Below are 72089 nucleotides of genomic sequence, written 5' to 3' on the forward strand. Positions count from 1 at the left end.
GTGGCAGAGCTCCAGAGTTCCTCTGCAGAGATGGGATAACCTTCTAGAAGAACAATCATCTATGCGGCACTCCACCAATCAGGCCTTCATGGTAGAGTGGCCAGACAAAAGCCACTCCTCAGTAAAAGGCACATGGAGTTTGCCAAAAGGCACCTAAAGGGCTCTGAAACCAAGATTGAACTCTTTGGCGTGAATGCCAAGTGTCACGGTCACGTCTGGAGGAAACCAGGCACCACTCATCACCTGGCCAATACCGTCCCTACATTGAAGCATGGTGGTGGCAGCATCATGCTGTGGGGATTTTTTTCAGCGGCAGGGACTTGGAGACTAGTCAGGATTGAGGGAAAGATGAACGGAGCGAAATACAGCGAGATCCTTGATGAAAACCTGCTCCAGCTCGCTCAGTACCCCAGCCTGGGGCGACAGGACACACAGCCTAGACAATGCAGGAGTGGCTTCAGGTCAAGTCTCTGAATTTTCAGAAGCGAGAGCCCGTAATTGGCCCTGCAAGAGGGGCCCAGCCAGACCCAGGACTTAAACCTGATCTAATATCTCTGGAGATAATTGAAAATAGCTGTGCAGCGTGCTCCCCATCCAACTTGACGGGGCTTGAGAGGATGGGAGAAACTCCCCAAATACAGGTGTTCCAATCTTGTAGCGTCATACCCAAGAAGGCTGTAATTGCTGCCTAAGGTGCTTCAACAAAGTACTGAGTAAAGGGTCTGAATACTTACGAATGTAAATGTAATATTTCTGTTTTTTATTTGTAATACATTTGGTTAAATGTATATACCTGTTTTGCTTTATCATTATGGGGTATTGTGTGTAGATTGATGAGGGGGTAAAACAACTATTGAATCCATTTTAGAATAAGGATGTAAGGTAACAAAATGTGGAAAAAGTGAAGGGGTCAGAATACTTTCCCAAATGCACTGTAATTGTGGAATGAGAAAATGGACTGTAGGTCTCCCATTAGTCTCACGCGGCCGGGCAGGCGGAGGAATGGGACGTCCCATCTCTACTATGTCTGACTTTATGACTGTTGCACAGACTTAAAAAGGACACAGTTGAGTTTAATCTAACACGGTGGAGCTGACTGCTGGACTGGACTCTGAACTACCCACAAGGCAGTAGTTTCCTAGTTTATCCTCCAGCCTGCGTGTGAAGGAGAGAGTAAGCTGGTCACATTGTCCCAAAAAAGCTCTATATATGGGATGAGAGGGAGGAAGTTGGATTCCTCAATAGGGCATCCACCCAGTGGCTCAAGAAACCTGTGAGTACAATTTTGAATCTTCTTGATTCCTATGAGTTGTTTAAAAATGGTTGTATTGTGCTCTAAAGTCAAGCAATGGAACAAAAATGAAAGCTTAAGTGTATCAATTTCATATATTGTAAAGGAGGCCTTTTTCAGGTAGATTCTGATGATCTATTCCTCTGACAAGAATAATAGTGTTCAATATGAAGTTAAGGTTCTTGCACTCCCTTCACTTTAAAATATTATTTGTGTGAATTACTATAACACATCTGGGCTTTGTTAGCCAGGAAGATACACAGAATGTGATGGTATTGGCTCTGACATTGTCTAATTTGTTAGGCCCAATATCATGAAATTGCGTAAAAGCTAAACGCCTGTCTGATTTTTTCACTAGCAGAGATAGGAAACGAGTCGTGTAGACCGGCATTGTGCAGTAGCAAAGTTGACTTTGTAAAGGTAAAAGGAGAGACTTGAGTTCCAGGATCCGGTCGAAGTAAACGTTTAATACAGAGTTTTGGGTATAGGTGGTCATGTGAAAATGCAAAGGCTAATAGCACCAATAGCTGAGAAGCCACAACCAAGAATAGCATGGTGCAAATTATGCTTATGAGTCTCGAGAATATATAGTCATTCTGAATTACGTATAAATGCATCTTAACAGACAATGGTTGTTATGAAACGGATATAATTTCTAGTTCAACAATGAAACATTTGCCACTTTGGGAACAGCATGTGATGTTCAGCAGCTTGAGCCAGTTCACGGTTTGGAGTGTCAGTGTCACGAGTTGAATTGTGTGTCCTGTGTGATCTAGGTGGTCATCAGGCATCTGGCTGGCCAGGCTGGCCCTCACTGCCTTGTGGCATGTTGTATTTCTAGACCATGTGTTAGGGAAGTGAAAATGACTTCAGCTGGTTGACATGCGACTGTGTAGAGTAGACTGAAATACTTATCTGTTATATTGTGAGTATTGTCTCAAGGTTTCATGGGTCTCCTCAATGGTCTCATCTGTGTATTCATTTAAAATACAATACATCTGATAATCACTACTCCAGCTCAACAGTTAGGTAGATGTTCTTGACTTTGAGGTAATCAGTGTAACTAAATAACTAAACCAGTCATTTCAAAGTGTGAAGTGTGACATTTGCACCCTTGAGCAACACCCTGTGCATAAAATATAGGGCACAAACAGGCTGCCCAATTATGATGTTCTTTTATTATCTTTTGACCAATCACATCAGATATTTTCACATTAGATATTTCTCAGAGCTCATCTGATTGGTCAAAATACTAATTTGGTGAATTAAAAGATCAGAATTGGGCTACCTGTCTAAACACAGCCGAGAGCATCAGTTTAAATAGATCTGCTTATAACAGGTTGCTTCACCCTGTATGACTAAAGTGTAAAATAGCACAGTAAAAAGCTGTTTGGTTAAAAGTTAAAGATCAAATTCCAATGACAATAGGAATGCACTTTCAGTAACTAAGAACAGATTTGGTAAGCCCACAATAACAATGTGATATTTGCTCTTGGTTAATCATTATTGATGGTCCAGGCTATAGGTCAATGCCTACCAGTTGATATACCCTTTCAGAGAGATTTGGTACTACAGTACTGACATTAATACTTTTACTAGCATAATTATTGTCCTAGTCATTTGATCCTTAATCTACAGTGGGGCAAAAAAGTATTTAGTCAGCCACCAATTGTGCAAGTTCTCCCACTTAAAAATATGAGAGAGGCCTGTAATTTTCATCATAGGTACACTTCAACTATGACAGACAAAATGAGAAAAAAATCCAGAAAATCACATTGTATTGTAGGATTTTTAATGAATTTATTTGCAAATTATGGTGGAAAATAAGTATTTGGTCAATAACAAAAGTTTATTTCAATACTTTGTTATATACCCTTTGTTGGCAATGACAGAGGTCAAACGTTTTCTGTAAGTCTTCACAAGGTTATCACACACTGTTGCTGGTATTTTGGCCCATTCCTCCATGTAGATCTCCTCTAGAGCAGTGATGCTTTGGGGCTGTTGCTGGGCAACACGGACTTTCAACTCCCTCCAAATATTTTCTATGGGTTTGAGATCTGGAGACTGGCTAGGCCACTCCAGGACCTCGAAATGCATCTTACGAAGCCGCTCCTTCGTTACCCAGGAGGTGTGTTTGGGATCATTGTCATGCTGAAAGACTCCCACAGTTGATGTCTTCAAACCAAGCTGCTTACCTATTGCAGATCCAGTCTACCCAGCCTGGTGCAGGTCTACAATTTTGTTTCTGGTGTCCTTTGACAGCTCTTTGGTCTTGGCCATAGTGGAGTTTGGAGTGTGACTGTTTGTGGACAGGTGTCTTTTATACTGATAACAAGTTCAAACAGGTGCCATTAATGGTGCCATTAATACAGGTAATGAGTGGAGGACAGAGGAGCCTCTTAAAGAAGGTCTGTGAGAGCTAGAAATCTTGCTTGTTTGTAGGTGACCAAATACTTATTTTCCACCATAATTTGCAAATAAATTCATGAAAAATCCTACAATGAGATTTTCTGGATTTTTTTTCTCATTTTGTCTGTCATATTTGAAGTGTACCTATGATGAAAATTACAGGCCTCTCTCATCTTTTTAAGTGGGAGAACTTGCACAATTGGTGGCTGACTAAATACTCTTTTGCCCCACTGTAATTTTATCGTTTTAGCAGCAATGTCTTTCAGTATTACTGGTATCTCGATATTTCCTCTCTTTCTAGGCTCTGAAGGCTGGCCGGGTTGAAACTGTTCAGAGAGGTCTTCACTTCAGATCAGAAATTCCTCCAGAAGACTACCTCACCTGACCTGACTGAGACCAGCAACAATACAGCCATGTCTTTGCGGATCCATGTGCTGGCCTGCTGCTTCGGCCTGGGCTCCTGGGTGGCTGTTAATGGCCTGTGGGTGGAGCTCCCCCTCATCGTTAACACTCTCCCCGAGGGCTGGGAACTACCATCTTACCTGACCGTTATCATCCAGCTCGCCAACCTGGGGCCTCTGCTGGTCACTCTCATGCACAAGCTGTGTCCGGGCCGTCTGAAGGAGAGAGCTGCCATCTACAGTGTGTTGTCCATAGGTGTCCTGGCCTGTATACTTCTGGCGTTCTACTGGGATGAGACCACAGTGGTGGCGGCGGCATCTCGGAGCACAGCCTTCTTTATCCTCACCTTTTTCCTGGCCTTGGTGGACTGCACCTCCTCTGTCACCTTCCTGCCCTTCATGATGCAGCTACCAGCCCACTACATCCCCACCTACTTCATTGGAGAAGGCCTGAGTGGCTTTATCCCTGGTCTGGTGGCTCTCGGCCAGGGCGTCGGCATGGCCAAGTGTGTGAATGCCACTCAGTCCTCTGGTAACCTCACTGAAGAGGATATGTACATTGTCCAGACCCAGTTTCTACCGCCCAACTTCTCCACCGAGGTGTTTTTCTTCTTCCTGGCGTCCATGATGTGCATCAGCCTGGCAGCATTCTCTGCACTAAACAGGCTCCCACGTACCTTTGAACTGTCCACGGAGAACTTGGTTCCAGACACTGACACAGTGGCGTCAGTCTGCTCCGGACTAGACAACCATGGAGCAGTGACTGAAGGGGAGAACTCAAACCCAAAATGCCACAGTGAGGAATCAGGTCAGGCCAGGCCACAGCTGGCTAAATCAGGCCACTCTATTTTTCAGTTAACTTTTATCTATTTCATGGTGGTCTGGGTGAATGGGGCGACTAACGGCCTCTTGACCTCGGTGCAGACATACTCCTGTATGCCCTACGGTAACCTGGCATATCACCTGTCGGCTGCTCTGGCATCCTGTGCCAATCCAGTGGCCTGTATAGTCGCCATGTTTTTTCCTAAAAGGTAAAACCTCAGTAACTCTCTATAAATGGATTATTATGGTTGAAATAGTTTTCCACTGTTAAAGGTTGACACATTTTACAGCACGCTAAGGTAAAACAAAATATGGCATATACTAGTATATGATCAAGTAATTCAGCTTTCCATCACCATCTCTGTGGTTATCTAGAATGTCTTTACTTCAGATACAGGTACCTAACCAGTTCCTGTTCTGAGTCTCTGTTTAGGTCACTAGTGCTCCTGGGTGTACTGTGTCTCATTGGATCAGTCTTTGGAGGATACAACATGGCAATGGCCACCATGAGTCCATGTCCACTACTACAAGGCTCCGCACTAGGAGAAGCCATCATAGTGAGTAACACACCACCTGTAGAGATACTGTAGGTCTCAGTCCAGGGACACTTTCTAAGAAAGGGTTGGCTCTCTGTCAGTTCATTGATCCTTGTTATTGCAGAAAAGGAATAGTGACAAAGTTGTTGCTGTCATGTTTGGAAGATGCTATCACCTATTCTTTTCTGGAATACCAATGATCTACAATAACTATACCGAGATAACATTTACATTTTAGTAATTTAGCAGACGCTTTTATCCAGAGAGACTTATCTTAAGATAGCTAGGTGGAACAACCACATATCTCAGTTATAGTAAATCCATTTTTCCTCAATAAAGTAGCTATCAGCAAAGTCAGTGCGAGCAGGAGGGGAGTAGTCAAGTGTGAGTATTAGTTTATAAAAGGCACATGTTTTTGTTTGGGGGAGCTGATGTGGGATTATTTAAGATACTCTTTGAAGAGGTATGGTTTCAGATGTTTTCATAAAATGGGCTCTGCTGTCCTAGCTGTCCTAGCTTCAGGGGGGTAGCTGGTTCCACCTTTGGGGTGCCAGGACAGAGAAGAGCTTTGACTGGGATGAGTGGGAGCTGCCGTCCTGTAGGTGGCAGAACGTATTGCTCGGGTTTGGGTGTAGGGTTTGAGCATAGCCTGAAGTTAGGGGGGGTAATTCCTCTTGCTGCTCCGTAGGCAAATACCATAGTTTTGTAGTGGATGTGAGCTTCAACTGCAACATACCGAAACAAAACGAACTATGCAAGAGATTTTGTTGTAGAGTTAGGATTCTATTGCATTGCCAGGCAGGACTCAGGCATGTACTCTACACAGACCGGTGCGCCATAACCAATCAGAGCTGAAGTAGGGCTGTATGCAAATTGACAATTGCCATATATGGATCTGTGCCATTCCCTTTGAACGGGACTGTTTGTACAACATCAACTTAAAGTGGGTACAACCTGAGTGTTCACAGTAAATGTGTGCCGGAAGTTGCACAGAAATTTCAGCAGACCTGAAATTTGCTTAGCGATGACATTTCTTTGAGGGAACATTGCTGATAATGTTACCTTGAAACCCTCAGGTGCTGTCGTGGGTCTTCTTCACAGGGATACTGTCTTATGTCAAGGTGATGGTGGGTGTCATCTTCAGAGATGAGAGCCACAGCGCCCTGGTGTGGTGTGGAGCAGCGGCACAGACAGGCTCTCTGCTAGGCTCTGCCATCATGTTCCCACTGGTAAATGTCTACAACCTGTTTCAGTCAGGAGACTTCTGTAACACCAAGTGCCCTTTATGATGGTGACCTATTCCTAAAACACTAACATAACCACGGGTAAGTAGCTTTGTCCAAGCCAGAATGGCCCATCTCATAGAACACTCCCAGGAAAGGACACTAGTACCGGCAAGTACTTATACTAACTGGGGTGGTGTGTGAATAATGTGGGGAATGAACAATGACTGGACAAGATTAGAGATTGGACTCTGAACCTGCCTTCAAGGGCACTCTCTTCTGAGAGAGAAATCCACCTGGATCAATGGACTAAAATATAACATTTCAAAATGTTGCTCAATTAATATTTGAAAATGTTTTATAAAGTGTGATTCACAACCCACGCTCAAGGTTAGCAATGATTGTTTAAAATGCCTGCCCTAGTAAGTGGGTCAAGCACCTTTGAAATACCTCCTGTGAATAGCCTCAATCTTTTCATCTTTATTGTGTTGTAGACTTTTTTGTTGTTGTTGGACAAAATCTTTATTCATTTTAAAATGTTGTTGTTGGGGTAGGCTACATGCACAAATTCACATCATTTAATAGTTAAGCTTAGACACACCTACTCATTCATTGGTTTTTCTTTATTTTTACTATTTTCTACATTGTAGAATAATAGTGAAGATATCAAAACTATGAAATAAGAAATCCCGTAGTAACCAAAAAATGGTTAAATAAAAGTCAGATTCTTCAAAGTAGCCACCCTTTGCCTTGATGACAGCTTTGCAGACTCTTGGCGTTCTCTCAACCAGCTTCATGAGGCAGTCACCTGGAATGCATTTCAATTAGCAGGCATGCCTTGACCTTTTAAGGATTGGACCCTTTTTTTCAATTTTCTCCTAAAGTGACATACCCAAATCAAACTACCGGTAGCTCAGGACCTGAAGCAAGGATATGCAAATTTTTGATACAATTTGAAAGGAAATACTTAACGTTTGTGGAAATGTGAAATTAATGTAGGAGAATATAACACATTAGATTTAGTAAAAGATCATACAAAAAATATATATTTTATTTTTTTGTAACATCAACTTTGAAATGCAAGAGAAAGGCCATAAGGCCATAAATTCCAGCCCAGGGGCAACTTAGATAATTTCGCCACGAGATGGCAGCAGTGTATGTGCAGTTAGCTTGCAGGTGACCGGTCCACCACAAGGAGTCACTAGAGTCGTCTGTCCTCGGTTGCAACACTCACTACCTCTGGAAGCAAAGTCAGCACAAGAAGTGTTCATCGGGAGCTTCATGAAATGGGTATCCATGGCCGAGCAGCCGCACACAAGCCTAAGATCAACATGTGCAATGGCAAGCGTCAGCTGGAGTTGTGCAAAGCTTGCTGCCATAGGACTCTGGACCAGTGGGAACACGTTCTCTGGATTGATGAATCGCGCTTCACCATCTGGCAGTCTGACTGACAAATCTGGGTTTGCCGGATGCCAGGAGAACGCTACCTGCCCCAATGCATAGTGTCAACTGTAAAGTTTGGTGGAGGAGGAATAATGGTCTGGGGCTGTTTTTCATGGATCGGGCCAGGCCCCTTAGTTCCAGTGAAGGGAAATCTTAACGCTACAGCATACAATGACATTCTAGACGATTCTGTGTCCAACTTTATGGCAACAGTTTGGGGAAGCCCTTTCCAGTTTCAGCATTACAATGCCCCTGTGCACAAAGTGAGGTCCATACAGAAATGGTTTGTCAAGAAGACCTTGACTGGCCAGCACAGAGCCTTGATCTCAACCCCATCAAACACCTTTGGGATGAATTGGAACGCTGACTGCGAGACAGGCCCAATAGCCCTACATCAGTGCCCGACCACACTAATGGTCTCGTGGCTGATTGGAAGCAAGTCCCCGCAGCAATGTTCCAACATCTAGTGGAAAGCCTTCCCAGAACAGTGGAGGTTGTTAAAGGAGCAAAGGTTTACAGAGTCAAGTATATTTTTCAAGGCCTCAATTGTTCTTTGTCACGTACCATTCATTCTCACTGTTGATAATTCTAATGTTATAACTTAATAGTAATAATAGTAACTGTATCCACTGGCGAATTGGGAGAGAGTGAGGTGAATGCCATATAAGAGCCAACATCTTTCTTTCTGGCAGTGCTGCCTGACAGCAGTAATTGTCTCTGATTTATTGAGTCATTAAGTAACATAGTAGATGCAAAGCATTGAATATTTACATTCATGCACTTTGAAATGGAGTAACTTTGACCCAGAAGCATTTAACTGCAGGGCAATCACACATCCTATGAAGGAATGTGCCTACCTGATTTAGGGGACACAGTGAACAGTCGGGGCAAATTTCATCTTAAAATGTTTCATTGGTGTTAAATACAATCTGTTAACAAACTTCAATGTATAAGGTGATGGTTCGGATTATGGGATGCCAAAGTCATATTTTTCATATTCTGTTCGAGTTAAAGGGTTGTTCATATTCACTTAGATCTGTGGACCATAATCATTTGAATGGCTCGCTCAGAATATGAGCTTTCAAAAAGTTGTTTATATAGTATAGAGATCAGCCCCTTTGGGAGTCCAGGTTCAGTAGTTGGGTCTCCCAAGGGACTCTAGACCAGCATAGTTGACCTAAGTTGTACATATAGAAAAAAAGGAGTTGCCTGTAATGTGCCTTTCAAATTTTGGAGTGTTCTCAAACCATTACTGTCCTTGATAACGGCAAGGATACAGATTCCACATTTGCACTATTGGGGGGGAATGCAAAAGGCTACTCTCAAAGATCGCAAGGCGTTATAGTGAAACATTGAAGTATGGGCATGCCATTTTGATTCTCAGTTACATTGTTTTCAAATGTTGTGCCAAATAGAGATTGCTTAAGCAATAATGGCACCAAACCGTAGTTTACATTGTTTAACGGATATATTGGTTAAGACAAACACTTCCATGGCAATAGGAGACATTATATTTCTCTATATCCACAGCCAGGGGGCAGAAGAATCATGTCTAAACCAATTTAGGATGGTTGACTTTTTTCATACATGTATGATTATTTTAAACCAAGTTAAATATGTGGAATAAGCAGAATCCAGATTCACTCAAAATCAAGTCAGTTAAGTAAATAACACCTTATTAAATAAATTATTAAACAGACACAAGACTGTTTATCAGACAGATGATGTCACCTTGTATTGCTACTAGTGAACCCACTGGGTTGTTTGCTGTGTGTAAATGTTTCCCATTGCAACTTATGATGGCATCACTATACCGTCTCAGAAAAAAGTGCCTACAATTCTTTGCATTCCTCTGGCACCCCAGCAGATTCTCTGAACACAAAGTACATTTAATTACACTTTGTCCATTTAACACTGCTTGTATAACGACTTTAATATCTCTATGTTTTTGTGTGTCTGTGAAAGTTTTCAAGAGCTTTCCGTGTAAGATCATCATGTGACTTGCACTGTTGATTGTTTTTGTAAATACAATACAGATCACACAACGTCATGTGTCAATATGTTCAACGTCATGTGTTCACTCACATACAATGTGGCTTCGAGACATACTGTGGCTATCATGTATGACTGAGAATTCGATTCCTGCAGATTACAGCACCTTCTCTCAGGAGGATGCTGCTCTTCCATGGGAAGCGTGATGTCCCCATCAGCAGCTGTTGTTCCTTCAGTCTCTATCCCGCTATCCCCTTCCCCTCAGACGAGTGGAGGACCACAAATAGGTCCCCCCAGCAGCCCCAGGTCTGAGGAGAAGCCCAGGGAGGGGGTTACTAATGAAGGGAGGTCAGAGTAGAGTAGGCAGTCAGTTGGCTGTTGGCCCTGTCGCTGGTCACTTGGGAGCTTTGCTGACCCCGGCACTGAGTAAAAACAAAAACGAAAGAGGGCAATGATTATCCCCACCCTGCCTCTGGGTCAGCTGAGGATCAGGCTAAGAGCAGATGTGACTTTCTCTCTTGGAATTGAGGAAAGGAAACCGCCTTTTCCTGAAATCACTGCAGTGGTTTACTCACATTGTTGACAATGAATAAGCCTGAGCTATTTTATCATTAGTGGATTATATCATGTAAAAGAAAAATGTAAAGGTAGTTTAAGATAAAGTATTACATGAAGTTGAAGATGAATCAGAATTTCTTTTTTTATTTGATATAAAAGCTCCTTTTTTTGTTTTGGCCACTTACACAGCTTGTTACGCACAATTCACTGCATCTTGCATGCAAATGTCGTTCCGCTTTGCTTCACAACGACCATGAATATCTCAGTGCAACTAAGAGGTTTTCTGCTAGCTTCATTAGCTGAATTCCTTGATTGGCCTGGGCTTTTGTGGCGAGGCATTGACAAGGCAGCACAAAGCAGCAGCAGCAAAATAAAAAAGTGTATCATTTTCATCAGATGGCCCATCGCTTCTCCAGCTGGACAGGAGGGGCTACGGCCACCTGGATTCCCTGTCTTGGTCCTGTGAGATCCTGCAGTCTCCCCTGCCATGCGAGGACTCCACTTACTACGCCACTGAGAGGCCCATCTGGTCGGGACGACACATCCCAGTGTGGACCCCCACCCTCACACCCATAAAGAACCCCTACCCTCACACCCAAACGAACCCACACCCCACTGAACCACCACCCTACCCAGCCGCTTCCCCTCCCAGCTCCCAGCTAAATGAGCAGCGCGTCAAATTGAATAGGGAATTTACCCTCTTTAATTAACAGAATCAGAGGATGAATTCAGAGAGTTATGACACAATGAACTCTAAACCACCACTCTAAATAAATATCCTATCTGACTAGTTGCTGAATCCACAGATATGTCACCTGTGCCTGACACTGTAACTGTGATTATATGATCCCCTTTGTAAAGTTGGTAAAACAACAGTCATTTAAGAATTCACGATTAACATTAATACTCAAATTTACTAACCAGCTAAAAAGTACCATAATTAGCCTAGTAAAATTATAAAGCTGTTTTGTCAAAACGTCAACAAAATCCAGAATGTGGGGGAAATTTGCATGGGGACATTTTTGCTTGAGCAAACCCAGATGGAGACAAATGCTGGCAGCTGATATTCAGGTGAACAGCTTGTGGAAACCAATTGCTGATGCATGCAGACAATCAAGTGACAGACACACAAGGAAATATTCAGACATTAGTACTTCAATAAGTACGCCCCATCTCCTATCAATTTCTATTTAAATAATGCTATCCCATAAAATTTGATTGAACGTTACAGCCCTCTGTCATTTCCCTATATTCTCTCCCTGTAGACAGCAGTGCTCATGCCTGCTCTTCTTTTTCCATCAGCCGATATTGATGTTGGTTTAATGAAGTGCCTACCGCTCCACTCTTGGAAGGGACAAGTCTGTCAGCATATGTAAATGCTTCCTGCTTGTCAATGTGGCAGGGGGTTCTGCAGGGGTCAGCATGCACCCACCAACCCCCTCTCTGGGAACCCTTTGTTCTGGGGGCTGACTGTGCCATATGTGGGGACCAATGATAGAGATGCACAGCAGGGAGGAGGGGAAAACTTGTTACGCTGTTGTAGAGAGCTAATTACTACACTTACCTAGTTGATAGAAGAGTGCTCATGAGTGAGTAACTAAATAGACAAATGTTTCACCTATTCTTCATGGATGTCTGAAAGCATGTTTACTAAAATGTCAGTGATTTGGACTGTAGTTAAATTCTTACGGCACTTTGATGATCACTGTTTGGGAAAAGTTTTTTCTCATTTTGTAACCATAAACAGGTACAAATGGTAGATAACAGGAATATAAAGTAAAATCCTCATAGTGCTTCTTTGCATTGTACTGTGCAATTCAAAGGTAATTGACTTGTTCATGGTACCTGACTGCCAGCCCCATAACCTTGAGATGACATAGAGAAATTATTTGTGAAAATGTTGATTCCTCTGTTAGTTCCTGGGTTGAACCTCACCTGACTGGGCCTGATGTTGATGTTGACACAACTTTCATTCATTATAAATGATATCATTATATGTATAGCTTCCCTGACATGTGTCCCAAATGGCACCCTATTCCCTAAATAGTGCACTACTTTTGACCAGAGCGCTATGTGAATAGGGTGCCACTTGGGACACAAATCTCTGTTCCTAATGCTCCGAGTTATGTGATGAGGCATTGGCTGTCTGTGCTACATGAATGAGTACAGGATGAGTAGCCAGGCTAGCATTGATGCAGTGGCACAGTTGACATGCCAGGCTGTGCTCAATAAAGCAGCGGACTCTGGAGACCATGGACAGTACCAAGCAGCATACTGTACTGCAAGCAGTAATGTGGTGAGAGATCCCATAAGGGTCAAAGGACCTGTGGATTATGGTGACCGGCTTCCATTACCTAGGACCATTTGATCTTTCTGTGGACCACCTGCAGAATTAGCTAACCATTTCCCACACGGCGATGTGATGATCATGGGTTAAGATTTAGCTATATAAGCATTATGACCATTCCCTGTAAAACTAGTTTTTATATCTATGGTAATCAACAATAGAAGCATTGAGTTATTGATCGCTACTCTGATGGGTCCAGTAAGGGATGATTTGGGGCAACAATATTGGATGCCCCTTTTGGATACCCATATGATGATGGGGATTTTGACCCCCCTTTAACACTGAGAGCTCTCTCGTTGCATGGATTCCCCCCCCCCCCCTCTTCCCCTACAGCACCCTACCCCCCTTGACCAGTCTGGCACAGCTGCTGGGAGTTGCCAAGCCTGGCTGAGGCTGAGCTATAGGCCCTTTGTCTGTGGGGCCAGTCAAGTGGAAAATGGCCACTACAGAGAGACCACTTCAGAGAGCCGTCACCCTTTGAAGGGGATTGATGGCCTTTGACAGCCACAGTGTTAACATGGAGCACATAGGAACACAGCACGGCTATTATTGTGTTTACCAGTGCAGGGGGAGAAAAGAGAGGATAAAGGGGAGACCCCCTTGGTTGATATTTGCAGCCAACAGAGACAAGGGGCTTGTCTTACGGACAAGCATCACAGACAGATGACGTATGATATCTGACAGCCAGGTATAGCTGTATATCATATTTGCATAATATCTGCTGCTCCATTTAAGTCATTTACATTTAAGTCATTTAGCAGACGCTCTTATCCAGAGCGACTTACAAATTGGTGCATTCACCTTATGACATCCAGTGGGACAGTCACTTAACAATAGTGCATCTAAAACTTAGGGGGGGTGGGGTGAGAGGGATTACTTAACCTATCCTAGGTATTCCTTAAAGAGGTGGGGTTTCAGGTGTCTCCGGAAGGTGGTGATTGACTCCGCTGTCCTGGCGTCGTGAGGGAGTTTGTTCCACCATTGGGGGGCCAGGGCAGCGAACAGTTTTGACTGGGCTGAGCGGGAGCTGTACTTCCTCAGTGGTAGGGAGGCGAGCAGGCCAGAGGTGGATGAACGCAGTGCCCTTGTTTGGGTGTAGGGCCTGATCAGAGCCTGGAGGTACTGAGGTGCCGTTCCCCTCACAGCTCCGTAGGCAAGCACCATGGTCTTGTAGCGGATGCGAGCTTCAACTGGAAGCCAGTGGAGAGAACGGAGGAGCGGGGTGACGTGAGAGAACTTGGGAAGGTTGAACACCAGACGGGCTGCGGCGTTCTGGATGAGTTGAAGGGGTTTAATGGCACAGGCAGGGAGCCCAGCCAACAGCGAGTTGCAGTAATCCAGACGGGAGATGACAAGTGCCTGGATTAGGACCTGCGCCGCTTCCTGTGTGAGGCAGGGTCGTACTCTGCGGATGTTGTAGAGCATGAACCCACAGGAACGGGCCACCGCCTTGATGTTAGTTGAGAACGACAGGGTGTTGTCCAGGATCACGCCAAGGTTCTTGGCGCTCTGGGAGGAGGACACAATGGAGTTGTCAACCGTGATGGCGAGATCATGGAACGGGCAGTCCTTCCCCGGGAGGAAGAGCAGCTCCGTCTTGCCGAGGTTCAGCTTGAGGTGGTGATCCGTCATCCACACTGATATGTCTGCCAGACATGCAGAGATGCGATTCGCCACCTGGTCATCAGAAGGGGGAAAGGAGAAGATTAATTGTGTGTCGTCTGCATAGCAATGATAAGAGAGACCATGTGAGGTTATGACAGAGCCAAGTGACTTGGTGTATAGCGAGAATAGGAGAGGGCCAAGAACAGAGCCCTGGGAGACACCAGTGGTGAGAGCGCGTGGTGAGGAGACAGATTCTCGCCACGCCACCTGGTAGGAGCGACCTGTCAGGTAGGACGCAATCCAAGCGTGGGCCGCGCCGGAGATGCCCAACTCGGAGAGGGTGGAGAGGAGGATCTGATGGTTCACAGTATCGAAGGCAGCCGATAGATCTAGAAGGATGAGAGCAGAGGAGAGAGAGTTAGCTTTAGCAGTGCGGAGCGCCTCCGTGATACAGAGGAGAGCAGTCTCAGTTGAATGACTAGTCTTGAAACCTGACTGATTTGGATCAAGAAGGTCATTCAGAGAGAGATAGCGGGAGAGCTGGCCAAGGACGGCACGTTCAAGAGTTTTGGAGAGAAAAGAAAGAAGGGATACTGGTCTGTAATTGTTGACATCGGAGGGATCGAGTGTAGGTTTTTTCAGAAGGGGTGCAACTCTCGCTCTCTTGAAGACGGAAGGGACGTAGCCAACGGTCAGGGATGAGTTGATGAGCGAGGTGAGGTAAGGGAGAAGGTCTCCGGAAATGGTCTGGAGAAGAGAGGAGGGGATAGGGTCAAGCGGGCAGGTTGTTGGGCGGCCGGCCGTCACAAGACGCGAGATTTCATCTGGAGAGAGAGGGGAGAAAGAGGTCAGAGCACAGGGAAGGGCAGTGTGAGCAGAACCAGCGGTGTCGTTTGACTTAGCAAACGAGGATCGGATGTCGTCGACCTTCTTTTCAAAATGGTTGACGAAGTCATCTGCAGAGAGGGAGGAGGGGGGAGGGGGCGGAGGATTCAGGAGGGAGGAGAAGGTGGCAAAGAGCTTCCTAGGGTTAGAGGCAGATGCTTGGAATTTAGCGTGGTAGAAAGTGGCTTTAGCAGCAGAGACAGAGGAGGAAAATGTAGAGAGGAGGGAGTGAAAGGATGCCAGGTCCGCAGGGAGGCGAGTTTTCCTCCATTTCCGCTCGGCTGCCCGGAGCCCTCTGTTCTGTGAGCTCGCAATGAGTCATCGAGCCACGGAGCGGGGGGGAGGACCGAGCCGGCCTGGAGGATAGGGGACATAGAGAGTCAAGGGATGCAGAGAGGGAGGAGAGGAGGGTTGAGGAGGCAGAATCAGGAGATAGGTATGAGAAGGTTTGAGCGGAGGGAAGAGATGATAGGATGGAAGAGGAGAGAGTAGCGGGGGAGAGAGAGCGAAGGTTGGGACGGCGCGATACCATCCGAGTAGGGGCAGTGTGGGAGGTGTTGGATGAGAGCGAGAGGGAAAAGGATACAAGGCAGTGGTCGGAGACTTGGAGGGGAGTTGCAATGAGGTTAGTGGAAGAACAGCATCTAGTAAAGATGAGGTCGAGCGTATTGCCTGCCTTGTGAGTAGGGGGGGAAGGTGAGAGGGTGAGGTCAAAAGAGGAGGAGTGGAAAGAAGGAGGCAGAGAGGAAAGAGTCAAAGGTAGACGTGGGGAGGTTAAAGTCGCCCAGAACTGTGAGAGGTGAGCCGTCCTCAGGAAAGGAGCTTATCAAGGCATCAAGCTCATTGATGAACTCTCCGAGGGAACCTGGAGGGCGATAAATGATAAGGATGTTAAGCTTGAAAGGGCTAGTAACTGTGACAGCATGGAATTCAAAGGAGGCGATAGACAGATGGGTAAGGGGAGAAAGAGAGAATGACCACTTGGGAGAGATGAGGATCCCGGTGCCACCACCCCGCTGACCAGACGCTCTCGGGGTGTGCGAGAACACGTGGGCGGACGAAGAGAGAGCAATAGGAGTAGCAGTGTTGTCTGTGGTGATCCATGTTTCCGTCAGTGCCAAGAAGTCGAGGGACTGGAGGGAGGCATAGGCTGAGATGAACTCTGCCTTGTTGACCGCAGATTGGCAGTTCCAGAGGCTACCGGAGACCTGGAACTCCACGTGGGTCGAGCGCGCTGGGACCACCAGAGTAGGGTGGCCGCAGCCACGCGGTGAGGAGCGTTTGTATGGTCTGTGCAGAGAGGAGAGAACAGGGATAAACAGACACATAGTTGACAGGCTACAGAAGAGGCTACGCTAATGCAAAGGAGATTGGAATGACAAGTGGACTACACGTCTCGAATGTTCAGAAAGTTAAGCTTACGTAGCAAGAATCTTATTGACTAAAATGATTAAAATGATACAGTACTGCTGAAGTAGGCCAGCTGGCAGTGGGTGCGTTGTTGACATTACACTAATCAAGTCGTTCCGTTGAGTGTAATAGTTTCTGCAGTGTTGCTATTCGGGGGCTAGCAGGCTAGCTAGCAGTGTTTACGTTACGTTGCGTTAAAAGAACGACAATAGATGGCTAGCGAACCTAGAAAATCGCTCTAGACTAAACAATTATCTTTGATACAAAGACGGCTATGTAGCTAGCTAAGTAGCTAGCTACGATCAAACAAATCAAACCGTTGTACTGTAATGAAATGAAGTGAAAATGTGATACAACCTGTGAATGCGACCGGGTAGTTGAGTTCTATACAGAAGACGTTGGCTAGCGTTGGCTAGCTAGCAGAGTCACCTACGTTAAGGACGACAAATAGCTGGCTAGCTAACCTCGGTAAATTAAGATAATCACTCTAAGACTACACACTCTAAACCTAAACAACACAATTATCTTGGATACGATGATACGAAGACAGCAAAGACAGCTATGTAGCTAGCTAACACTAAACTAATCAAGTCGTTCAGCTCCATTGGTACTGTAAACAAACCACTCGTCTGCTGAATTATATGTCCTCAACCAGGCCATTGTAGTAATATTAGGGACGGTTCGAAAACAAATGCACCCCCCTTCCCAAGGTAAAAAACATCTTACATTTACATTTACATTTAAGTCATTTAGCAGACGCTCTTATCCAGAGCGACTTACAAATTGGACTTCACATGACCCCCCCGCACTGTAAATTAAATGTGCACACCCTCCCCCATTGAATTAGCTCAAAATAATGTTTACGACCACAAATAACAATAACTGTACCAACCTTGTGCTTATAAATGTGGATATCGACGTTGCCACTACAGCATGTTTTTGTAGTGGCAGTTTGATGCCACACATGGTTACGGGCCAGAAGGTTGGTGGTTCTTCGACTACTCACGCTCTCTGCCTGTGTCATTACACTACGATCAAAGCCAGCTGCAGACAATCATCAGCTAGAGGAAATCAGATTTTCAACATTTGGATGGTATATTTATAATTACAGTGAGCTCCAAAAGTATTGCTGTTTTGGCTCTGTAATCTAGAGTTTTGGATTTGAAATGATACAATGACTATGAGGTTGAAGTGCAGGCTGTCAGCTTTAATTTGAGGATATTTTCAAGTTTCTACTGTCACAAGCTTGATGTAGTCATTACATGCTAGGAATATGAGACCAAATACTTAACTTTTTACTACTTTAATAGTAATGTACATATAAGTGAATTTGTCCCAATACTTTTGGTCCCCTGAAATGGTGGGACAATTCATTTGTATGGTGTATGGTGCCAATGCACCATACAACCAATAAGCAAAGCATACAAACTTCGGGCGCTTCAACATCAAGGTTAGCATTTTCAACACCACAATCAAATAGACTATGTCAATCTCGACAAACAGAAAATACATCCCTCCCTACCTTGTCCCCAATATTGAAGGCTTGGCTATATGGAGTACCACCGTATGAGTCATAAAACCCGGGAAATGGTTCCAATCGTTATTTCACCATTCATTTTTCCATATGGGATTTTAGAACTACTGTATATAAGGTCTATGTTTCATGTAGGCTTACCCTGGCATTACGTTTTGATAACCGCGCAAATATTTAACTTTTATCAATAATTAGTATTGCACATTTTTGGAAGTAAATTGAGGTGAAAATATACCAAATGTACCTAGTCCAAGAGAGAATTACACGGCTATCAAAACGTCACGCCAAGGTAAGCCTACACCAAACATACAATTTATTCGAATTTGTTGTAAAATTCACGACGTGAAAAACGAATGGCGGAAAAACCATTGCGAACATTTCCGTGTTTTTATGGGTATTATGACGTGTCCACTGTTGCGGACTATTGAAGCAGGTCCTATGTGCGCAGTAAGCTTTCCAGAATAATTGGGACTGTTTAGAGCCACATTATTAAAGCACGACTTGGGAGAATTATGATCTGCAACGAACAGCGCATCTCAGTATCAGAAGTGAAATTATAGCCAGACTGACTTGTTTACAATGCCTTCTAGAACGTATACATTGTTGAGAGTAGACCCACAACTGACCTATATGGAATAAATTGAATTAAATGTTCAAATCACAGGACTTTTGCGCTGTTATTCAAATGTCATTATTCACTGCCATTTACAGCCTAGAGGATAATTTTGTACTCACTTGTTGTAGGCTAGTCGAGATAATTTAATTGTTCCTAAACAAGATCAATGGGGGAGCTTTTTGAGTTGCGTGTCTCACGTCTTCAATGTTCTTTCATGCGCAATGACGTACCTGGCCACTTCGCTGCCTATCAGCTATTTCTCGTTGTTCTCGTGGATTTTTAATTGCCGTTTTTAATGATTTTAGTTGTGGTATGATTGCTAGTTAGCCCATTGCCGATCTGGACAAACGACCACCTACCACTATTTTCACTACGAATGGTGGATAGAAGGCAGACTAGACAGTTAGACTGGTAGACTATATTGACCTGTGGTATATTTAGCGCATAGTGCATAATGGAAGTAGCAAAACACTTCGATAGGGGAAGCGCATGTAAGCAGATTTGGAAATGTGGCTTGGATGGAAGAAATTATATAATAACACACTGTCCCTTGGTTATATAGGTTACAGTGAAACGTCTCAGCTGGTGTGCTTACAGTTGGTTAATTATTTACCCCATTTCCAATGTGTAGAGCCGCTGAATGTGCAACAGTGATTATATCTGCAACAAATGGTCTTGCTACGGTATGTCATTATCCAGATTCTCAGTAGTTGGGCCATTTTCTGCCACAGATGCCACTGTTGTATTACATCTCACATGAGTTTGTCTGGGGGGCTAATATGGGTTTACTAGAAAAGAGCAGGAGGCATCATTGTGTTAAAGCTCACCTGATCTCAGTCCTATGGCAGTTCCACCTTCTCACAGGTCCCTCTACTCAGGGCCCTGCCTCAGGGTGGTCCATCTGGGGGGATAGATAGTTAGGCTTTCATTATCCTCCCTCGGGTTTAAGATCTCTCCCACTCCCCAGGTTATGGAACTGACGTCTGAAGTGAGTGATGGTGGTAACATATTACACAGAGACGGTAGTTGGCACAAACTCATTCTTAGACATCCATTGGAATGCAGCCACCAAGTCCCACTTTATTTCTGCACAATTTTACCTGGTAAAAAAACAGTGAGACATCTGATCTGGAAAACATCCCAAAACCGTAGCTTACCTTGCATAACTTTATTTGTTATTTTCTGCTGAGGCAGAGTTTTCCTCTTTGTCCTTGAGCACCTGCTGGTGTTATCTTCTCCTATAGTGTTCATTGTCAGAGGCTTTTGATGGTGCTGTGTTGTATGGCTTGAGTGTGCTTTGAATGGGAAGTTCTGTGTGTGTGTCACACAGCACAAATGTATAGGTCTTTGAAAGAAAAATATTTCAACAACGATCCAAAAGGGTTTGCTGTGATTTTGGACTGTGGCGTGTATGCCTCTTTCTAAACAGGTTAGGGGACAGGACCACAGGTACTGGTTTATCCACCAGCCCACGCCTGACGACAGTGGTGCTTTGCATTAATGGCCAGATCAATGAATTAAGCTGTCTATTTGGACTCAGTTCAAGGGAAATGTCCTTGCGTGGTCTTCACCTTTCTGATTGAAATGGTGAACTTTGATACCTGGTATCCAACAGAGGACCTTGAGCGCTCAATAAAATGTGAATGGTCTTTTCAAGGTTCGGTGATTTACTTTCTCATTCATTTATTTAGTTGCCTTCTCAATTCCTGAAACATTATGCCTATAAGCAGAATTATTGAAGATAAGAAACAAAGTATGTATTATGTTCATGTTGCTCTGTGATAATGTTCACTTTCCCTGCCACACTCACTTTACTATGATTTACTTCATTATGTGGATAGATATAGGATGTATGAAATAATGTAATATGCTAATTTGACATCTGCATACTGCCATGGCTCGGTGCCAGCTATAAAAGGACAAGAACATAATCACACTCTCTTTGATGACGACAATTGGCAAAGTCCCCAACCCTTAAAGTGACCTGCTCTGCTGTTGCTGAATGAATCCAGTGGGGAAAGAGTGCACTCAGTATATCTATAGTACAGCGCCTAGATTCACACTGTCCAGCAGAGCAGACAATGGCCTTGAGAGTTAATGCCCTATTAGTTTATCTAACAGTTTAACTTGATCCTGTTTTCTTTCACAGCATTTATAGATTGCATTTTGAACTTTGTTTATGATTATGGATAGATAATCAAAAGCATTGGGGGATATCTTGACAAGTTATTTAAATGTGTGCCTCCCAAACATGCATTTCAGCAAATGCTAGTGAGGACAGACAACAATCCCATTGAGAAATTAGCAGCCAGCCCCCTACCAACGACTCTCTGTTGTTTATGAATAATTCATCTGTCAGAGAGAGGTGAAGGCTGGAAGACCTTGTCACTGACGTTTGACGAAGCACACTGTGGCCTGAGGGGGACACTCTAAACCTGAGAGATTGGTTCTGCTTAGTTTCTCCCAGGTTCTAATGCATACTCTGCTGATGTGACCGACTGGGTTATGTTATCAACTGGGTTGAAACCTGGGTCTCTGGTGTGCCAAAAGAAAGTGTTAGCCTGCTGATCTAAAGCCTAGGTTTTTACCAGGGACCAGAAAGTTTCTGGATGTAAACTGAAATGTGGATTAACCACTAAAGTCCCACTGAAAGTCTGCTTGAAAAGTCAGTTGATTATCATCACAACAATGATCCAAATAGATTATACAGATGACTTGGGCAAGTGTAAGTTATTTTTACATTAAATAATTATATTTGCTGTTGTGCGGTTGCTGCCAAATTACTGTAAGTGCTGTGTGTTAGCCTTGCATGATTAATCATATTAAACCTGTTGTCATTATGACCTTTAGGTCAGTCAGAGACAACTCTTCCTTTCTTTCTCTCTCCATGCTCTCCCTTCTCCCTCTCTCCTCCCTGCCTCCATCTGCCTTTCCCCGTCTCCATCTCCTTTTCTCTCTCCCTGCCTCCATCTGCCTCTCCCCCCTCTCCCTGCCTCCCTTTCCTTTCCTCTCACTCACTCACTCACTCACTCACTCACTCACTCACTCACTCACTCACTCACTCACTCACTCACTCACTCACTCCCTCTCCCTCTTTCTTTCACTCTCCCTCTGCCTCTCTCTCCACCTCTACCCCTCATTCTCCGTATTAACAACACATTCCTCCCTTCCACTATATGCCACCATTCCCTCGCTACTGTCTTTCTACACTATCTTCTTCCATTTCTATAGCCTTTGTTTTTCACATAGACTACCAATGTATGCATTATGCCCCTTGCTACTTGCCACTCTTATCTTATAGCCTTTGGAGTGAGAAGGCATTTTGGGACACTTACAAAAGAGTATTCCACATCCAGGTCATGCTGCCCCTCTGGGCTATATGGCATATTTTCCTATAGGCCACAGACTCAAGCCTTAACAACACATCTGTTTGGCTCTGGAAGGATTCTTTGAAGTGGAAGGATCACAATGCAGAATGAGAATGAAGGACAATCTAAACCAAAATAGAAAGTTAGGGTTGAGGATCTACTCAATAAGCTCAATAGATGAATCTTTTTGATAGAGTTATTGTTGTTAATTGGCTTAACAAGCCAGCCCTATGGGTACACTGCAAGATGGATCAATACTACTGGAGAAAGAGAGCATTACTGTATTAGCAAATCTTCTCCAACAACCATACTTCATAAATCAGTGTAAGGGTAGATGTCCTTTGATTGAGAATTCAAACAGGTGTCATCCTGGCTCATCCTGGCTCCTTGGAGGCCACATAAATGACAGTCTACTGGGCCGTAAACCGCAGAGCAGATGATGGGAGACTGGCCATATGTCCACTGTTTGTCTGTTAGTGCCAGCAAGCCACACTGGCTTGGTTTCTGATGGTAGGGATTCTTCTGGGAACATCTCAGTGAATGCTCCTCTGGGACAGAGAGAAACTTCATCTCTAATTGCTATATTTTGAGATAATATTTTTGTTGTTGCTGTTTTGACACATTAGAGAAGTGATGTTTCGACTCAACTTCTCAGTATTTACAATTAATGTGACATTATTAATGTAATGTGATTATTTGTTAACAAAAAACCAGTGCCGTGTAACAGCAAAACTAGTGGCAACTGAGCTGCGACCAACTTGAAGGAGACGAAACCTTAACTTTGGTGGATTATTTAAGCACATCATCCTGATATTATTTTTAACATTACATGGTGTGTTGTAACGCCACTTAATCAACTGTTGTGGGACTAGGAGAACTAACAGAAAAGATTGAAAACACTATTTTGGTGTTTCGAACCCTGTTTAGTGCAGAACTTGATACCTCTTTTTTGATGCTGTTTCCTCCTTCTAAGCTTCTAAACACCGGTATGATGTTTTAAATCCTGCCTAGTGCAGAATTAGATCCCTTTTTCTGAAGTGTTTTAATGTTTAAGACTGTTTTGTGTACTTGATCATTTGCCTTTTTATACCATTTTGGCAGGAATTGTCAAGCACAGTGTTTAAACCACCAGCACTAACAGGAGATTGAACTGCAAGAATAGAGGATTCTGCAGTTCACCATTGATAAATATGGATTTATCAATGGGTCAAAACCCCCAGCCACCCCAGTCATAGACTGTTCTCTCTACTACCGCATACCGGAGTGCCAAGTCTAGGACAAAAAGGCTTCTCAACAGTTTTTAACCCCCAAGCCATAAGACTCCTGAGCAGGTAATCAAATGGCTACCCGGACTATTTGCATTGTGTGCATCAATTCATATTTAGGCTATATATGCATGTTCTGATGTTACCTTTTACATGCACTGAAACCCCAAAAAGTGTTTTCACAGCATTCCCGTAAAAACACCAATATTCAGGTTAAAGAACCGCTTACGGGTGTTTCAGAGTTCCTCATTTCTGTTATAAGATGTATTCTGCTCCTTGAAAACACTTACATTGGGATTACATTCAAACCCCCTCCAAACACCAGATCTCATAATAGGTGCGCTACATTTCATGGTTTCATTACACAACCATGGGGTTTTGAGACTTTCCATTTTTACAGTGTATGATGTAGGCCTACACCACATCCAATCTGAGTTTAATAATGAAAGGCATGTATGAACATGTATGAATATAAAATATTTCAAAAAATATTTCCCAATGCTTCATGTAACAACAAGCACATACTTTAACATTGTCTCATTAGCCCGCCTCTGTCCTCTCAATACATATTTACTACTGAGAGAATGCTATGAGGATTGCTGGGAGGTGCACACACACACAAGCACATGATTGGTGTTACACAAGGAGAGGCCATTCTCCTAGGAGCAACCAACTCCATCAGGGCCTAAGTAATTGGTCCGCTATTCATATTTCAGCAATAGAGCTATTCATACATTCACTCGTGAACTAGATACACTGAGGACAATCAAAAGATGGGTTGACCTTAATGTCACAACATTTTTAGAAGTGGTGGACAGGTTGAGATGGAGAAACCTGGGTCTAGGGGGGGGGGGGTTGAATAGCTTTTATAGCCTTTTTTATAGGTAGTTGTCATGAAGATTGAAATGGAGGTTCCCTTGTAGATAACAGATAACTAGCCTTTAATGTTCCAAAATACTAATTTCTTCTCAAAATGAGGAAACACACTATCTGTAATATATAGTTAAGTAGAATGTGACAATGGGAATTGATTTGAATTATATATCAACACCACTTTTAATAATAAGATTAGACTGCAACAGCAATATAACCTTTTATCAGAGATCACACTTTCATAAGGAAGATTGCCTTATCCTCAGCAATACAACATCTATTCTTTCTCTAATATATTCAGTGAGTCATGAATTACTGTACAGCGGCAGTTCATGGTGAGTTATCTTCTTAAAAAAGTAAGAGCAAAAAACAAGCTCACCGCAAAGGCATTACCACCTACAGATATAGGATCTTAATTTGATTATTTGTTTGCTGAGGAAATGCAAACTTGAAGTGTATTCAAGGTTTAAAAAGTATTCTAGAGTTTGTAATTTCCACTTTAAAATGTCAGACTTGATTTGCCCTTATGAAAAATGTATCAACCCCTACACATTTTTCCATGAATTATAATTCACCTAATAATTTGCATTGGTTTTTGTGGCAGGATTATTTTCCTTCTGTAGCAAACTGGCTCAAATAAAGATCCTACATCTGTACACACACACACACACACACACACACACACACTCACACATATTCCTCTTGGCAACCATCCATCCATAGACCACAGCAGTAATACATTTCCATATTTCATCATTAATAAAATTACTCATGAGGTATTACCAAAGTAATATTCCACCCCATTGTCAATGCAATGCAACGACCATAAACTCTCTTCCTAACAATGCTTACCACTTTAAACCTGTCTGCTATTCTACAAGTGGAACATAGATAATCAAAGGACAAAACCCTTGTTTGTGAGTGGAGGTATAGTCTGTCTGGACAACATTTTACAGGACACAACACCTTTATCATCTGATCATTCCTCAACATGATGAATACGGTGGTCAACACATTGACAGACAAATGCTGTCCTCTCAGTCGCAAAGGTTTTGGAGTGGTTTATTTATCATGGTTTGAAGAGGCGTCTGAGTCTATCCAAAGTACTGATTATACAGAGTGAAGAGGAGCCGCCGGCCCATTACCGGCCCGGAAAAAGACAATGTAAACACCCGCCTCCACCACCTCTCCCAATGTAGTATGTCAGAGCTTGTCAGCTGCAGCGCCATTCATTCAATCTCAACAAGCCGAGTCCTCATTCGTTGTGTATCCTCTCCTCCTCTATCTCTTCTCCCCTCCCTTTCTTGGTTTCACTCTCCCTGGTACACCGCCTTCCATCAGGTCGGTCCCTCTTTCTTGCAGGCTGCACCCCTCCACCCCCCTGTCCCTATGAGCCATTGTAAGATCCAAGCAGATGGATGGGAACAAAGGGGGTGAAAGGGGGCCCCCCTCTGCTCTGCCTGTCCGCTCCCTCGGTATCACTGCCAGCCAGGCCCTGGGTAATCTTCTCAAGCTTTCACGGCAAGGCCATGAATAACCCCAGCCTCTTCTCTGTGACCCAGGCTCCACCACCGCCCAGCCGCCCCTTCTTATCTCCCCTTGTGCAGGCTCGCTAGCCAGGCTCCGTGCTCCCTGGATAGCATCTCTCACCCTCGCTTCCCACTCACCATCTCTGACTCTCTGTCCCCATACTCCTACGCACCCAAAGATTTTTTTTAGTTTCTTCTCAGGCTTGTTACAAGGCCTTGGAGATTAATTGGGGCTGTGGCTGGCTGACATCTGGTCCTGGTTTCATAAAGGCCTGGGTCCTTGAGGTCTGCTGGGTTTATAATGAAGTGTACACATAAGTTAATTTTCTCATCAACGAAACGTTCACCAAAGACTACAATAGCAGTTTCCACACCCAATTGGGGATGATTTTGAAAACACAATTTTGACAGACTTGATTACTCAAATTAGTGTACCAACTCACACTCTGGTTTTTGCTATTTTCATAAAATCTGCGATTTGTATATTCTGATGATATATTTACAAAAACAATATTTGAGAAATTGTGTCAAGATGAAAATAATCCAAGTTTAAAGAATATATACCTTTTCAGCCCAAGAACAATAAGCACCAGAAAATGTAACAGCTGTGAACCAATCAATTCAATTCTTAATTGTGTATATGAAAATAGAGTTGATAAAACAAAGGATGATAAATATATATTTTCAAACCACATATCACATGGAAATTCAATATAAATTCAAAAGAGGCTTTCACAATAACACCCATATTATTGTGGTGCAATTTCACACATCATTTGTTGCATCAGAAGTCATTTTGTCAAATAATTTGACTTGGTTTGAGCATGGAATATGAACTGTAGTGCCTGGACAGTGATGGGTGAACTTGAGTGATCGGTTAGCCCAGAGGCTTTAAGAGCAAATTGCATGAATGGGGCTATACACTACCCATACTGTGGCTTAACAAAGACAAAATCCACCTGTACTAAAAAGAACCAGCCCCGCCATTCCATTCCCAGGCCTTCTTTCATGGCAACCCTGTTAAAATATTGAGCAGGTACTTAAGTGCTATTTGGCCAAGTGTCATTTAGGCTGAAGGACCCTCCATCCACAAAAGACGTCTTGAAGTGACTCAATCAGAACTGGTAGTGAACCACAGACAAACATAAAGGTACTGAATTATTTACCGGCCATTAAACATTAATGCTATTGTCCCATAAACTAATAACCAGAGCTGGGGAAACATAGAATAACTTAGATTCACATTAAAAATGAGAAAATAAGACCACAATTATGTACGTTATCATATTTTTGTGGGTAAACCCTTACAGAAAAACCACGAGTTCACATGTGGAAAATCACATGATTTCACATGAAAATCATGTGGTTTTGGAACACTTCAAATGTGACGATATTTCACATGAAGTTTCACATGGATTTTCACATTTGATCACATAACCTTTCACATGTGAAATCGTGTGAAACCATGTGGTTTTGGAACACTTCACAAGTGATGATATTTCACATGAAGTTTCACATGTGAAATCATGTTGTTTCTTGTGGATTTATACATAATCTTTCACATGTGGATTCACACATATCCTGCAAACAAAAATGTGTTGTTAGGATGTCCCCGGAATGTACATACTTGACACACATGAATATATTTTGTATGTTTATTTATACAGTAATTATTATTCAACATGTCCTTGCCTGGAATTTAAACCCACTACCTGTCACAACTTCCGCCGAAGTTGGTCCCTCTCCTTGTTTAGGCGGCGTTCAGCGGTCGACGTCACCGGCCTTCTAGCCATCGCTGATGCACTATTCATTTTCCATTTGTTTTGTCTTTGTTTTTCACACCTGGTTTCAATCACCCAATTACTTGTTCATTATTTAACCCTCTGTTCCCTCATGTTTTTTTGTGAGTGATTGTTTTGTATGTAGTAAGGTTATGTGGGCTCTCTTTTGTATTGCATTTGATTTATGTGGAGTAAAGTACGTTTATTTACTCATATCTGCTGCCCTGCACCTGACTCCTAACCAGCTACACACAGACCTCATTACACTACCTCTTGGTTCACGGCATTCTGATCTTCCTGCTATGCCATCATATCTGTGTCAATGACTGACTTCACCTGTATTCCAAATTCTACAATTTGGACTTCAAAGTAAATCTCATCTTTGTATAATAAACTCAAGAAAAACGATATTATACTATACTATATTTCTCAACATTAAAGCATTAACATGCTTCCACCAACATTAGACAACTATACAGAAAACCCTCAAATTGCTGAAGTAAGTCAATTATATCAATGATGAGAGAATATTCAGATTAACTGATAACTTAAATAACAGTGCAGATGGCTCTCTTTTGCTAAGTGTGGAGCTGTATTCTACACTGAGAGTACCAAACATTAAGGACACCTGCTCTTTCCATGACATACACTAACCAGGTGAATCCAGGTGAAAGCTATGATCCCTTATTGACAGTGGCGGTTTTAGCATATAAATCTTGGGGGGAGGGGCAAATGTCAGCAAAGCCACTAAACAACAATACTTCCTGTATATAGTATACTTACTTTATTGTTCTTATTCTTATTTGTCATGTTTTTTTTCTAGAAATACATTGTTATTGATTATTGCTTTGTTGAGTTTTGAGTTTTGAGTTCGCAAGAAAGGCATTTCACTGTACATTAAAACTTGAAACTTAATTGCACTATAACGGTGAAGAACGGTGCCCACAAACTGTTAGGGCCTACATAAAGCTATCCCAACAGCAGACCATTTTTCAGCACCATGGTGTGAATCCATACCACCGCTATACCTGGCTATCAGCTGAGACTTGTCTGGCAGTGAAACAATTAATTCAGCCTCATTTACTGCCTTTAAAAAAACTGCTGATATGGCTGACTTGCTTAAACAAATGTGGTTTTTACTGACAATTGAGATGTACAAACTATGGCATAAGGGAACAATGAGGGGATAAGAGGCAATCCATAATTTTGATTATGACATTAATAAGCGAGCTAGGACAGATGTAGTCTGTCTATTTGTTCAGCACTTTTGAAATGTACAGCGAAGTAATTCAGAACATGGGCCGTTCTTACAGTATTCTCCTTGCGCACCAAGTTAGAACCGTAGGATAAATAACGGGGGCATATAAGCAGACAATGTAAGCTCATACATTATTTGATAATGATATATCTCTAAAACAGACTATAGGCTACATGTACACCACCAAGTCAGAACAGTAGGTGAGGGGGAAAGGGACCAAACTATTAGGGCGAGGCACATGGGCTACTAACAGCTTACTACACAACATACACTTAGTATTACTTTCTAAGCTACAGTATACATATCTCCCTGGCATATTACATAATTTATGCAGAGGTATACAAGACATTTTTGGACTCACCTTGTGAGGTGGCGCGCCGCTCCTTCTTGTGGACACATTTTGTCATCAAACTTTGTCATCAGAATCTGTCATTCTCTTGGTGCTTTGAAGAAAACTGTGAACTCAGAAAAAAACAAGGTCGAATCATGACATCAGTGATCTTCAGGTCGGAGCTCAAAACATATTTTCCCACACAGAGCTTGTTTCTTTCCGAGGTCCTAGTTGTCTTGAACTCACTGAAGTCTGAGATTTCCCAGATCTGAGTTTCCAGTTGTTTTGAATGTGGCAGGAGTCATCCTTCATAGACAGCATGGCCAATGTATTCAACCTTTTCTGGCCTATTGTGTTGAATGTGAATGTTTATCCTTTTAACCTGTGAAAAGAGACACTTAAAGCCAGACTTGGACCATACACCCTCTCCACCAAATAGCAGGCTAGTCACTGCTTTGTAGCGCTTGCAGATAGCCACTGACTCCTTCCACACTACTCATTGTTGAATTAGCGATTTCCAACTTGTTGTGTAATGTTTATGGCTGATGGCCGATGGGCACCGATACGTTTTATCACTGAGCTAGGCTGAAACAGCTGCATTTTGGAGCTGCCTTACTCATGAAAGTAAAAATGAGGACAGGTGGGGCTTTATTAATGCAATTTCTTTCACATCGTTTTTTTACATTGCTCTGCCACACCTGCCCTGAATGACTGGTCACCACTGCTTATTGATGTCACCTATTAAACCCACTTCAATCAGTGTAGATGAAGGGGAGGAGTCAGGTTAAAGAAGGATTTTTAAACTTTCAGATAATTGAGACATGGATTGTGTATGTGTGCCATTCAGAGGGTAAATGGGCAAGGAAAAAGATTTATGTGCCTTTGAACAGTTTGTGAAACACATGATCACATGTGAAATTCATGTGTTTTTTCCTTAAGGGACAATCTGATGAGGATAAAATATGGTCTATTTCTGAAATGCTTTGTTGTTGTGTGGGAGTATACTTACCTAGGCTATAACGTAATACATACAGTAAAATCCTTTATTTTCTATTTTTGTTCAAACGTTGACCTACTGTAGTGGGATGTGCATATCTATATTCATAGGTTTCTAACAACATAGAACCACAAAACACAGCCGCGGTGAACCTTGGCTATAGTACCTAGGCCTTCAGTGGGGAAGAAACTCTTCCAACACCTTGTATCAAACTCAAAAATCAACATAGCATCACTTAATGCGCACAACTGAATAAAACATGCCTGAGGCTGAACCACACTTTGGGCTGCCACTCACACAGAGACAGCACCTGCACTGAAAATGCTATCAGCAACAACAACCACACTGCTTACACAACCTATTGGAGCCTAACGCCATCACTATCACACTCTCACCAATTCAACAACAGTGACACGTCATAGGATGTTAATGTGACAGGCTGATGATGCTGAAAGGACAGTGACCGTAATGTGCAGCGTACCGCATGTAGGAGAGCGCACGTTTTGTGAAACACACAGGGCCGATAGAAAGACAACAGTCACACATAGCATGATGTTAAAAGATAAGCAGCCCATTCACTCGGACATAATAAGCCAGTAGGCCCCAATCATAAGAATACAAATATACAACCATTAGGCTAAGCGTTTCCCAATCTAAATTTACAACCATTACTTCCCACTGCAAATATATTTTTCATGTTCAGCCCACCACAAAGTCACCATTGATCTGAAGTTTAAATGCAACAACGTTTCACACACACACAAGTTATTTTCAAAGATATAGCTAACAACAGCAAGCGAGCTGCAATAAGAGACACACTTCCCCTCACCAGATGATCTTTTGAAGCTTAACTTCCTGTTGAAAGTTCATCTTGAAAAGTGCGAGGCTAACAAATCAAATCAAAGTTTATTGGTCGCTACACAGTTTGGCAAATGTTATAGAGGGTCCAGCGAAATGGTTATGTTAATAGCTCCTTACAGTACACAAATAATTACATGTAAAAAAGTACAACAAAAAACATGAAATCAAGAACGTCTGGAATTATTAGCAACAACATCCTCTTCGATAACACGTGCTGCAGCCTCTGCACACTAGCCTACAACAAAGTTTAGCTAGCTAGACCCTGGTGAAACTACTGCTCGTTATTGCGCAGGGACCTGTTGACCTTCGAGAAGGCAGAAGTTTCCATACGTTTATAGGTGGCCACTAGTTAAGACACAAAGTCATTATTGTAGCTAAACCCCACCCATTTCTAAAACGGTTCTTCTTAAAATCTGCATTTAATCCTTACCCAATGCTAACCTTATGCCTAACCCTAACCTTCAATTAATACCAAAAAGCACATTTTTGTAGCCAATTTTGACTTTGTGACTCTGGAATCTGACTTTATGGTCAAGTTAATGTAAAATGGTCCCATCCATTACTAGTCAAAATGTGATTTGTTGATTCCATTGTCACTCCAAAATTCTTCCCTGGGACAGTTGAATGGCAAAGATGCCTTCTATAAAGTTTCTGAGTGCCTAGCCAATGGCTGACTTAGCGAGCTCAATGTATTTACCCAGAGACTACCAAAGAAAAATCCTGATTGGATCTTTTTTCTCTTAACACTTTTCTTTCCAACTCAAACTGAATAGATGAAAGCAGAATATCATTGAAAATAATCATACAATGAAAATATAATTGAAATGTTATTGAAAAGATGAAATAGCCATTTACATTTTAAAAATACAACAATGATTTCATAAATCCTTAGGCCTTCTCTGAAGGTGTAGAATACCCTCATGGTTTCCCACTGCAACACATCGTTATGCTACAGGCACTCATTCATTACCCAGGCAGCCTGTGGGTGCTGCTGTCCTTACGTGTTCCTGACAAGGGCAAGATACAAATCCCTTATATTTTATATACAGGAAATGTGACACACGTGTTGCCAAGCTCATATCAAAACATTTGAAAAACATTCCTGTATTGGGTGATTCACACATAATAAATCTACTAATTCCTACAACCGTAGTTGTTTGAGAAGGTTCCTACAAACAAAACTTCCTGAATGCCTTAAGTGTTGCTTGTTGCAAACCTGCTTGTCTGAGAAACTGAGCACCTTGCACATGTATACAGACTTTTGCTTTTTCATTTTTCCCTAGCATCTGTAACCAGTCGGTCATGTCCCAGTCCCTAACCCCCTCAGGGGACCCCCAGCCTATCAGCAGGCCCTCAAAACCTGGGGGGAGGAGGAGGGATATTTGATTTATGATGGTGTGAATTAACCTGAAAGAGATGGAGAGAATCCTTTTATCAGGCCTCAAACACAAGTGGATTAAAATGTAGTTGTACAACCCCTCTGTATAATTCAGCAGCCCCACGGTATCGCTGTGCGCCAGAAGTCCTGATGAGATATGCCTTCCTCCATCACCGACCCCACCTCTATGTCAGTGAACCAAGAAGACAAACAGAAACCTGTGAGAAAGGTTTTCAACAGATCCACATCACGAAAACATTATTTTCCAAGATCTCCCATGTAACATGTTCCATAATCTAACCTTTGATGCTCAAATTCCTAATCTCAGTGCACTTTCTGTACCCTAATTTACATTTAACTAGATAAACATATGTCATATTTTGGTTGGTCACAGTATAAAGGTGCCAGTGTACAAGGGTTTTTGGTTGTAGAATAATAATTGATTTTCTGAAAGAATGTAGTGTAAAGTGTAGGAACTACTGACTACACCGCCCACAGAAAATTGGTGAGGGACCAGAGAGATCCTATAATTCAATTTAATTCTGTGTGCGAGACCTTGAAATGGAATATTCCACAATATATCACCTGGTTACATCTGTACTCTGGAGCTCAACATACAGTACATTCAATAATGGAAGTGGGGACATGCAGTAGCTCCTGGCTGTTTTAAACAGTGTCACCAAGGCATTCTCAATATTGCCCATTCCAGAGGCCTTAATGGGTCTGCAACATGTCTCTGTCTGTCTGTCTGGCAGGATACACTGGGAACGCTCTGCCTCTTGACTCCATGGCTGTCCCGCTGTCCCGTTTTGTGCCACTGTATCATTTATTAGCCTCTTCTCGTACAGGCCTCTCTCTGCACATCCTCCGCTGCCTACTTAGGGAGCAGGTGAGAGTTCAGCTGTTTAGTTTAACACATCACTGACAACCAAGGCCCAGAGACCAGGCTGGCTCACTGCACAGACCGCACATGTGACAACTGCAATTAGAGGGAATTCTGAGGAACACACAAATTACTGAGAATTCCCGTTTTCTCATGCAGGCGGACAAGAGTAATTTATCAACGGGCCCCCAATGGCATCTCCTCAGTCCTATAGGCCTGCAGGGAATGGAGTTGCGCTAGTGTTGTTGTCTTTGTCTTGAGCTCTTCCCCTTCAGGCCTGGCCTGGTCTGTGAACTGAAGGATCCCTGGGAGAGCAGGATGCATTGTCGAAGAAGGATGCAGCCAGGGTTCACTGATTAAAAACAACCCCCTTACTTACCCCCTGTCGCCGATCTGTTTCATGGTCTGTTGTTTCTGCTGTAAACTAGTAGAGTATGATTATTGCTGCAGGATACTGCAGTAGTAGGGCTTAAAGATGGAATCTACATCAGGGGAAACAGCGCGACTGGTTGCCCATTTGTTATTGTTTTTGTTTTGTTGACAAACGGAGATGAGGAGCATGGTATTAAAAAATACTGATGTGCTGCTGTTCAATCGCGCGTACAATGATGTCCAAGGGAAAAAAATAGTGTCCGCTGTTTGCAGTAACTTTTTTGTTGTAATATCCCAAACAGATGTTGCTGATTCACCTTAAGGATTCCAACTTTAACAGAGTGTAGTAGCACAATAGGGAAAGACATATGGGACAATTTGCTAAAATGTTCCCTTCCACCCCTACAGTATACAGTTAAAGTATGGGTTAGCATTGCTAGACATTCTTGTCTACTGTATATGAGACTATAATTATCTTCTTTCCAGTGTTGAACACTGTCGTGTTCAAGACGTGACTGATTAAAGTACCCCAGCTAGCACATAATGTTCTGGAAACCATTTGTTTCTTAGAGCTTGGTGAGAGCGTGGTTGTCCCATGGTTATTTTGCATACAATCTTCCCACAACATTCTGGGAATGGTGCAGGATACCCAGCTACAGTAGCACATAACGTTTCACTTTTTAGGTGGGAGTTTCAGTACTTCAGCATATCGTTTTCTGCAGGTCTTCTCATGGTTCTATTTAAAGTCATGTTCTCGGAACGTTCAGAGAATGTTTAGAAACTATCTTCTTTGGGAATTTCAGTGTTTTCTACAGGTTTCCTCATGGATCTATTTAATGTCATGTTCTCAGAACATTAAGAAAACATTCCATTAAAAAAACAAAAGAAAACATTAGTAACGTTCAATTAACGTTCTAAGAATGTTATTTAATTAAAAACATACATTCCGTTCTCAGTATTCTCTCTCTACCCTCTATCTTGTTGGCCACACCTGATCTTAATGCGCGCTTGTTTCCTTTGCAATGGGGTCTGTTTGAATAAACTTAAATGAACAGCTTTGTATGAGTAAAAAAAACAAATATTGAACGCTAGCTCCATGTTCTTAGAACGTTTAAAAAAAACTTTCAGTTTTACCAGTCACGAAACTCATGGTTTCATTCCCAGAATCAATGGGGAACCAAAAACGTACATTCCCACAACTTCCAAGGAACCAATTGTGCTAGCTGGGACCAACCTGCTGCAGGCCTTTGTCCCCATGCAGTCTGAATGGAGCTGATAGATAGGATCAGAGTGACGAGGGCAAAGAGCATGACGATTTGAGCACTGACCTGGTTTCCACTGTAGTCATCATAAAGCACACAGTGCCAAGCTCTTGGTCCTCCAGGGGACGTGTAATAACATCAGGCTTTTGGTGTAATTCAGAAATTCAGCGTGCAGTTGGTTAATATAGTAAAAAACCATTACCATTTGCTTTTACAATTCGTTCCTCTGTCCCTGGTCCCAGGCAGCCTGGATTTAGGTGACTGTAGTCCCCTCTAATGGAGTTCCATTGATAAGGACGGGTCTATTTATTACGTATGTGCGGTCGACCGTAGTGGTAGCAGCTGAGCACGGGCAGGTGTTGAGCCCAGCGAGTGCTAAGGCACCACTGGCAGGCCGCGGCATTCATTTCATGCACGTTAACGCCACACAAACTGTGTTGGTAACAGAGGTCGCGGAGTGCACCATAGTCTATAACTGCTGAGTGATGAGGTCTCTTTATAGTCAAGAGAGGGAGTTTCCATTATTCTAGAAAATTGGTTTGTTTGGGAAAAATCAATAAATCATCATTATTGTTTTTTGGGGGGAGAATATCTGATTTAACTCGACATATGGCCATTTCTGTGCAATCATACACGAGATAGGAATCCTGAAACAACTTGGCTATAGCCTCACAGAAAGTCTTACGTCCAAAGAGATTGTGATTGAGTGGTTTGCTACTGTTCTAATTCATGATGGGGTTACCATTGGACAATGTATTGCTGCGGATCACTAATGAGTGCTAAATAAGAGAAGAGTTATTGGCTGCAGTATTTAAACGTGGTTTTAAAGTGTCTATCGAAAAGGCATAAACAATACCTGAGTGAAATCATGTACGTCAGAATGGACAAATGCGGGAACATAATACCACTAGTCAGTCAATGTTGTAAATGTAAGGTTAGCCGTTTCAGCTCTCCTCAAACCCTTGAGGGTACATTTTTACTTCAAATTACAATGTCTATTTGATGTAATATCTTAATAGGGATGGATTGGAGGAGAGGACTGGATGTATGGTGCTCGCTCTCCTCTCTCACCCTGAGGGGACAGACTGTCATTAACAACTCAGTCCTTCAGAACAAGCCCAATGGGAGGAAGGTGGTTCCACAGAAAATGTTGCCTGTTTTGACAGGTGTCTTTTCTGGTTAATGTATCAGGCAATTATACAGAACTGCTATACTGTCTTCTTCATTTGGGCAACCATTGGTGTCGATTTGTCATGTGTACATTCTAGAATCACACATCTATCAGTGGAGTGTGTTGAGGGAATATGAAAATGCATCCTGAATATCTTTATTGCTCATTTGTAAAAAATAATAATAATAGAGCCAATGTCCATGCCCCCACGGAAATCGAATTAGCACAATACAACAATCCCCATCTAAATTGATTCTTTATTATTTCACCTTTATTTTATTTAACCATGTAGGCCAGTTGAGAACAAGTTCTTATTTACAACTGTGACCTGGCCAAGATAAAGCAAAGCGGTGCGACACAAACAACAACACAGAGTTACACATGGAATAAACAAACGTACAGTCAATAATACAATAGAAAAAAATCTATATACAGTGTGTGCAAATTAGGTAAGATTAGGGAGGAAAGGCAATAAATAGGCCGTAGTGGCAAAGTAATTACAATTTAGCAATTAAACACTGGAGTGATTGATGTGCAGATGATTAATGTGCCAGTAGAGATACTGGGATGCAAAGGAGCAAAATTAAATAACAATATGGGGATGAGGTAGTTGAATGGGCTATTTACAGATGGGCTATGTACAGGTGCAGTGATCTGTGAGCTGTTCTGACAGCTGATGCTTAAAGTTCATGGGGGAGATATGAGTCTCCTTCTTCAGTGATTTTTGCAATTCGTTCCAATCATTGGCAGCAGAGAACTGGAAGAAAAGGCAGCCAAAGGAAGAATAGGCTTTGGGGATGACATGAAATATACCTGCTGGAGTGCGTGCTACGGGTGGGTGCTGCTATAGTGACCAGTGAGCTGAGATAAGGCGGGGCTTTACCTAGCAAATATTTATAGATGACCTAGAGCCAGTGGGTTTGGCGACGAATATGAAGTGAGGGCCAGCCAACGAGAGCATACAGGTTGCAGTGGTGGGTAGTATATAGGGCTTTGGGGACAAAACGGATGGCACTGTGATAGACTGCATCCAATTTGCTGAGTGTTGGAGGCTATTTTATAAATGACATCGTCGAAGTCAAGGATCGGTAGTGTCATGCCCTGGCCGTAGATTGCTTTGTATGTTTCTATTTTTTGTTTGGTCAGGGTGTGATGTGGGTGGGCATTCTGTGTTTGTTTGTCAAGGTTTTGGCCGGATATGGTTCTCAATCAGGGACAGCTGTCTTTCGTTGTCTCTAATTGAGAACCATACTTAGGTAGCCTGTTTTCCCACTGTTAGTTGTGGGTGGTTATTTTCTGTTTCGTGGTGGTTGCACCTTGCAGAACTGTTTCGGCTATTCCTACTGTTATTTTGTATCTTAGTGTTCAGTTCAGTATATATTAAAGATGAACACGTGCATTTTGGTCTGACGATTCCTCTTCTTCTTCTGATGAATGCCGTGACAGAACCACCCACCACCAAATGGACCAAGCAGCAGGGTAACCGGGAGCAGAGGTTGATGGACTCATGGACATGGGAGGAGATATTGGACGACAAGGGACCCTGGAGACAGGCTGGGGAATATCGCCGCCCCAAAGCAGAACTGGAGACAGCTAAACCTGAGCGGCGGCGATATGAGGTAAGGCAGCGCAACAGGCACGAGGGGCACACGGAGAGATTGGCGGAGTCAGGCGAGAGAACTGAGCTAACTCCCCGTGTTTACCGGAAGCAGCGTGGCACGGTGTCGCCAGTGTGCGCTCATAGCCCAGAGGGCTATATACCAGCCCCCCGCAAGTGCAATGCGAGAGTGGTCATCCAGCCTGGAGGAGTGGTGCCAAGGCTGCACACCAGAGCTCCAGTGTTCCACCACAGCCCGGTCCATCCGGTGCCTCCTCCACGCACCAGGCCTCCTGTAGGTCTCCCCAGCCTGGTGGGCCCTGTGGCAGCCCCATGCACGAGGCTGTCTCTCCGTCTCCTCCCTCCAGGTTCTCCCTCCTGTCCGGAGCCGCCAGAGCCGTCCGTCAGTCCGGAGCCGCCAGAGCCGTCCGTCAGTCCGGAGCTGCCAGAGCCGCCCACCCGTCCGGAGCGGCCAGAGTCGCCCTCCCGTCCGGAGCTGCCAGAGCCGCCCTCCCGTCCGGAGCTGCCAGAGCCGCCCTCCCGTTCGGAGCTGCCAGAACCGCCCTCCCGTCCGGAGCTGCCAGAGCCGCCCGTCAGTCCGGAGCTGCCAGAGCCGCCCGTCAGTCCGGAGCTGCCAGAGCCGCCCGTCAGTCCAGAGGCGCCAGAGCCGCCCATCATTCCAGAGGCGCCAGAGCCGCCCATCATTCCAGAGGCGCCAGAGGCGACATCAGTCCAGAGGCACCACTCACTCCAGACTCGACCATCAGTCCAGTAGCATCCTCTAGTCCTGGGTCGGTGGTGAGGGTTCCCGCTCCAGAGGCGTTACCAAAGTGAGCCGAGCCATAAGTGGGGCGGGGTTTCCACGTCCCTCACCAGAACCGCCACCAGGTTTTCCGGTAGGAAGGGGGGGGGGTGTACTGTCACGCCCTGACCGTAGATTGCTTTGAATGTTTCTATTTTTTGTTTGGTCAGGTTGTGATGTGGGTGGGCATTCTATGTTTGTATGTCTAGGTTCTGTATTGCTATGTTTTGGCCAGGTATGGTTCTCAGTCAGGGACAGCTATCTCTCGTTGTCTCTGATTGAGAACCATACTTAGGTAGACTGTTTTCCCACTGTTAGTTGGGTGGGTGGTTGTTTTCTGTTTAGTGTTGGTTGCACCTTGCAGAACTGTTTCGGCTATTCCTATTGTTATTTTATATCTTAGTGTTCACATGAACACATACCCCGCTGCATTTTGGTCTGACGATTTCTCTTCTTCTTCTGATGAATGCCGTGACAGGTAGGATAGTTAGTTTTATCCAGGGTATGTTTGGCAGCATGAGTGAAGGATGCTTTGTTGTGAAATAGAAAGCCAATTCTAGATGTATTTTTGGATTGGAGATGTTTAATGTGAAGGAGAGTTACAGTCTAACCAGACACCTCGATATTTGTAGTTGTCCACATATTCTAAGTCAGAACCGTCCAGAGTAGTGATGCTGGACGGGCGGGCAGGTGCAGACAGCGAACGGTTGAAGAGCAAGCATTTCGTTTTACTTGAATTTAAAAGCAGTTGGAGGCCACGGAAGGAAAGTTGTATGGCATTGAAGCTTGTCTGGGGGTTAGTTAACACAGTGTCCAAAGAATGGCCAGAAGTATACAGAATGGTGTCCTCTGCATAGAGGTGGATGTGGTTTGTTGTTTTTTGTTGTTGTTGAATTTTACCACTTTTTCTCCCCAATTTCAAGGTATCCAATTGTTTTAGTAGCTACTAACTATCTTGTCTCATCGCTACAACTCCCGTATGGGCTCGGGAGAGACGAAGGTTGAAAGTCCTCCGATACACAACCCAACCAAGCCTCAAACTATTTAACACAATGCGCATCCAACCCGGAAGCCAGCCGCACCAATGTGTCGGAGGAAACACTGTGCACCTGGCAACCTTGGTTAGAGCGCATTGTGCCCAGCACGCCACAGGAGTCGCTGGTGCGCGATGAGACAAGGACATCTCTACCGGCCAAGCCCTCCCTAACCCGGACAACGCTAGGCCAATTGTGCGTCGCCCCACGGACCTCCCGGTCGCGGCCGGCTACGACAGAACCTGGGCGCGAACCCGGAGTCTCTGATGGCACAGCTGGCGCTGCAGTACAGCGCCCTTAACCACTGCGCCACCCGGGAGGCCCCGAAGAGCGACATCATTGATGTATACAGAGAAAAAAAGTCTGCCCGAGAATTTAACCCTGTGGCACCCCCATAGAGACTGCCAGAGGTCCGGACAACAGGCCCTCCGATTTGACACACTGAACTATGTCTGAGAAGTAGTTGGTGAACCAGGCGATGCAGTCATTTGAGAAACCAAGGCTCTTGAGTCTGCCGATAAAAATGTGGTGATTGACAGAGTCGAAAGCCTTGGCCAGGTTGATGAATACGACTGCACAGTATTGTCTTTTATCGATGGCGGTTATGATATCATTTAGGACCTTGAGCGTGGCTGAGGTGCACCCATGACCAGCTTGGAAACCAGATTGCATAGCGAAGAAAGTGGAATTCCAAATATTCGGTGATCTGTTTGTTAACTTGGCTTTCGAAGACCTTAGAAAGGCAGGTAGAATAGATATAGGTCTGTAACAGTTTGGGTCTAGAGTGTCTCCCCCTTTGAAGAGAGGGATGACCACGGCAGCTTTCCAATCTTTGGGGATCTCAGACGATACGAAAGAGAGAGTGAACAGGCTAGTAATGGGGGTTGCAACAATTGTGGCAGATAATTTTAGAAAGAGAGGGTCCATATTGTCTAGCCCAGCTGATTTGTAGGGGTCCAGATTTTGCAACTCTTTCAGAACATCAGCTATCTGGATTTGGTTGAAGGGGAAATGAGGGAGGTTTGGGCAAGTTGCTTTGGGGGGGTGCAGGGCTATTGACCGGGGTAGGGGTAGCCAGGTGGAAAGCATGGCCTGCCGTAGAAAAATGCTTATTGAAATTCTCAATTATCGTGGATTTATCGGTGGGACAGTGTTTCCTAGCCTCAGTGCAGTGGGCGGCTGGGAGGAGGTGCTCTTATTCTCCATGGACTTTACAGTGTACCATAACTTTTTGGAGTATGTGCTACAGGATGCAAATTTCTGTTTGAAAAAGCTAGCCTTTGCTTTCCTAACTGCCTGTGTATATTGGTTCCTAACTTCCCTGAAAAGTTGCATATCGCGGAGGCTATTCAATGCTAATGCAGTACGCCACAGGATGTTTTTGTGCCGGTCAAGGGCAAGCAGGTCTGGAGTGAAACAAGGGCTATATCTGTTCCTAGTTCTACATTTTTGAACGGGGCATGCTTATTTAAGATGGTGAGGAAAGCACTTTTAAAGAATAACCAGGCATCCTCAACTGATGGAATGAGGTCAATATCCTTCCAGGATCCCCGGGCCAGGTCGATTGGAAATGCCTGCTCGCTGAAGTGTTTTAGGGAGCGTTTGACAGTGATAAGGTGTGGTTGTTTGACCGCAGACCCATTACAGACGCAGGCAATGAGGCAGTGATCGCTGAGATCCTGGTTGAAGACAGCAGAGTTGTATTAATTAAGAGGGAAGGTTGGTCAGGATGATATCTATGAGGGTATGAGGGTACCCCTCTATGAAAAGATGAGTCTCTCAAAAACACCTACGTGTTCGTTGTTTTGCTCTAGGACACCTGCAAGCCTCACAAGATTCTCCTGATGGCAGCCCGGTCCCAGTAAAAAAAATAATAATGGAAGTATGCACTCGGAAAGTATTCAGACCCCTTCCCTTTCCCACATTTTGTTACGTTACAGCCTTATTCTAAAACGGATTACTCAATTTTTATTCCTCATTAATCTACTCACAATACCCCACTATGACAAACCAAAAACAGGTTTTTAGAAATGTTAGCAAATGTATTATAAATATAAACAGAAATACCTTATTTACATAAGTATTCATACCCTTTGCTATGAGACTCAAAATTGAGCTCAGGTGGATCCTGTTTCCATTTATCATCCTTGAGATGTTTCTACAACTTGATTGGAGTCCACCTGGGGTAAATTCAATTGATTGGACGTTATTTGGAAAGGCACACATCTATCTATATAAGGTCCCACAGTTGACAGTGCATGCCAGAGCAAATACCAAGCTAAGAGGTCGAAGGAATTGTCTGTAGAGCTCCGCGATAGGATTGTGTCGAGGCACAGATCTGAGGAAGGGTACCAAAACATGTATGCAGCAGTGAAGGTCCCCAAGAACACAGTGGCCTCAATTATTCTTAAATGGAAGAAGTTCGGAACCACCGATACTCTTCCTAGAGCTAGCCGCCCGGCCTAACAGAGCAGTCGGGGGAGAAGGGCCTTGGTCAGGGAGGTGACCAGAGTTTCTCTGTGAAGATGGGAGAATCAAGTCAAATCAAATCAAATTATTTGCTCAACTTTTTTCATTCAACTTTTACACCCCGGACGTTTTATCTGGACATGGTTCGTCAGGACCTCCACCAGCTGAAGCTAAGTAGTAACATTAACATGATGCCTTCTAATTGCAGTCGCTGTATTCATAATATACAGGAGAACGATCGCCTTATGGCGAGGATAGCTGTGCTACAAGCCCAGCTTCAGACGCAATCTTTAGGCAAGGGTAATTTAAGTGTAGGAAAGGATGAAACAGCGTCTGTGCCTCTAGTAAGTACAGATAGTAGTTTAAATACCCTTGTTTAAATCTCCTCAATTTTCTCATGGCTTCTGGAAGGAAATGCTGTAGGAATGCTGAATGTCGCTCATTCAGCCGACAGAAACTTTCAACCAGTTCTCCCCATTAAGCAACGGGTCAGAGTCAGAGGCCGAGCCTTCTCTGGTCTCTACTCCTCCCGTTACGGGGTCTGAGACGCTAAAACTGGCAAGTGTAGAGAGTATTGGAATATTGTTATCCAAAATGGTCACCAACAATGTCAGGATGAAACAGTCTGAGGTCAACAAGCGCAACACAGCTTCAGCGTGTAAATCATCTAGAAAGATGTGTCGGCATCGAGTAGTTGTCTCTGGCCCCATCCCAGTTAGGGGGAGTGATAAGCTCTACAGCAGTCTCACAACTCAATCGCTGGTTGAAAACTGTTTTCTGCCCCTCCCAAAATATATCATTTTTAGATAATTGGCCCTCTTTCTGGGACTCACCCACAAACAGGACCAAGCCTGGCCTGCTGAGGAGTGACGGACTCCATCCTAGCTGGAAGTGTGCTCTCATCTTAACTCCCCTAGCTGCACAATGAAATAGGGTGCAGGCCAGGCAACAGGCTGTTAGCCAGCCTGCCAGCTAAGTGGAGCCTGCCACTTGCACATTCAGTGTAGTCAGCTCAGCTATCCCCATTGAGACCGTGTCTGTGCCTCGATCTAGGTTGGGAAAAACTAAACATGGTGGTGTTCACTTTAACAATCTCACTGGAATAAAGACCTCCTCCATTCCTGCCATCATTGAAAGAGATTGTGATATCTCACATCTCAAAATAGGGCTTCTTAATGTTAGATCCCTCACTTCCAAGGCAGTTACAGTCAATGAACTAATCACTGATCATAATCTTGATGTGACTGGCCTGACTCACCTGCTGGTTATACTAGTGACCATATCCCCCACGCATCTCGCAAAGGTGGAGGTGTTGCTAACATTTACGATAGCAAATTTCAATTTACAAAATAAAACCTGACATTTTCGTCTTTTGAGCGTCTAGTCATTAAATCTATGCAGCCTAATCAATCACTTTTTATAGCTACTGTTTACAGGCCTCCTGGGCCATATATAGTGTTACTCACTGTGTTCCCTGAATTCCTATCGGGCCTTGTAGTCATGGCAGATAATATTCTAATTTTTGGTGACTTTAATATTCACATGGAAAAGGCCCACTCCAAAAGGCTTTCGGAGCCATCATCGACTCGTGGGTTTTGTCCAACATGTCTTCGGACCTACTCACTGCCACAGTCATACTCTGCACCTAGTTTTGTCCTGTGGAATAAATGTTGTGGATCTTAATGTTTTTCCTCATAATCCTGGACTATCGGAACACCATTTTATTTTGTTTGCAATCGCAACAAATAATCTGCTCACACCCCAACCAAGGATCATCAAAAGCCGTGCAATAAATTCTCAGAAAACCCAAAGATTCCCAGATGCCCTTCCAGATTCCCTCCACATCCATAAGGATGTCAGAGTACAACAATCAGTTAACCACCTAACTAAGGAACTCAATTTAACCTTGCGCAATACCCTAGATGCAGTCGCTCACCTAAAAACAGAAAAAACATTTGCCATAAGAAACTAGCTCCCTGGTATACAGAAAATACCCGAGCTCTGAAGCAAGCTTCCAGAAAATTGGAATGGAAATGGCGCTACACCAAACTGGAAGTCTTCCGACGAGCTTGGAAAGACAGTACCGTGCAGTATCGAAGAGCCCTCACTGCTGCTCGGTCATCCTATTTTTCCAACTTAACTGAGGAAAATAAGAACAATCCACCATTTATTTTTTGATACTGTCGCAAAGCTAACTAAAAAGCAGCATTCCCCAAGTGAGGATGGCTTTCACTTCAGCAGGGATAAATTAATGAACTTTATTGAGGAAAAGATCATGATCATAAGAAAGAAAATTACGGACTCCTCTTTAAATCTGCGTATTCCTCCAAAGCTCAGTTGTCCTGAGTCTGCACAACTCTGCCAGGACCTAGGATCAAGGGAGACACTCAAGTTCTTTATTACTATATCTCTTGACACATTGATTAAAATAATCATGGCCTCTAAACCTTCAAGCTGCATACTGGACCCCAACTAAACTACTGAAAGAGCTGCTTCCTGTACTTGGCCCTCCTATGTTGAACATAATAAACGTCTCTCTATCCACCGGATGTGTACCAAACACACTAAACGTTCTGGCCTGGTTTAGATCTTATCTGTAGGAGATAGATAGGAGATAGCCAAAAGATATCAATTTGGCTCTCTGGATGGTTTGTCCTCTGACAAATCAACAGTAAATTTCGGTGTTCCTCAAGGCTCCGTATTTAGGACCACTATTGTTTTCACTATATATTTTACCTTTGGGTCATTCGGAAACATAATGTTAACTTTCACTGCTATGCAGACGACACACAGCTGTACATTTCGATGAAAAATGGCGAAGCCACAAAATTGCCCTCTTTGGAAGCCTGTGTTTCAGACATAAGGAAGTGGAAGTCAGCAAATGTTCTACTTTGAAACTCGGACAAAACAGAGATGCTAGTTCTAAGTCTGAAGAAACAAAGAGATCTTCTGTTGAATCTGACAATTAATCTTGATGGTTGTACAGTCATCTCAAATAAAACTGTTCAGGACCTTGGTGATCCTCTGGACCCTGATCTCTCTTTTGACAAACATATCAAGACTGTTTCAAGGATAGCTTTTTCCATCTACGTAACATTGCAAAAATCAGAAACTTTCTGTCCAAAAAGGATGCAGAAAAATTAATCCATGCTTTTCTCACTTCTAGATTAGACTACTGTAATGCTCTACTTTCCGGCTACCTGGATAGAGCAATAAATAAACTCCAGTTAGTGCTAAACACGGCTGCTAGATTCGTGACTTGAACCAAAAAATTTGATCATATTACTCCAGTGCTAGCCTCTCTACACTGGCTTCCTGTTAAGGCAAGGGCTGATTTCAAGGTTTTTCCTCCTAACCTACAAAGCATTACATGGGCTTGCTCCTACCTATCTTTCCGATATGTTCCTGCCGTACATACCTACACGTCCGCTACGGTCACAAGATGCAGGCCTCCTTATTGTCCCTAGAATTTCTAAACAAACAGCTGGAGGCAGGACTTTCTCCTATTGAGCTCCATTTTTATGGAATGGTCTTCCTATCCATGTGAGACAAAACAGAGATGCCAGTTCTAGATCTCAGAAACAAAGATATCATCTGTTTAATCTGACAATTAATTTAAATCTTTATTGAAGACTCATCTCTTCAGTAGGTCCTATGGTTGAGTATAGTCTGGCCCAGGAGTGTGAAGGTGAACGGAAAGGCACTGTAGTAACGAACCACGCTTGCTGTCTCTGCCTGGCTAGTTCCCCTCTCTCCACTGGGATTCTGTCTCAGCCTCCAGTATTTATGCTGCAGTAGTTTATGTGTCGGGGGGCTAGGGTCAGTTTGTTATATCTGGAGTACTTCTCCTGTCCTAATCGGTGTCCTGTGTGAATCTAAGTGTGCGTTCTCTTATTCTCTCCTTCTCTCTTTCTTTCCCTCTCTTGGAGGACCTGAGCCCTAGGAACATGCCCCAGGACTACCTGACATGATGACTCCTTGCTGTTCCCAGTCCACCTGGCCGTGCTGCTGCTCCAGTTTCAACTGTTCTGCCTTATTATTATTCGACCATGCTGGTCATTTATGAACATTTGAATATCTTGGCCATGTTCTGTTATAATCTCCACCTGGCATAGCCAGAAGAGGACTGGCCACCCCACATATGCTCTCTCTAATTCTCTCTTTCTTTCTCTCTCTCGGAGGACCTGAGCCCTAGGACCATGCCCCAGGACTACCTGACATGATGACTCCTTGCTGTCCCCAGTCCACCTGACCGTGCTGCTGCTCCAGTTTCAACTGTTCTGCCTTATTATTATTCGACCATGCGGGTCATTTATGAACATTTGAACATCTTGGCCATGTTCTGTTATAATCTCCACCCGGCACAGCCAGAAGAGGACTGGGCACCCCACATAGCCTGGTTCCTCTCTAGGTTTCTTCCTAGGTTTTGGCCTTTCTAGGGAGTTTTTCCTAGCCACCGTGCTTCTACACCTGCATTGCTTGCTGTTTGGGGTTTTAGGCTGGGTTTCTGTACAGCACTTTGAGATATCAGCTGATGTACGAAGGGCTATATAAATAAATTTGAGTTGATTTGATTCGATTCTCTGCCTCAAACCCTATTACGGTGGCTGAGTCACTGGCTTACTGGTGCTCTTCCAGACCATTCCTATGAGGGGTGCGTCACTTGAGTGCGTTTAGTCACTTACATGATCTTCCTGTCCAGGATGGTGCCCCCCTTGGGTTGTGCCATGGGGGAGATCTTTGTGGGCTATACTCGGCCTTGTCTCAGGATGGTAAGTTGGTGGTTGGAGATATCCTTCTAGTGGTGTGGGGGCTGTGCTTTGGAAAAGTGGGTGGGGTTTTATCCAGCCTGTCTGGCCCTGTCTGGGGGTATCACCGGACGGGGCCACAGTGTCTCCCGACCCATCCTTTCTCAACCTCCAGTATTTATGCTACAATAGTTTATGTGTCGGTGGGCTAGGGTCAGTCTGTTATATCTGGACTATTTCTCCTGTCTTATCCGGTGTCCTGTGAGAATTTAAGTATGTTTTCTCTAATTCTCTCTCTTTTTCGTTCTTTCTTTCTTTCTTTCTTTCTTTCTTTCTTTCTTTCTTTCTTTCTCTCTTGGAGGACCTGAGCCCTAGGACCATACCTCATGACTATCTCGCCTGATGTCTCCTTGCTGTCCCCAGTCCACTTGGTTGTGCTGCTGCTCCAGTTTCAACTGTTCTGCCTGCGGCTATGGAACACTGACCTGTTCACCGGATGTGCTACCTGTCCCAGACCTGCTTTTTTCAACTCTCTAGAGACAGCAGGATCGGTAGAGATACTCTGAATGATTGGCTATGAAAAGCCAACTGACATTTACTCCGGAGGTGCTGACCTTGTTGCACCCTCTACAACCACTGTGATTATTATTATTTGACCCTGCTGGTCATCTATGAACATTTTGACTTCTTGGCCATGTTCTGTTATAATCTCCACCCGGCACAGCCAGAAGAGGATGTGCCACCGCTCATAGCCTGGTTCCTCTCTAGGTTTCTTTCTACGTTCTGGCCTTTCTAGGGAGTTGTTCCTAGCCACCCTGCTTCTACACCTGCATTGCCTGCTGTTTGGGGTTTTAGACTGGGTTTCTGTACAGCACTTTGTGACATCAGCTGATGTAAGAAGGGCTTTATAAATACATTTGATTGATTGAAATCTTTGACCTGAATGCCAGTGTCAAGTCTGGAGGAAACCTGGCACCATCCATACGGTGAAGCATGGTGGTAGCAGCATCATGCTGTGGGGGATGTTTTTAAGTGGCAGTGATTAGGAAACAAGTCAGGGTCGAGGGAAAGATGAACGGAGCAAAGAGATCCTTGATGGAAACCTGCTCCAAAACACTCAGGACCTCAGACTGGGACTATCTGTTATTCAATTTGTCTCTATGGGACAATAGCAGTAACGCCAAATTCAATGTTTCATCAGACAATTGTTTTTTATTTTTTTTTGCAGATACCTAAACGGGTTCTAAAATTACAAATCAAATAGCTAAATTATCCTTGGTATGACCATCAGCCGTTCTGGATGGAGCAGACAGCAGACGGGGAAGGAGGCAGCTTTTATGCACCCTATATAAAGGGTGACCCAGGAGCCACGGCCTTCTGTAAGTGTGCCAACTTGCACGCTTCAAGGCAGCAACACAGTGAACACAGCTTGCCTCTGACTGCCAGCTGCATCGTCCGCGTGTGTGTGCCTCCTGCACAAAAGCTGCATGCCCTTTGAAATGTGCTCAAACACACAAATGTAGGTCTATGAATGCACACACACACTTACACACGCACCGATGTGCACCGCAAAACATGCATGGTTGCGCAGTTACATTTCAAAGTAAAGAATGGGATTTTATATGTTATGTACACTGAGTGTACAAAACATTAGGACCACCTTCCTAATATTGAGTTGCACCCCCTTTTTTCCTCAGAACAGCCTCAATTCATCGGGTCATGGACTACAAGGTGTCGAAAGCGATCCACAGGGACGCTGGCCCATGTTGACTCCAATGCTTCCCATAGTTGTGTCAAGTTGGCTGGATGTCCTTTGGGTGGTGGACCATTCTTGATACACAAGGGAAACTGTTGAGATTGAAAAACCCAACAGCGTTGCAGTTCTTGACACAAACCGGTGTGCCTGGCACCTACTACCAGACCTCGTTCAAAGGCACTTACATCTTTTGTCTTGCCCATTCACTCTCTGAATGGCACACATACACAATCCTTGTCTCAATTGTCTCAAGGCTTAAAAATCCCCATTTAACCTGCCTCCCCCACTTCATCTACACTGATTTGAAGTGTATTCAACAGGTGACATCAATAAGGGATCATTGCTTTCACCTGGAGTCTGGCCAGTCTGTCATGGAAAAGAGCAGGTCTTACTAATTTTTTGTTTACTCACTGTATAATGCTACGGTATACAGGTGCACAAAGAAACCATTTATTATGACTACACATCATACAATTATTTGACTTTTAATGCAGTGTTGATCAATGAATGTAACTATAAATATATTTTATGGCTAAATCTGCCCCCCCGCAGGGTAATTGGTCTTTGTTTTGTGGTAGCCTGTAGTCTATCTGTTGGGATAGAAGAGAGTGTGTCGCAAAAGAGCAACTCCACCACACCAGTGCATTAGGATCCCAGTCTCCTAGCACCGTGATTATTGTCTGCCTCAGCGTTGTTCGTGGACAAGGGCCTCATAACAGGTGACAGAATGCCTGCCAGCCGCTCCCACCTCCCCACCCCCACCCCAGAATGGCGACTATTATAAACCAAAAACGTATGCTCTCAATATATATGCAAATGACGACCGGTCCCAAGGTGAAGTTCGTAAAGGCAGAAATGCTGCTCTGCTCGCCTCTGTTTTGCTCATTTGCAAAAATGTTGAGAGTAACAAAGACCACAGGAAATTGAAAAATTGTTGCTAAGTAGTAGAAAAAGCAATCATTTTCCACAGGCAGCCTAATCTGGGGGAAATTGATCCTCACCTCTCTGACAAGCAGCATTGGTGGGAAGGGAAGCACATAAGAGGAGAAAAAAGACGCCTGCTTCAATGTTGCCTGATGGAGAATTTGCTTGGTTGCAAATTCCTTCATTTTATTCATGAAAGGGCTTCATTTTTGGCAAACAAGGGCTCCATGTCTTGGTTTGTCCCCTAAAGCAAACAGGTGTTGCTCACACAGACAAATGAGCAACTGAAATGAGAAAATATTTTTGGACTTGCTACACAATTAACATCTTTGGTCTGTGTTTCGTCTATTGGGCCATTCCACTTCATTCATGCTGCATGCAAATATTCTAATTTGTTGTCTAATTTCAAACAGACTGATAACATCACACTAATGCAGTTGCTCCTATTTTGGGGTCAGGGTACAAATTGCAAGAGACAGTCTATAATCAAGTGGTATGACCTTCTCCATGGAACATATTATGAAAAAAACCTGCAATGCCTTTTTGGGGATGGAGGATGGGGGATGGAGGAGGGTTAGAGGAGGGACTGTTGATGATTAATTAACCCAATTAACTTAGAATAAGATTACTGGAACAATCATTTAGAGATAACTTAGAGCAAGGTGCTGTGATGACAATTATAATTCATATTTAATTATCACTATAGAAAGGGAAACGGATGATATGAATACATAGGAAACCTTTTGGAGAGTGGCTTTTACATTTAAAACAAGATCTTAATTTTTTTTTGTAATGGCACCAGGGTGCTTCTCCGTCATTCCTTTGCAAGGTTTATTATGAATAATAATGTATTTTTCTTGGTGTGGAGATGAACAATCAGATGTATTATTTAAGTCCAAGAATCTCTCCTTTGACGGTTTTAGAAAATGACTTTCTCACCACGCTGACAATAACAGAGCACCTTACTGTATATGGTTGTGGGCAGCTAGCTACCTACCATATGGTGAAGATTGCATATGCTTTATTGCTCTCACTTTCACCAGTGTTATTTATTGAACTGGCATCACGGAAAACACCCGCTCTGCACGGCCAGTGATTTCCTCCTCATCCATAATATGATAGAGGAATTTATGCCACTGGAACAGCGTACCGAGCTGCAGATTAAATGATATTAAGAAACATCATTCATACATCATATTGAATACATTTCCTACATTCCTGGGTTCTCTGTGATGGTGGCTATTGAGAGGAAAAGAACAACAGATTGGGGGGGGGGGGAATGGGGGCTCAGGGGAGAGAAGAAGGGAGAGAAAGAGAGAGAAAGCGTTAGGGAAAGAGAGAGAGGGCGAGAGAGAAGGTGAGAGAGAGAGGGAGATGGAGACAGAGAGACAGAGAGATGGAGACTAGGTTGTAAGTGTGCAGGAGGCTAAATTGGGAAGAAGTACTCACAATAGGACAGAGGAGGAGGTTTCGTATTTTTTTGCACTGCAAAACAATTGTATATTTCTATATTGATCCCACCTTGGGCTGGGTAGATTTGTTGTTGTATCATTTCTGTTCAACATTTTTCTCATCTTATCACACACACCAAAGTATCTAAATATCACTGGGCAATGGGTTGTTATTCATGTTTATACATCCTAATTAGGTAGGCCTACTCCTTCCTTTCCTAACCACAAAGGGGCTCACAGTATGAGTGAGTGTGAGTGAGTGTATTTACCATTATATATTGATAGTTGTGGAACATTGAAAATCCAATTCTGTCTGGGCTCTGTCTGAGAGATATTCATTCATTTCCATGCAGCTGTCTTCTTGCAAGGTGTTGAGAGACAGCTTTTTCTAGAGGATGAAAAGGATTTTTCAGAGGGAGAATGAAGGGTCTGCTATCATTTTTAGGCAGACTGGAGCTGGTGGAGATGTTATTAGCATAAATTATCTCACCCACCAAAGAGAGATAGGAACATGTTAGCTTCTTTCTGCCTTTCACAGTTAATTGCCCCACTTATTGTACAGTTGCCTGTGGACAACAAAAGCGCACACACAGAACAACAGGCACACACAAGCCAAATAGGGCATGAGTGATATATGCCAACTTGCATTTGATATAGTGTGGCTATGTTGAGCCGGGAGTCCTCAACAAAGTACAAAATATTGTCTTCTCGACCTTCTTCTCTTTTTCTAGGGCTGATCAGTTTGTTATTTGCAACAGAAGAAAGGGTGTGCCTGACATTGGAAAGCGCCATACATAACAATTATTAATTTGCTTGTTGTAGTCTGAGTTTATTTATTTATTTGTATTCCAATGTAGAGAATATTATTCATCATTCTCAGTTTGATTTTGCTGGATAAACTATTATCGCGACCAAATCATCCCTATACGCTGGTGAGTCATCAGTATAGGATGTTTATCATAGAACAGCACAACAATATTTGCTACAGCACACGACAGAGCCTCTATGATAAAACAGTGTGAGGGGGATATTGGCTTGCTGCACTAACCCAGTAAGGCAGAGCGAGGTGAATTATTGATGGTGGTTGTGCCTAATGGACTCTGAGCACCTTGACTCACACTCATGGTAACGTTATAAGTGGCACAATGGCCTGTGTCCTGGACTGCTTAGGCACCACTACCTTTTCAGAAGAAAAGCTGTTTCAATGGCTTTATTTTCTCTCTATTCAAATGAAACCCTTGATTTCTAAAGAAGTTACTGAGATGAATTAGCCTGAAAGTAAATTAAGGGATTGAATTGCTTTACATGTGACTCCTTCTCCAATGGCTTTATTTCCTCTGTTTTGGGCTTCACAGCATCTCTAGTGGAGGAATTGCCTCAAACAAGAAGAAACCCAAGACATTTAACATTCAGCTGGCCAGCTTTCCACAGCCGTCTGAGGCTGTACAGTATGTTAATGCAGTTGAGATAGTGTCGCTGCCTCCCCCTCTGACCAGACTGTAGATACAACCCAAGCCCTTGCCCCGACTACTGGGGAGGGTAGAGCCGTCCCACTCCCACTAACCCTGAGGGGCTGTCACCATGGCAACACTTGTCCCGAGGCAGTGATCAGATGTCAGAGTGAGTCTGGGGGGGTTCTAATGGACTGGAACTCAGGGAAGGGAAGAGGAGTGATAGGGTGAGAGGCAACCTGTAACCTGTCACCTGTAACTAGCAGTTGTTGGTTTTCAATATGAAATCAGGATCATTCATGGTTGAATACTGTGTATCCTGTCGAAATATAGCCAGTTAAGCAAATGCTCAGACATAAAAGTTAACGTCACAACCATTTGAATAAAACAAATAACACTGTAAAAGCACTTAAATGTAGGGCAATAGAACTGGGAGGACTGACACATAGGTGCTGAGGATGCTTCTTTCTCAATGGAGGTTTCCTTCCTCCATTAGGTTGAGTTGCTATCAGTGCCTCAATGTTTCTTCAGAGCATTATCTTTACGTGTGTAATGTAAATGTCTGCTTGCCATGTCTGAAGCAGAGAGGGGTGCCCTGGTTGTGCTCCACTGCACCGTACAGAAAGCAGAAGAATGAGGAGGGCCTCTGCCACAGATAAACCTCAGTTCAGACCGCAGAGTCAAACTAGAGGTCGGTTAAAAACTGCTGGAGAAGTTCGATATTAGTTTAAAAAAAGTTAACTTTAATCTATCCCCCTGGCTGATTTTTTTGTTGAAGTCAGAAACACTTGTAGCTTTCCGATGTCAAAATTACAATGTCTAAAACACAGAAAGAGTTGTGCTGAATTTGGAAAGAACATTACTATTAAATAGACTCAAGAACCCTGAGAGAGTAGACCCAGAAATACCAGATGTGTACAAGACATGTGCCTATACAGTAAACTGTGGACAGCAACTTTCAGTAATTGGTCCCACACCATAAACCTTTGGGAAATCATTCATAGCATGATGCACAGTGTTTTCTTCATATTTCTCCATTTCTGCTCCTCCGTAGACTAGATAACTGAACTTGGCTGTAGCAAGTTTCTTAGAGTATGTCCAAATTGTTGAAACAAGCAGCAGCACAGTTATAACACTGTCACTTCCAATTTATGACTGTCAATTCAGCATGAAATTGTCCCATAGCCTTGATACTGTATCATTGCAGCATGACAATGTTTTGCTGTATGATCCAGCATGGCTGTGCATGGTTTTCCTGATTGATTATTGAGAATAATGAGAGTTCATATGCATGACAGACATACAGTGTTCTACAAATGAGAAATCACGTCTTGTTATGTAAGATTTCTACAGTCTCCAATGTATATTTGTCAGATACAGTGACACTTTCTGACCGTATTCTAAAAGGAAAACTGTTCAATATTTTCGAAATAACAAAAACGACAGAATATGTAGCTATCGAAGTATTTGCTGCCAGCTATGCTTTAATATTATCAACCCAAATCAATCTAGAATTGACCTCACTAATTAGCAGATGTGGGTCTAATTTTGCATTTCACTCTAATAAAAAAGATGTAATTAAACAGATAATACATTTTCATGCATAGCAGGAAACACATCTGTGCCGCACCGCCAGGGAAGAAAATTCGAGAGAGTTTGCCAGGAACGCTCCTAATACATCCATGGAAAAACAGATAAACCGTGTTGAAATCCCTTTCATGAAACTCTACAGTGCATGTGTCAGGGTTGGAGACAATTTCACTCCAATGCAGTCAATCAGGAAGGTACCTAAAAATCAATTTCCAATTCAAACATTTTCTCATAGGGAATTACGGAGAAAAATGTGAATTGTGGAATTACAGTAGGATATGTCTACGTTCGTTTCAGCCAAGGATAGTTTGGAATGGGGAGAGGTAGTGAGGTGACAGAGAGGAAAGGATGAGGAGGAAGCGAGGCAGTGCCTGTAACAAGGCAAACATAAACTGTGCCACTTCATCTGAAAACAATGGGAGACAGGACACTGAATGTGCTCTCATCCACATGTCTCCATTGTCTGCCCGCCCCCTCTTTTACTCCTCCTCTGAGCATGCCATGGAGCATAAGAGGGGGTGAAAGGGGGGTGGTAGTAGTGGGGGCAGTGTGTGTGTGTGTGTGTGTGTGTGGGGGGGGGGGGGGGGGGGTCTGGCTGTGTTCTTTCTCCTCTGACTGTGTGCGAATGAATGCACAGACGGTTCAGTGGTAATTTGATGTGTGTCCCCGGGGACATTTGATGGATTAAAGCTAAGCAGCTCCATTTCGCAGCACCACCTGATCTTCCACTGCCTGTGCCCCATATAAAAGCTGGAGAGATCGCTGATCTCAGCTAGTCCGACAGTCTCTCTCTCTCCCTTCCCTCCTCCACGCTCTCTCTCTCTCTCTCTCTCGCTCTCTTCTCTCTGGTCCTTTAAGCCTGCTGCATAACAGGAGCTATCCAGTGCTGAACCAGACTATTTTTTATCTTTTTGAAAGCTGGGGGAGCCATAGAGTAACACACAGCGTTGCCGTCAGCCTTGTTCTCCACTGGTTTCCATTTTCTTTCCTTCTCTTATGTTTTTTAGAGGGTTGTCTTTTCGTTTAACACAAGGATTACTACTACCGTCAGCAGCAGGCTCCAGCTCTGCCTGTTTGCTGCTTTCTTTGGGGGTCTTCTCTTTTCTTCTCATGCGTGATTCTCGGGTCTGTGTGTTTTTTATTCTTTGAAACATGCCCCGTTCGTTTTTGGTGAAGAAAATCAAGCTTGATGATTTCTCTTCATCCAATGCTGCCTCTAATCACCATCACCACCTGGACGACTCGTTCACTCCTTTCTCACGCTCCATCACTGACTCTGTGACCAACTTGGGGGTTCGCCTCAGTGAGAATGGTGAGTTTGCATACCTCTGCACAGCACACACACGTCCTGCCTGCCGTTGTCTAGGGTGTGCTACTGTATCACTGCTCCCTTTGGAGGAACAGGTTTAGTTGTTGATTCCAGAATCAGAATGCCCCATGATATCAACATAGTAAACACAGTTGGAATTCTCTTTTGTTTGTGTATAAGTGGTTGTTAGGTGAAATAGTGCCTCTTCACCCCTTGACATGCCTGTTGTCTGGGAATTCACAGCAGATGTTACATAAAGCCGGCTGATTTTGCATCCGTATCGCAAATAATCCTCTCCAGCACCACTACCCCACCCCCATTGTGCTCCCAGACTTTTTTTTTTACTCTGATGATAGGCAGACACAATTCAGGTCACAGCAGAGGATCGGCTTATGCAAATTGGGGAGCAAAACGTGCCGCACATCTGTAGACGTGTGTATCTGAATTTGTATTACTTGCACAAATTACTGTGTGTCTGAAACATACAGGATGACAAATTGAGATATTAACATATAGGATGACAAACTGAAAAATGTATGAACATGAAAGATGAGTGCCGGATGATACATTTGTCCTTAGCTGTTATTGTCCTTGAGTTTCCATCACAGTCCGAACCCCCCTCTGCCCCCCTCCCTTCCCACCCAACCACAGCATGCATGCACAGTCTCCCCACCCCCATCCGTCCGCTACATCTTTCTCCTCCTTCCGGGCGTTTGAAAACTAGCAGAGGTAGAGTTTCAGCCATGTACAGTACGGCCGGAGGGGGGGTTAGCTGGGGTGGGGGCGAGGAGGAGAGAGAGAGGGAGAAAAATACAGAAATGCTTCGGGCAGCATTGACGAGGGGCCACGTGACCAAGGGTATACAGTAAACATAGAAGAAAGGGCACATAGCTGCACAGTGGGCATCATTAGGACTGGGCATCACGCTAAGCCCAAGTCCAGTCAGAGCAAGAGCCAGAGCCAGAGCCGGAGCCAGAGAGAGACGTCCTTCACTTTCAGTCAGTCAGGTTTTAGCTCGCTCCCATTTTGTGGCCATATTTAGGATGCCAGACGTCTGTCTCTCTTTGTTATTTTGTCTGGCAATGAGCAGATAGCTTTACAGTTCAGCTCAATCTGTGAACAAACGATGCCCACTTGTTATTCCATCACATCACATACTACTGTGATTCAGTGATTTTAGATTTGCAACAGCAACCAATAACAAAAGCACATGTTTGCACGGTGTTGTTGTTATTCACAAATGATGGCTGTAGTGAATGGCCAATTTAACTAAATATATATTTTGAAATGATATATGAGGATAAATAAATGTGTGTATTATTTACACAAATGCACAAGGTTATGATGAAGTTATGGAACCAGATTCATTGCAAAAACATGACTTCTTTACATAGACCATGCGGTTGAAATTACAATCCTTCATAAACATGTTAGTCTCATTCTATTGTCGTGTAAATAATAAACACTACTCCTCTTCCTTTGAGAAAGAAAGAATTTTGACTGGGGGAGAAAAAAACATTATAGTCTATTGCATTAGGAAGGAAGCCTTCTCGTCTGCTCAATGAAATCCCAGAGAAATCATAACATTGTTGAAAAGCCTTGCATCAGCACTTAGGCTGCGCCAACGGATTTCCCTCCATTGTGGAGACATTTGACTTGAAGTGTCTGTCGAACAACAAAGGAGGAAGGTGGGAGAGGGAGTCCATTAATTACATGCTTGCTCTGCATTAGAGGAATGAGTTGCTGTACTGCAAAGGTTGGTACAGCATTAGTTCAGCCACAAATGATGAACTCTCTGTCTGACCTTAAGTAATTGAAACCGGTTGCATATGTGCAATTAACCAGGGGAATAGAAAACAAGATGTCCACATACTGTATGTTCCAATAACAATCTGTTGCTGTTTACAGTATGTTTGACTCTTTTCCTGTGCTCTCTTTAGGGTACTGTATATTGGAGGAGATAGTGCCTCATTTTAGATGTTGGGAGAAAATATAACAATGTGTTATATACTTGAAATGAAGTGAGAATTACCATTACCTTAAGAAGTCTTTAAAAAATGATTTCTTTACGATAGGCTACATCTCCCAAATATCATAAGTTGTTATCTAGTCAACACGAGATGGTGCGTGTGACCAAATACCACCCCTGCCTTCCTGTAAGATCCCAGTCTCCCAGTCCCACAGTATGATGGTAATGCCTTTGACAAGGAATGGGCTCTGAGAGGGACCCCTTGGGAATGGAGACAGCGTTCTAAGAGAGCACTTAAATGGATTTTCGAATGACCTGATTCTTAAAGGCACTTCAGCGAGCTTACTGTTGCATACAGGTGACCCTCTTCACAAACACTATAGCCATTTTGTTCCGTTGGTAATCCTGTTTATCGTGTTTCCGCTTAACCTTTCCATCACTGCACCATGTGCAATAGGCTATCATTGTGTTGTCCTCTCCCGTCAGTTTATTCTGTGCCCGAGCCTGCATTACTTCTATCTTATTTCCCCTCACACAGTGTGTTTCAACAGCTGTACTATTTTACAGATGATGGCATATTGATCAGCAAGAAACTTAGAATTTCATTAAAAAACAGTCAATAGTTAATTTCCACCGCGTGCTGCACACAGTGCTTAGGAATGGGTTTATTTTTCTGCAGTTATGCACTACTTCTCCCAGGGCAGGATTTGGACCACACATTCCAATTGGAATCGTATGTTTGTCCTATATTCTCGGAAGCTGTTAAAGTGGAACATGTTTAGATAAATGCATACAAGTGTGTCGATGAACTCGGCTAATGTTACTTCACATTCAGCGTTGTTTAGCTCTTTACAGCTGCCAGGAAACCTTTTAGCTTCACTTGGCTGCCTCACAATTAAAGGAGGGACAAAAAATTGTCTAGACAAAAAGATTGCCCATCTGTAATGTAACATCAGTCAATAATCTAGTGAGAAATGTTGGAAATATCCTGGAAGTGCTACTCTGCCCCATCAGATTTGTCATGTAAAATAAAAAAAATAAAAAATATTTGTCTCTAATACTACTAGCCACCTAGCAATATTATGAAGTTGGCTTTAGCCCAGATAGGCTCCCAATCTCCAAACCTCATAACTATAGCTATAGCTACCAAGAAGCCATGTCAGGCTATCAATCCAGTTAGAGTCGCTAGCTTGTCTAACTGTCTTAGCTGGCAAGGCTGGCAGACTTTAGAAAAGCAAGCAATTACTAAATGTACTGAGTAAGACTCACATTCTTTTACCCAAATTTGAGCAGAGATGTAGAGAAGCATATTTTGTTTCTTTAAAAAAAGAACCACCACCATATGTACATGTATATATATATTGATATAGAATTAAGCATAATGATTATGGCTCTAGATAGCAGGAAAAAGCTGTTTCAGGTGTTTGCATACTTTGTGCCCCGTCAGATTTATGTGGTGCTTGATGCCCCCTGGTTTAGATCAATTCATTTATAGTGTGGTAGACAGTCAACCCAGACCCTTGACAGTGTGTGCTGTCTGATGGGCCCAGCGTGTTCAGGCTTCAATTGGGCAAATGCAGCAAAGAGATAGTCACAGAGGATTGACATACCTTATAGTGAGAAAAGTCTTATCGTGGGAAGAAAAGGTGCCTAATCAATGAGACCACGTTGTGTAATAAGAGGGGCCTTCTTTCACAGGTCTATTTAATGAGCTATTATCTGTATGTAGCAGCCACCACTCATCTGCACTGTAACTGTGTAATAAGGCTGAATGCTGTGAATAATGTTCGGCAGTAGCATAACAGTCCGAGGCCTGTGGTTAGTTCTGTTTGATTTGGGGAAATTGCAATGTGTTTTGTGTGTTTTTATGCTATTGTTTCATAATTTACAAGAGGCAATCATCAATAATAATTGTGTAATCACATCACAATAGACTTATCTACCGCCACAACCCCAGGTCTACTGTAGACTACTGTAGACTGTGTGTGTGTGTTTTGCTTTACTCTAACTATTATTGTGTGTGTTTTCTCCAGGCTACATCCAGGATTACATCACGCCATCGGTATACCAGGGGGAGAAGAAGATGGAGCTCAAGCTGGCCTCGCCCGTCTCTGACCCCCTTTACACCCAGGTGAGCAGCGGGGGCGAGGAGTACTGTGACCCTGACCTGGAGCACCCTGATAGCCCCCAGTCCGGCATGACAGCCAGCGGCTTCTACAGCGGCGAGGCGGAGGCCCCGACCGAGGGTTACACCATGGATGCCTTCTTCATCTCTGACGGGCGCTCGCGGCGGAAGGGAGACGGCGATGGCCGTAAGGGAGGTAGTTCTGCCACGTCCAATGCCGATGCCACGGAGGAGAGGGAGGCCGGGGCCGCTGGTACGGCCCGCCACTCCTGCAACGAGTGTGGCAAGACCTACGCCACTTCATCCAACCTCAGCAGGCACAAGCAGACGCACCGTAGCCTGGATAGCAAGATGGCGCGCAAGTGTCCCACCTGCGACAAAGTGTATGTGTCCATGCCGGCGCTGGCCATGCACATCCTCACCCATGACCTCAAGCACAAGTGCGATGTGTGCAGCAAGGCCTTCAGCCGGCCCTGGCTCCTGCAGGGCCACATGCGCTCGCACACCGGGGAGAAACCGTTCGCCTGCGCCCACTGCGGCAAAGCCTTTGCTGACCGCTCAAACCTCCGCGCCCACATGCAAACCCACTCTGCCTTCAAGCACTACCGCTGCAAGCGCTGCAATAAGACCTTCGCCCTGAAATCCTACCTGAACAAGCACTATGAGTCAGCCTGCTTCAAGGGATCTGGGGATGAAGATGAGGACGAGTCCTGCTCTGAGAACTAGCTGGTGGAACCAGGACGGAAGCAGATTTTGGAACCCTAGGTTCTACAACCAATAACCCCCTTCACTCTGCCCTACATCCCTTTTTTCTTCCCTTTTATAGAAAGCAATATTTTCACTGAGATTACGTGAAGAAACTGTTCTGATTATGGCAAAGACAATTTCAAAATATGCTGGATTCCCCCCCCCCTCCCCCTGCACAGTAGCTAATCGTCCACAGATACATACAATCAAAACACCCATCCCCCAAATAAAGACTTGTTTTTAGCTCACACACACAAACACAAGCTCACGCACACACAAACACACACCCACATACGTACACACACACAATTATATATGAGGCCTGGCATGTGAATTTTTATCAATGACTATAATGATATTGATATCAATAGTAATAATATTTAGATTCCTGATATTTTATAGAAGATACTACAGGAAAAAAAATAAACAACACAAAAAAAGGACAGTAACAGTGTTCTTTTGTTTTTTAGAGACAAAAATGACCTCTTGTATTTTTATGCTGCTTTTTATTTGCTAAGAATTGAATTCTTTTGCAACTGCCAACATGAACTTTTTATGAAAATGTGAATTATGACAGTATTTTCAAAAAATGGGAGATCATTTAAAAGTTAAAAACATACCCTTTTTGTCACACATATGTTTTTAATTCAATAGGTGTTATTTTTCTATTGTCCGACTGAATTTGTTGTTTATTTTTTGTGCCAATTCTTCCTTGATTTTTAAAAGCAAAGCATCTTTGTAACTGTGGGTATTCCAAAAGCTTCCAGCCAAACCTATTGAACAAAACCTAAAGGCAAACTACATCAGCTGAGAACAATTAGGATCATGACCCAGGGGTCATTGTCAACTCCATCAGACCAGTTGTTCTGAGTTGTTATGGGAAACCTGTTGAACAGGTTGTGTTATCACAAGATTCCGGCGGCAATCACAGTATACGCTCTTCATCATACTGGTAACTAGAACTAAAATCACACTGGGAGCCAAACCAAATCTACCGATCTGTTGTTATAAGTGCCATGTGCATTGTGCAGTGACCTGTCTATAGCAATGAAAACCATCCCTGTTCTTCCTCCACCGCAGTGGCTTGCATGAACTTTGCCACTCTGTGGTGTTTCCCTCAGTCTTACGTAATAAGCAATGTTCATTATACACTCTCTGACGTGCCCCCCTCTTTTTCTATTACCTCAATAAGGAAAAGGTATGTTCTCATGACATGCACCCTCAGTTACAAAGGATTCGTTTTCTTGTATTTATATGTTGCTGAAAGCTCTTTCTACCATTAGATGTCAATCGCCCTACTACCTTGTACATAATGTATTTCTCCATTTATGTAACTATTTATTTATCTGTCAATGTGTCTATGTATTTTATTTATTCATTTACATGATTGTTAATTTATTCATCTATTTATTTATGCCATTACAATATTTGTCTATTCACGTGTTGAAACCGGACTTTCCATTGACCTTGTAAAGATGCTGCTGATCTTTAAAGAAAATGTTTATATGCATGAAACTGTAGAGAGTCCATTGGACTTTGTTTTTTTAAAAGAGGAACAATGTCTCGTATCAGCGGTAACTTCAAACACATGATGAATGCAGATTATATTTGTTTCACGGCAATAATAACTTCACTGGTACGGCAATTGACATGTATATTAATAATAATCGAAGCTGTCCTGTTTGCAGTCAATTTAGGGCAATAAAATGAAACAGATGAACAAGAAGTGTTAAGATATCCTGCATCTTGTTGTTGTAATAGAAATAGAGTCCACTCAACTGCCTCCCTTCGTGTATTGGCCGAAGATTGACCCTTAATCATGTCATACAAAACTGTAGCAAACGTTACTATTGTGTTTTATTAAGACATCCCATGAAATGTAACATTTTCCACATATATAACATCAAAGAGTTCCTTATTCAACCCTCTGAATAGGATAGGGGGAATCAGGTTATTCTGAGACACATTCTATACTACCAGCTGGCTTGTCTTCCACCGCTCACAGAGCTGTATTCCAGAATCCTGACAGGTTGAGTTAGTTGGAAGGAGGACTGAGGAGCCCCAATTATCATGCCAGAGGAGATAATGGCAATGGGAAGGCTTTTTTTCCCAGGTGGATTAGTCAGGCGATAATAATAGCAATGCAGTAATTATAAAACAGTGTCGACCCCAATTGCTCTCAAGATTACCATGCCAGAGCATTGCTACACGCCACTAATGCCCTGGAAAAGGGAAAAGTCAGTCATCGAGAGATTGGCTGTAAAACAGTTGTTTCACTCCTTATGATGAAGACTGGAATGGTTTCTGTAGCCTGATCTAGCAGTGCAATGTGAATATGCCTTGAAAATACCTTAGAAGTTTAATAGACATTTAATTTACAACACAATAAAATAAAAACAGCACTTTCCAAAATTGTCACTTGGTTGGAAGGCTGAAAATAATGGTGTAAAGGCATCACAGGGTGATACAGAGTTTAGCACATTTGTTATGATAGGCATTTTTCACAATCACGGGGGCTTCTAAAATTAAGCTGTTTGGCAGATCACTCTATATTGAATCCCTATGTTTCTTTTTGGGATTAGCAGTGACGAGAAGCCAGATAATTATATAAATGTAAAATGTATCATTATGATTAATGTAACAACAATATGGATGTTCATCCATCAATTGACAATGAAGGTTTTATACAAATTCCTTTCTTCATGTCTGTTCATGATAGCCACCTAAATCTCTTAATGACAAAGACTCAGCTATTGTAATAAGATAATAATACACTCCATCCCCTCCCACCTCACATCATAACCCCTCTCCCCCTCTAACTGGTTTTCATGAGACGTGTGGTTTAGTGGTGTGTGAGATGTGCTAGTCTGGGATTGGTAGAGGACCGTGTCGTGTGGGAGGATAACAGGTGTTTGCAGACAGACTGCAGATAGGGAGAGTAATTGAGTTGGTGAGCGACCTCCAAGGGGAAGGTCGAGCACCAGCAGGCAAATGCACTGTCAGCTATTTGCATATTCTACATGGATGACACAGTCACAGTAATGGTGAGTTCTCCTTTAAAAACCTGCAGGGAATAAACTGAGTCTCTCTCCTATCGTTTCATCTTTCCTTCTATTTCACAACTACCACTCAACTCATATAATGACCCCGACCTCTATATTAACCTTTGATTTTCATCCTAAATATGTAGTTTTGTCCCATGATAGGCTTGGTGACCATACTGTATGTGTTGTGGAAAAACCACCTGTTTCCACAGCAACTTGTGGAATATGTGTTTACAGGTACTTCATTTGTAGAGTATTTTGAGTTAAAAAGTAAATTGTTGTTTTTCTGGTTACTGAAGCTCAAAATTATTTTGAAGCTCATTCTCCTACTTGATGGGGGGATCCATGTATGTTCTGAGCAATATCACAACCAAACTGCACTGTATTTCCAATACAGATCTTGTTTTGGTTGTAAAATCTAATTTACATTGTTCCAAAAATGAATAGAAGCCCTAAATGCAGAAAATTAAGTGATAATTTGTTTTGATTTTTTTTTTCAGAGTTTGAGAAAGGAAAACATTGTTCCTCTTTGACGATTTTGTATATTTATCTGTATATATATATATATATATATATATATATATATATATATATATATATATATATATATATATATATATATACAGTACCAGACACACCTATTCATTCAAGGGTTTTCTTTATTTTACTATTTTCTACATTGTATAATAATGATGAAGACATCAAAACTATGAAATAACACATATGAAATCATGTAGTAACCAAAAAAGTGTTACACAAATCAAAATATATTTTATATTTCAGATTCTTCAAAGTAGCCACCCTTTGCCTTGATGACATCTTTGCACACTCTTGGCATTCTCTCAACCAGCTTCACCTGGAATACTTTTCCAACAGTCTTGAAGGATTTCCCACAGACTTAAAGGAGTTCCCACAGACTTGAAGGAGTTCCCACAGACTTGAAGGAGTTCCCACAGACTTGAAGGAGTTCCCACAGACTTGACGGAGTTCCCACAGACTTGAAGGAGTTCCCACAGGAGTTCGCACTTGTTGGCTGCTTTTCCTTTCCCTGATTGTGGAGGCCAGGTCATCTGATGCAGCACTCCATCAGTCTACTTCTTGGTCAAATAGCCCTTACACAGCCTGGAGGTATGTTGGGTCATTGTCCTGTTGAAAAAATAAATGATAGTGGGACTAAGCGCAAACAAGGTTAGGTTTAAGATTAGGCATTAACTCCGAATTATTACCGTTAGGCATTAACTCCGAATGGTTAAGGTAGAGGTTAAGCTCTGGGATAGGCTTAAAGCAAAATCTAAAAAATATTTTTTTCTCACTGGAATCAAAGATGCAACCTTTGGCACTAAGGTAATGCCCATCTACCATCCCCATCCACAATATCCTAGCAATACTGAATCCTACTTGAAGGTAACAGTGCTCACTGTTGCCTCTAGTGGCCGGTTTCCACTTCATCTCCTGGCGTCCTCAGACATAGATTGACGTCAAATACTGACTTGTATCATAGGTTACCAACAACACTCCATTACTCTGTGTATTCTGACTGGGAGATTGGTCCATGTTCTTTTTCTCTTTTCTTTTTTTCCTTTTATTTATTTGCCAAGCTTGGCTGCGCAATGATGAAAAGTGCCAAAAATTATTACCATAACAAAAGCCTTCAACATATGGTGGTCTGCTTGAAACCTTCCATATGGTCCTCAAAACATAGATTCAGATTTTCCACTTTCGTTTCTCGCTATCTTTCTTTCCATCACTTTTTCTGTCTTTAATATTTTCAACCAAGTGTGAATAAATTTAAGGCATGATTGCTCTAGAGTGTTTTGGTTTATTTGATTCTGCTACAATTAATAATGGTGATAACTATAATAAAAACAATAGCACAAGTAAACTACAGGTCCGTTTTTATTTCACTTGATAAGGCCTCTGAGCAATCAGACAACCTATTCACTTCATACATAACACGTTGTTACAATATACTGGATGCTGCATCCTCTCTGATACTGATTCAACTGGAGCGGAATTAAGAAAATCATAATTTGAATTATGCTACACTATCAATATAGCACATTCCTTGTTTTCAATTCATTACTTCAGACTGATCCCACTGAACACAGACGTCAGTTCAACGTCTAAGTTTTATTTACATTTGGTTGTGTTGTCAACTAAAGTGAATTCAACGTGTGTCAAATGTCACCATGTTATTGGATTTAAATTGGGTGGAAAAAAATACGAAATTCTCATACATTGACTACTATTTGCAAATTCAATCAGTTTTCCACGTTGATTCAACGTCAACACATTGAATCGATTTGTTTAAATGACATGGAAACGTTGATTCGACCAGTGTTTGTCCAGTGGCATCCACATCAAATCACTGTTGTTAGACATAGTTTCTATGCCACTAATCTAGAGGCCAACTGGCCTGAAATGCTACAACCATATCTATCAAATTCTCATAAATATGACCATTATTCTTCCTAGTCCCCATATCAACTGATAGATAAAACAGACCCGATATAGGTGATGGCGATATATTCTGTGTAAGAGTTACTGAAACATAGGGTTATATTAAAAGCAGAGCCATCTGTTCGAGCGCTATAAAGCCATTCTTGATCATTACATTTTAATGGAACATTGATTTTATGCCGGAGCTCCTCTTTCACCAGTGACTCAAAAGCCAGAGAGAAAAATGTGGAACAAAATTCAAATGAATCATGGCAGCGGATGGGGATTATTATTCTGGTCTTTTCTTGATTGGTTTCTAGGGAATATACAAGACTTGAATTGAAATGGTGGCGGTGGTGGTGTCCTTCAGTGTCCTACAGCAGCAGTGAAACAGTATAATGAGACAGACAGTGGGCTACGACACGGGAAGCTTTTTATACTCAAGGGACAACCGGGACAATGGATCATATGTAAAAGTGTATGCTGCGACAGCAGTAAACTAGCCCTTCATTAGTGATATTCCAGAAAATAAAACATGTAAATACGTAATATTTATGTGCGTTTACCAAAACCAATCTTTTACAACAAGTGTTTCTAAATTCAATCTCTATTTACCTAGTATATATTATTGCTCAATTCATTCCACAGTGACGTATTCTTATATATTATATTTCAAAGAAAACATCGATACATAAAAAAACAGATACAAGCCCTGATTTCTAAAGTAGTTCAAGTTTCTCGAAGCAGATATTGTCCCTGGCCAGATTTAACGATAACAATAAATAGGTAATTTCATTAAGTGGGGATTTATGTGTAACAGTCTTGCTTCCGTCCGCCTCCTTTCCCAAACCTGTGCTCGAAACAGGGACCCTCTGATCACATCAACAACTGCCTACCACGAAGCATCGTTACCTACAATATGATAAATGCTTTGTAGGAGGCAGTTGTTGATGTGTTTAGAAGGTCTCTGGTTCGAGCCCAAGTTGGGGCAAGGAGAGGGATGGAAGCAATAGCATTGCTGCTGTGGACCCGGATCACTCAGTTGGGCTCTGCCCGGTTGCTGCGGAGAAGGAGGAGGTCAAAGGGGATGAGTGTAACCAGTGTGAAATAGCTAGCTAGTTAGCGGTGCGTGATAGTAGCGTGTCAATCTGTGGCGTCATTCGCTCTGAGACCTTGAAGTAGTTCTGCAAGGACCACGGCTTCTGTGGAGCGATAGGTAACGATGCTTCATGGGTGACTGTAGTCGATGTGTTCAGAAGGTCCCTGGTTGGGGCAAGGAGAGGGACTGAAGCAATGCTGTTACACATGGAATCCAATTACATCACCTTAACTTCCCCCTGGTAGTACTGACTGGGTGTAATAGGATGAGCTGTAAATGATCAGACTGTGAATCCTGAGAGAAATGATTGTCATGGCTCTGTCAAAATGGCACCCTATTCCTTATATAGTTCACTATGGGCCCTTGTCAAAAGTGGGAATAGGGTGCCATTTGGGACACACAATCATGTCTCTCTGGTGCCTAACAGGCTGCTGCCATCTCCTTCCTCCACCAACCGACCCTTCCATTAGGAGCACATAAACTGAATTATTGAATAGTACCTGCAATATTGAGCATGCTAGCTACACTTACTCTTCAAAGAGATTGCCCTCAGATAGCCTATGTCTTTTAAGTAACTGTCAGAGAGGAAATCTGTCTCAATCCCCTATAGAGAGAAGAGGGGCTACGCAGAGAACACAACTTCAACATGGATCCTGTAAATCAGCACCAGGGACAGCGAAAGAGCTGTGTTACATGTTCAGGGTTGTCAGAGAAGACATTACATTACAACATGTTGTTGTGATTAGGATGTGATGAGCTTGCAATTCATTATGTTATTAGACCCTCAAAGAACAGTGTGTATCTTACAGAGACTATTACTCTAACCACTGGGGTTTAGTGTTGGTCTCGAGTACGGTTTCTTAGCATCCAAATGCAACTGGCGCCATCTGTTGGATGATTGACTCACATGTAAAGGTCCCCATCTCTTGACAAGTAAATACTCTGGAAATCAATACGATCCTTTAAATGTAACAAACACAAAAAAATGTATTTGTCCAAATGACTAACTTCTTCATCCAAATGTAAACATATTGTAGAATATTACCTTATCCCTCTGCTCAAAATCATATTCATTTGTCTTTACTGTCAACAAAACACTGGGCACGCACTGGTTGAATCAACATTGTTTCCATGTCATTTCAATGAAATGACTTCAAATCAACGTGGAGTAGACGTTTAATTGACGTCTGTGCCCAGTGGGAAAGGTGTTTGCCTCACCAGTTGGTTCTTAGGCAATCAAGGCCACCCTAGCCATAGCTGTAACTGCCTCTTTAAGAGCTAACCGTTTGTCTTTGCACATTCCGTATGTGCATCACAGGACAGAGAAGCTCATTAAAGCCTCTCGATTCCTCCCTGGTCTGTTTCATCAGCTGAGACTGCCAAGCTCTTTAGCTCAGTGTTCTTGATGTTTGTGCTGTTTATGTAAAACCCATCTGTTAGCTCCTCTCTCTCTTGGCAGAGGGGCCACCTCTTCCTTCTGCTTCTCTTTTGAAGTCATGTCAAAATCAGGTTTTCATGCATTTAAAGCATCTGAGCTTCACTTTTTTTTAATCAACATTATGCAGAAGTTAAAAAAGGGCACTGCTTAAATAAGGTACAAGCCCAACATCTCGCCGAACAATTGTTTTATTTTTCTCCCATTATTTTTGAGGAGAGCAACTTTATTTTCCTGTTTTGGCTGAATAGTCCACATAGAGTATGTGTTCCTTTTTGCATTCATGCATGTTCAACACAGTGTACGACCACAACAGATCAGTCGAGCTTCTCTGTAAAAAGAGCTACATGCAGCAATGACAATAATAATGCCAGTCACAATTAAAAGAGACTTAAAAAAAGAGAATTAAAAGAGACTCTCTCAAAGAGTTAATTTAAAAGACTGAACATCACCGTCAGAATAATTATCGCTTTAAAAGCACGCCATTGTGTTATAAATAAAAATAGCTCATAGCCCTGCTGTCAGAGAGTTGGCAGATAATTTTCCTGAAGAGCTCCAGCGTGACAATCCCATGGGGGCTGAAATCTAATATTAACAGCAAATCATTATGTGAGAACTGCTCTTCCGTGACCCGATGCTGTACCTGTATGACTAACTCAATCTTGGTAATAGAGATTTGTTCGCTACTGTACTGGGATGGAGTGCTGCTGTGACAGTTAAGGGTTATAGAGAGTGCATTGGGACATCTGGAAATACTTACTGTAGGAGTCATTTACGTGTCTGTCGGATGTGAGTGACAAGGTCTCTTCCTCTCCTGTGATGATCTAATGGGGCACCGTGGTAAAGTCAGGGTTTGTGTGATTGACAGCAAAGCAGTGACTTGATTGTGGCATTTCATGTATATAGAAACTGATGTGCTGACAGTGGAGAGATGTGTTGGTTAGATTTGTAACCTCACATAATATTCATATTTTCAGCTCAGATATTCAAAACCTACACACGTCATGCAAATATTTACATTTACATTACATTTAAGTCATTTAGCAGACGCTCTTATCCAGAGCAACTTACAAATTGGTGCATTCACCTTATGACATCCAGTGGAACAGTCACTTTACAATAGTGCATCTAAATCTTAAAGGGGGGGGTGAGAGGGATTACTTATCCTATCCTAGGTATTCCTTAAAGAGGTGGGGTTTCAGGTGTCTCCGGAAGGTGGTGATTGACTCCGCTGTCCTGGCGTCGTGAGGGAGTTTGTTCCACCATTGGGGGGCCAGAGCAGCGAACAGTTTTGACTGGGCTGAGCGGGAGCTGTGCTTCCTCAGTGGTAGGGAGGCGAGCAGGCCAGAGGTGGATGAACGCAGTGCCCTTGTTTGGGTGTAGGGCCTGATCAGAGCCTGGAGGTACTGAGGTGCCGTTCCCCTCATAGCTCCGTAGGCAAGCACCATGGTCTTGTAGCGGATGCGAGCTTCAACTGGAAGCCAGTGGAGAGAGCGGAGGAGCGGGGTGACGTGAGAGAACTTGGGAAGGTTGAACACCAGACGGGCTGCGGCGTTCTGGATGAGTTGTAGGGGTTTAATGGCACAGGCAGGGAGCCCAGCCAACAGCGAGTTGCAGTAATCCAGACGGGAGATGACAAGTGCCTCGATTAGGACCTGCGCCGCTTCCTGTGTGAGGCATGGTCGTACTCTGCGGATGTTGTAGAGCATGAACCTACAGGAACGGGCCACCGCCTTGATGTTAGTTGAGAACGACAGGGTGTTGTCCAGGATCACGCCAAGGTTCTTAGCGCTCTGGGAGGAGGACACAATGGAGTTGTCAACCGTGATGGCGAGATCATGGAACGGGCAGTCCTTCCCCGGGAGGAAGAGCAGCTCCGTCTTGCCGAGGTTCAGCTTGAGGTGGTGATCCGTCATCCACACTGATATGTCTGCCAGACATGCAGAGATGCGATTCGCCACCTGGTCATCAGAAGGGGGAAAGGAGAAGATTAATTGTGTGTCATCTGCATAGCAATGATAGGAGAGACCATGTGAGGTTATGACAGAGCCAAGTGACTTGGTGTATAGCGAGAATAGGAGAGGGCCTAGAACAGAGCCCTGGGGGACACCAGTGGTGAGAGCGCGTGGTCAGGAGACAGATTCTCGCCACGCCACCTGGTAGGAGCGACCTGTCAGGTAGGACGCAATCCAAGCGTGGGCCGCGCCGGAGATGCCCAACTCGGAGAGGGTGGAGAGGAGGATCTGATGGTTCACAGTATCGAAGGCAGCCGATAGATCTAGAAGGATGAGAGCAGAGGAGAGAGAGTTAGCTTTAGCAGTGCGGAGCGCCTCTGTGATACAGAGGAGAGCAGTCTCAGTTGAATGACTAGTCTTGAAACCTGACTGATTTGGATCAAGAAGGTCATTCAGAGAGAGATAGCCCGAAGAGCTGGCCAAGGACGGCACGTTCAAGAGTTTTGGAGAGAAAAGAAAGAAGGGATACTGGTCTGTAGTTGTTGACATCGGAGGGATCGAGTGTAGGTTTTTTCAGAAGGGGTGCAACTCTCGCTCTCTTGAAGACGGAAGGGACGTAGCCAGCGGTCAGGGATGAGTTGATGAGCGAGGTGAGGTAAGGGAGAAGGTCTCCGGAAATGGTCTGGAGAAGAGAGGAGGGGATAGGGTCAAGCGGGCAGGTTGTTGGGCGGCCGGCCATCACAAGACGCGAGATTTCATCTGGAGAGAGAGGGGAGAAAGAGGTCATAGCACAGGGTAGGGCAGTGTGAGCAGAACCAGCGGTGTCGTTTGACTTAGCAAACGAGGATCGGATGTCGTCGACCTTCTTTTCAAAATGGTTGACGAAGTCATCTGCAGAGAGGGAGGAGGGGGGGATTCAGGAGGGAGGAGAAGGTGGCAAAGAGCTTCCTAGGGTTAGAGGCAGATGCTTGGAATTTAGAGTGGTAGAAAGTGGTTTTAGCAGCAGAGACAGAGGAGGAAAATGTAGAGAGGAGGGAGTGAAAGGATGCCAGGTCCGCAGGGAGGCGAGTTTTCCTCCATTTCCGCTCGGCTGCCCGGAGCCCTGTTCTGTGAGCTCGCAATGAGTCATCGAGCCACGGAGCGGGAGGGGAGGACCAAGCCGGCCTGGAGGATAGGGGACATAGAGAGTCAAAGGATGCAGAGAGGGAGGAGAGGAGGGTTGAGGAGGCAGAATCAGGAGATAGGTTGGAGAAGGTTTGAGCAGAGGGAAGAGATGATAGGATGGAAGAGGAGAGAGTAGCGGGGGAGAGAGAGCGAAGGTTGGGACGGCGCGATACCATCCGAGTAGGGGCAGTGTGGGATGTGTTGGATGAGAGCGAGAGGGAAAAGGATACAAGGTAGTGGTCGGAGACTTGGGGGAGTTGCAATGAGGTTAGTGGAAGAACAGCATCTAGTAAAGATGAGGTCGAGCGTATTGCCTGCCTTGTGAGTAGGGGGGAAGGTGAGAGGGTGAGGTCAAAAGAGGAGAGGAGTGGAAAGAAGGAGGCAGAGAGGAATGAGTCAAAGGTAGACGTGGGGAGGTTAAAGTCGCCCAGAACTGTGAGAGGTGAGCCGTCCTCAGGAAAGGAGCTTATCAAGGCATCAAGCTCATTGATGAACTCTCCGAGGGAACCTGGAGGGCGATAAATGATAAGGATGTTAAGCTTGAAGGGGCTGGTAACTGTGACAGCATGGAATTCAAAGG

At 43.4% G+C, this 72089-nt stretch overlaps 2 protein-coding genes and 1 long non-coding RNA gene across 5 annotated transcripts; 2 read left to right on the plus strand and 1 right to left on the minus strand.

Moving 5' to 3' along the window:
- Positions 1-1083: 1083 nt before the first annotated feature.
- Positions 1084-12456, plus strand: LOC124045953 (solute carrier family 52, riboflavin transporter, member 3-A-like). 3 transcript variants are annotated; one of them, XM_046365798.1, is made up of 5 exons: positions 1084-1273; positions 4002-5132; positions 5357-5480; positions 6536-6688; positions 11072-12453. In XM_046365798.1, exons 2-5 carry the CDS (start codon positions 4114-4116, stop codon positions 11249-11251), a joined length of 1476 nt encoding a protein of 491 aa, XP_046221754.1. In that variant the 5' UTR covers positions 1084-1273; positions 4002-4113; the 3' UTR covers positions 11252-12453. The 3 variants fall into 3 exon arrangements, with proteins under 3 accessions (XP_046221754.1, XP_046221756.1, XP_046221755.1); XM_046365800.1 differs by lacking the exon at positions 6536-6688 and having other exon boundaries at positions 11072-12456; XM_046365799.1 differs by lacking the exon at positions 11072-12453 and having other exon boundaries at positions 6536-8230.
- On the minus strand, positions 8293-31281 carry LOC124045954. The gene is made up of 5 exons (XR_006840931.1): positions 29724-31281; positions 29508-29601; positions 19900-19973; positions 17815-17983; positions 8293-10539 (listed from the first exon to the last, which is right to left on the minus strand). It is a non-coding gene; the product is annotated as an uncharacterized LOC124045954 (long non-coding RNA).
- A 23731-nt stretch (positions 31282-55012) lies between these two features.
- On the plus strand, positions 55013-62096 carry LOC124045123 (transcriptional repressor scratch 2-like). Its single transcript, XM_046364364.1, has 2 exons — positions 55013-55535; positions 59535-62096. The coding sequence occupies exons 1-2, from the start codon at positions 55376-55378 to the stop codon at positions 60350-60352; spliced, it is 978 nt and encodes a 325-aa protein (XP_046220320.1). The 5' UTR covers positions 55013-55375; the 3' UTR covers positions 60353-62096.
- The last annotated feature ends 9993 nt before the right edge of the window (positions 62097-72089 follow it).

This window comes from Oncorhynchus gorbuscha, linkage group LG10 (genome assembly GCF_021184085.1).
Source record: "Oncorhynchus gorbuscha isolate QuinsamMale2020 ecotype Even-year linkage group LG10, OgorEven_v1.0, whole genome shotgun sequence".
Lineage (NCBI taxonomy): Eukaryota > Metazoa > Chordata > Actinopteri > Salmoniformes > Salmonidae > Oncorhynchus > Oncorhynchus gorbuscha.

Coding starts and splice junctions, on each gene's coding strand:
- LOC124045123 (XM_046364364.1), top strand. CDS start 55,376: ATGCCCCGTTCGTTTTTGGTGAAGAAAATCAAGCTTGATGATTTCTCT. Junction 55,536..59,534: donor GGTTCGCCTCAGTGAGAATG/GTGAGTTTGCAT, acceptor TGTTTTCTCCAG/GCTACATCCAGGATTACATC.
- LOC124045953 (XM_046365798.1), top strand. CDS start 4,114: ATGTCTTTGCGGATCCATGTGCTGGCCTGCTGCTTCGGCCTGGGCTCC. Junction 5,133..5,356: donor GCCATGTTTTTTCCTAAAAG/GTAAAACCTCAG, acceptor GTCTCTGTTTAG/GTCACTAGTGCTCCTGGGTG. Junction 5,481..6,535: donor CACTAGGAGAAGCCATCATA/GTGAGTAACACA, acceptor TGAAACCCTCAG/GTGCTGTCGTGGGTCTTCTT.